The 72,089-nt window shown below is 41.5% G+C and overlaps 2 protein-coding genes and 1 long non-coding RNA gene across 11 annotated transcripts; 1 reads left to right on the forward strand and 2 right to left on the reverse strand.

Moving 5' to 3' along the window:
- Nucleotides 1-13,509: 13,509 nt before the first annotated feature.
- On the reverse strand, nucleotides 13,510-21,151 carry LOC120720815. Of its 2 annotated transcripts, XM_040010605.1 has the most exons (5): nucleotides 21,099-21,151; nucleotides 16,688-17,359; nucleotides 15,614-15,671; nucleotides 14,405-14,623; nucleotides 13,510-13,796 (listed from the first exon to the last, which is right to left on the reverse strand). In XM_040010605.1, the coding sequence occupies exons 1-5, from the start codon at nucleotides 21,148-21,150 to the stop codon at nucleotides 13,586-13,588; spliced, it is 1,212 nt and encodes a 403-aa protein (XP_039866539.1). In that variant the 5' UTR covers nucleotide 21,151; the 3' UTR covers nucleotides 13,510-13,585. The 2 variants fall into 2 exon arrangements, with proteins under 2 accessions (XP_039866539.1, XP_039866540.1); XM_040010606.1 differs by lacking the exon at nucleotides 14,405-14,623.
- A 4,698-nt stretch (nucleotides 21,152-25,849) lies between these two features.
- On the forward strand, nucleotides 25,850-54,896 carry LOC120720808 (ribonuclease inhibitor-like). Of its 8 annotated transcripts, XM_040010589.1 has the most exons (8): nucleotides 25,873-25,978; nucleotides 28,622-29,759; nucleotides 30,339-30,604; nucleotides 31,454-31,583; nucleotides 37,783-37,956; nucleotides 42,339-42,518; nucleotides 49,711-49,890; nucleotides 52,860-54,896. In XM_040010589.1, exons 4-8 carry the CDS (start codon nucleotides 31,465-31,467, stop codon nucleotides 53,035-53,037), a joined length of 831 nt encoding a protein of 276 aa, XP_039866523.1. In that variant the 5' UTR covers nucleotides 25,873-25,978; nucleotides 28,622-29,759; nucleotides 30,339-30,604; nucleotides 31,454-31,464; the 3' UTR covers nucleotides 53,038-54,896. The 8 variants fall into 8 exon arrangements, 6 of the variants coding, with proteins under 6 accessions (XP_039866526.1, XP_039866525.1, XP_039866523.1 ...); XM_040010592.1 differs by lacking the exons at nucleotides 28,622-29,759; nucleotides 30,339-30,604 and having other exon boundaries at nucleotides 25,850-25,978; XM_040010591.1 differs by lacking the exons at nucleotides 28,622-29,759; nucleotides 30,339-30,604 and having other exon boundaries at nucleotides 25,852-25,978; nucleotides 31,319-31,583.
- LOC120720809 lies at nucleotides 25,923-26,762 on the reverse strand. Its single transcript, XR_005693050.1, has 2 exons — nucleotides 26,474-26,762; nucleotides 25,923-26,406 (listed from the first exon to the last, which is right to left on the reverse strand). It is a non-coding gene; the product is annotated as an uncharacterized LOC120720809 (long non-coding RNA).
- Nucleotides 54,897-72,089: the final 17,193 nt, after the last annotated feature.

The following is a 72,089-nucleotide window of genomic DNA, read 5'->3' on the forward strand; positions in this document are numbered from 1 at the left end:
TGCTCAAATCTCTTAATGACATCTTTGACTGAGTTACTTTCACAGGACACAGAGCTGGGTGGAGGTCCAGGTTGGTTCCTGTGAAAAACCATCATGGACATGTTAACAATTCCTGCAGCATCACGTGGCACAAACACTTTGTGTTCCTGTCATCTGCAAGCAACAGGAAGTTCATTAATAAAAGCGGGATGGAGACGTGACTGTGATGGTCCAAATGTGTCTTAAACCAGATGAAATGACAGTTACAGCTGAGCCTGTGTGTCCTTTGAGACACTGCTCTCCTACAGAGATGCATTTTAGAAACCAGGAAACATCAAATCATTTAAATCAGAGAGTTCATATTACTAACAGCTCACCTCTCTGCAGCAGACACAGGCTGGACTTTAAAATCAATGGGACGACCTTTAGACGCGTCACTCTGTAAGGACACAGAGCTGGGTGGAGGTCCAGGTTTGAGTCTCTGATGGATCCTGAAAAAGTTATAAATCTTCAGTAATGTTCTCATCACATATCAGCTGATATTATTGGTGTTAGCTTACCTTTTCTCAGCTGACTGTATTTGCTCAAATCTCTTAATGACATCTTTGACTGAGTTACTTTCATAGGACACAGATCTGGGTGGAGGTCCAGGCTGGTTCCTGTGAATAATGATGCAGCAGTGATGTGAGTGCTGAGCTGTGACATGGAGAAGAGTCATGGACAGTTAGAGATGGTCATCTCACCTCTGAGCTTTGGTCTGGCTCTCATGTTCCCCACACAGAGTGCTTTTAGAGGGAGGGGCTCCCTCCTCTCTGTCCTCACACTGATCCATGCTGCTCAGCTCACACACACTTTCTACCTGCAGAGGAAACACAAATCATTCATGTGCACATCAGCTGAAATCCTCCTTTCATCATGTGTGCTGTCCAAATATCAGCTGCTTCTTTCCTGCTTCATCTCAGTGTCAGCTGGATGCAGTCAGACAGCAGTGTGAGGCAGAGGAAGCTGCCATCAGCTGCTCTGCTATCAGTCCACTAGATGGAGCCTGAAGCACACACGATGCATTCACTGACACACACTGATTCACTGTGACTGGAAGCTTCAGTCAGTCCAACACGTGTGAACAACATTTTAAACCTTTCAGCTGATCCAGGATTCAAAGAGGATCAGCTGAGTTAAAGCTTCACACTAATTCTTCCTGCTGAGTTTGCAGAGAACTGCACACACACTGATTTACTGTTTAGGAAACTAGAAAAATGTTAGTCTTGAACTGGCTGCGTAATGCAGACAGGGTAGGACCCGAATATAACGGCGAAACATCTTCAAGCAACTTACAGAAGTCCAGATGCTTTTCTTTCCAAGCTCCTTAAACTACGATGACCTGGATGACTGAGAACCTTCACAGGAAAAATGAAACACACTGAACAAAGAATGCAAGACTTTCACAATAAAACAGCAAACAAAGGAACGCAACACTGACACGTGAGCTTGTCAGAGGAGTGGAGGAAAGGCAGACGAGAGTGAGCGAGGGAAAGAGGAGACAAGAGAGACATGACAGGCTGAGGAAATATAGAATGGAGCACCAGGCCTCACACAAACACACACAGACACAGACACACACAGAGACACACAGAGACACACACAGACACACACAGAGACACACAGAGACACACAGAGACACAGAGGGAATCTAATGATCAAGGAACTAAACAGGAAGTATAAGAAACTCAAAGCAGCATAAATAAGACTGTAAATGAACCAGAACATAAACCATAACACAAGAAACCCACAGTGTTGGGTCAAAGGGACCCAGAACCATTAAAGTTCTTTTCTTTGCTCTTCACTGTTTGAGTGCAGACAGACTCCACGTTAAACTATGACAGCACCGTCCCTGCTGCTGCTGTCAGACCTGTTATTCACTCACTGCTCGCCAGTCTTTCTAATGAGTTTTACTCATCCATGAGAGTTAAAGCTTGCACTTACAAGCAATGTTCCCTCTAATGTTTCATGTGTCTGAACACACAAACTCCCTGAGCGATCCACTGTGAGCGACATTAGACGTGTGCACTGTGGTCACGCCAGCGTCGAATCCATCCAAGTTACATGTTTATTAAAATAATCAATTTACAGCATTTACATTTCTGTTAGACTACTTTTAAATAACTGCTTTAGCCCACTTACAATGAAAATTAAAAAAACAATCTTGTTCATGACCTGTGTAGCATGTTAACACTATTGGAAGGAAAAATAACTTGAACTCCAATTTTGAAAACACAACTTTCTTTTTTTTTATAAAGCTCTGACTTGTATTCTGAGTCTGTGGTCTGGGAGAGAGTCTGTAACTCTGTCTGCAACATACAGTGAATAATGACCAATGTTGGGCAGTTAATTATATAGTTACTTCTTCAAAAAAGTAACTGAGTTATGCAAACACAGTTTTTTGCAGCTGTTTACCTAAAAATGCAGCCAAGGCGTTTTTTAAATAAACATTTCAAACTATTTACAGAACAATCAGCTGTTCTGCATCAAATCTGATGCCACACAAATTATTTGTGCCGCTCCAAAAAATAATTCCTGTCCACTATGAGATGAAGGAGAACAACAGCCTGATACCTGCAGGCCTGACAACAGCAGATGTGTCACTGCTGTAACATCTGTAACACTCAGCAGTCGCCTCATTGTTCTGACACACACAACAAAACTTTTGACTACACTACACAATAACTACACACTAACTACACAAGATTTGCTCTAAACGTCTCAAATCTCTCACATCTCAAAACACCGCCGTCACTCAGTTTCTTAACAACTAAATGCCATGTTTTGATTGGTCGACATGGTACATTTTTCGACCAATAGGAAAGGGTGGGGATTTTTGGTGTGTTTTTTGCTCACAGGCTTTCGAGCGTTTTCCTTATAAAACACAGTTTTTACCGTTTCTTCCTGCAGTAAATATAAACAACGATAGTATTCAGGAAGAAAACCAAACATTGCAGATATTTTATCATAACTCTGGTTTTACGTGGCCGATCAACACAATTTAAAAACTGGTATAAAGTCCACACTTTTCCCGTCAGTTGTTCCGTCTGTCCTGCTCACATCTCCAATGGTTGTACACGTTGTCATTAACGTGGCTTCACTTCACATCAGCCGCTTTGCTAAAACACCGGCACATATTTACTTTAATTTCAGTTCAGGTTAGAATTCTTTTTGTGTGCAACACAGATTTTCTCTGCGCAGAGACCGTGCCAACAGTGCACAATTGCACACGTGCGCAGCTTAGAGGGAACATTGCTCACAAGGTGACTACCAATAAAAATGAGTGTGCTTCACTGTCAGAGCTACGGTGATTCAACCAGTAGTTCGAATGACTTGATAATAAAAATATTTGTTTGATGCTTTGCATTGAGGCGCATTGTTGAATTTGCAGGGACACAATAACCACAGATCAATTGTTCAAACCACTACAGTAGGGAGCCATGTTATGAATAATAAACAAATAATAATACTAATACTACTAATAATAATAATGTTAATTTAAGTAATTGTTTTCGACTGAACATCACATATAATGTAACAAGCAGTAAATTCAGGTTAAGTGCATTATCAGCATTTGGAGGAGCTCCTTATCCTTCTTTTTACTGCTCACCTCTTACAAAGTGTTCACACAGTTTGCTAGCTTCTTTCAGCCTGCTAGCTATGCTAACAAGTCTACTACACACACTTGACTCGGTCACATGACAGACAGCAGAGATAGCTGCTCTGCTAGCTAAGCTAACTCATGTTAAAGGTCAAAGAAATGAGGCGATGCTGCTGGGAGTTACGTCACAGACTAGCAGAATTTAGTTATTCAGTATAATATTTAATCCTTATTATCTGCTCCTCTCACCTCTGTTTACATCTGAAAACAAGAAAATTTAGCCAACAGTTTATTAGCATTGGTGAAATTATAAACAGGCATCAGCGCGGTCACCTATACTGTGCTTTAATGCTAGAGCAGCAGGAACACCAGTTAATCTAAAATCTCCTTTTCTGTCTAAAAAAGTGACAGCAGACTGAGTCAAAGACAGAAACCTTATTTAAACACCAAATATTCACTTCCTGATCCAGGATTCAAAGAGGACGTTGCACTTACTCAGCTTCTTCTTCCAATGAACGTCTTCACTCTGCAGCTCTGCTGCCTGGACCAGGTCTGTGTAGAAACAGAGAAAATCCTCCGCTTCTTCTCCGTCAGCAGTCCTCTGTGTCTGCAGACTGCGTCAGATTAAACACTTCACACCATCAGAGTCTGAAGCTCACAGGTCAAAGGTCAGCTGCTGCACCTTTTGTGATATTAATTTGATCAATAGTTAACCTGCAGCAGGTTTCTGCTCCACCTCCAACACACAGAAAACAACCCTGAGAACGAATCAGATGATGTGTGGGTGTGTCTGCAGGCTTCAATAGATGAGCATTAAACACTCAGCAAAGAGGCTGAAGCTCACAGGTCAAAGGTCAGCTGCCTCACTGTATATAACAATTCACTTTTGAACAGTAGATAGCCTGTAGGCGTCTCTGCAGTGATAAACAGTTTACACATTAAACACTGAACCATAAAAGAAGCTTAAGCTGCAGCTCACAGGTCAAAGCTCAGCTGCTGCACCCAGTTATGAGTTTAAACAAATCATTAATCATGATCTTTTCCCTCTCAGCACTTTCACTTGGCCTTGGAGTGTTTTGACTGAGCTACACTGTATGTTTCAAATGTTGTAAATAAATTGGGAGTTAGGGCTGGGCAATATGACCTAAAATCCATATCGCGGTATAATTTGAAGCATGTGCTACGTGATTGCTAGCGACACAGCTATGTTAGCATAACATTAGCACAGTGAAGCCGGAGGATGAACGCCAACTTTTTTTTCCACTCGATAAAAGTTAACGTGAGGGATTCTGGTGGTCAGGGACAAATGCAGTCGCATAGCAGGATGCTGTACACGGGCCAAACTTCAGTCAGGAGAACAACTGAGATCATTCACCCACAATACGAGGTTAGTTATTAATATACTGCAACAACATGGGAACAGAGCAGCTGGGAGAGAATTCAACATTAATGAATCAATGTTACGGAAGTGGAGGAAGCGCAGTTTTTGGCTTTCCCCGTATTTCAAGAGTGCTTCATCTCTTTGCTATGACTGTCGCCCGCCATAATTGCAGATGTTGTAGCCACTGCGATGCTTTCGACCAAAAAAGGCGCAGCTTGATGACATCATCAACATGCGCTAACGCGATAGAGCGATATAGTCAAAGGCCCTTTCTCAATTCTAAGTACGCAAGTACGTACTCGCGTTCTCGGCGAGACCGGACTTGCCGACACCGCACGGGAGTACGGACTTCCCGAGAATGCGAGCACGGACTCGCGATTTGTACAATTGGAACGCCAGCATACTTGATGATGTCACAGGTCCGGAGTTTTTACTGCCGTCCCCGCTTAATTTAACTGTGAGTAATATGTTATGAAACTTAACTTTAATCACAGCCAAACCGGTTTACTCAGGAACAAATAAAACACTGAAATAAGCCAAACATTAACATTTAGAAGTGATCTAAGTGACTTATATATCATATTTAACCTCAGCAGTGAAATCTCTGGGTGGCTGTAGCTCAGGTGGCAGAGCAGGTCAGCCACTAATCAGAAGGTTGGTGGTTCAATCCCAGGCTGCCTCCTGGCTGCATGCCAAATATCCTTTGGCAAGATACTAACCCCGTGTTTGCCTACTGGTGGTGGCGCCAGTGTCCAGCAGCCTCGCCTCTGTCAGTGCAGGGCAGCTGTGGCTACAATGTAGCTGCCATCGCGAATGGGTGAATGACTGAATGTAGTGTGAAGTGCTTTGGGGTCCTTAGGGACTGAGTAAAGAGCTAAACAAATGCAGGCTGTTTATTGTCCCCACCAACATCACTGTACTGGAAAGACTGTGCTGCCATGGTCAGAGATGAACTGGTACTAAAATGTAAGGCAGCTGATGTGTGTGGCCTTAGCAGCACAAATGCATCACGGCTGCAACGCTGCAGTGTGTTTAAACATTTGAACATTTCTGTGGCTTCAAACCAGCAGCTCCTCTGTACTCAGTCGTGTTTGTGTGTCTGTCAAAGTGATTGTTGTCTTTAAAAAGCCTTTTGTGTTTGAGTTTTGTGAGCAGTGCCGAGCTTCTCTTTAGTCTAAGCTGAGTCGATATATTTGATTCCATGTTTGGTGTGATTTTCAAAGTCAGCAGCAGCAAACGCTGAACAAGCAAAGTTTGGGCCCATCAGAGACAGCAGTGGACCTGCTGACCTGTAGGTGTTGGAGGTGTTTGTGTGCAGCTGTGGGTCAGTCAGCTTTATTTCACTTATCCATGACAGAGCGCTGTTAGCTGTGAGTTAGCATCCACTGAGCTGTTTCATCTACTCTGTCACTGCCAGCAAGCAGAGCCCAGGGTTGGCTTCATAAGCTGGACGTGGCCTTGCTCAAGGGCACTTTAGCAGCACGTTCCCAGCAGTAACAGAGGGATTCAAACTGGTGACCCTGGAGTAGGAATCACCCAGAAAAGTCACCTTATGCCAGAAGTTTTAGTGAGACGGGAACAACATTACAGCTCTGATGTCATTGACCTGTGCAGTGAGGACATATTGAACTGTGAGGACACAGCTTATAGGTTCAAAACTGACCCTGGGTCAGCATGTGCAGGTGACATGGTGTTGGTGTCACCACTGCAGACAGCTCAGGTCCAACTGGTTCTTCTTTGATTTGCTTCTATAGCACAAAGTTTGACAGCAGTCTGGTCCAGTTAGCATCTGAATCCATAAACGTGTGAGCTCGTCCCACCAGAGGACGTCAGCATCATGGGGATAATGTCTACAGCAGGAAAACACAGGGACAGTTGGGTTTGCTGCACATCTGGAACACACAGTTAGCTCAGATATGTTCATGTCGCTAACACCAATACAGGGACTGAGTGCTCTATAGCAGCTAATGCTAACAACTGTAACACTGCTGTTTGTCATGGTTTTCAGACCAAATGATAACAAAACGTTGGGAAAAGTGAAATATTGGAACATGAAATCATAAATTATTACATTTAAACAACAATAATACAGCTAAATTTCCCCTGTTGGCTCATAAGCTGCTCACCTGGATGCTACATCAGTGCAGTCCTCTCTGAACATTAGATAATCAACACACACACACTTATTGTTGAGAGGCTGACTTCACTAAACTCACAGAAACTCAAGAAGCTCCTCAAATGATGACTTTGGAGTTTTGTGTTACTGTCAGTGTATAAAAGCTAGAAAAGGAAGAAAAGCAGGAGAAATGATCAAAGTGCTGCTGTGTGCAGGAAGAACTACAACATGTTAGTGAGAAACACAAACAGGGTGTGAAACACACTCCAGAGGAAACGCTGTGTGCAGGCTGTCTGTGACTTCCTGTATCTCTGCCACAGACTGGGACAGACACCAGTGAAACCAGTCACTGTGGTCATGTGCTTGTAGCCAGCAGCCTGTGATGTGAGGCTGCTTGAGTCAGTCGTCTGCTTCCACCATGTAAACCTTGGTGTCTCCTACATGTACAGATGTTTCCTGCAGACTGTGCTGCTCCAGCTGTCACACAGATGTTGAATCAGCAACATCTGTGTCACGTGCTCCCTGGTCCCACAGATAACAGGCTGCATACAAGAGGCTCACCTCTGCTACCTGCTGCTCCACTCCCCATCGCTGTTTTGGCCACGCCTCCCGTTGGTCAGCAGGTAAAGGTGAAGCCTGGGACATGGAAGCCTTTACAGCAGAGCTTCATGGGCCTGACAGCAGCAGGCTGAGGAGAGAAAGGTGACAGAGTTCGCTGTTACAAACAGTTTCTCAGCTTTGATCTAAAAGAGCTTCTTTCCTGTTAAAGCAGCTGAGAGTGAGCACATGTTCTCCCCCTGAGGTTCTCATGACAGAGGAAGAACTCACAGCTGAGGAGGACCAGGATCTCCATCCACTCACAGTCCCTGCAAACAAAACCACCATTTGAACTTTAACATTTGTTGTCAGTTCTTGTGTCACTCAGCACATCTCAGCTGTTCCTCTGAGTTTCTGTTGCTTCTGAAAGTCTTCCTGTGATTGGCTGTTCACAGACACATGACTACATGAATCAGCTCCACATGTTCTCAGCAGCAACATCTGGGCAGCTGTGACAGGTTAAAGACAACATGTTTCTAAGTGCAATTAGAAGAAGAAGCCAGTAAAGACGCGTCTGTGATGCAAAGCAACAGAAGAGCAACGTGAGCCCCAGTAAGTGATGGAGGATGAACTGGTCCTGTCTCTGTTGGTGGGCTCGTATACTGGCAGGAAGGAAGCTTCTCTGGGATTTCTCCCTCAGCACCAGTGAAGCCTCTGTTTCTGTCACTATTGTCTCTTTGAACTGTGATTATTTTGTGCTTTCACAGCATTTTCCTGTTTCATGGTGTTTTAGAAGCAGCAGTGTGTGTGAGCTCTCAGGGCCACCGTCCATCCTGTGTACTTGTTGTTTGTAGTGTCACCAGTGCAGTGATGACCACAGGGTGGCGCTGTGCTGCATCACAGGCAGCCTGAGCTGGGCCTGTTCCATATAACATATATATCAGATGATGATATGAAAGATCGTTTGTTTCATGGTGTAAAATATGTTACATGGTTGTGATGCTCACTGTAGTGTCTGTATTAAAGTTCTCTCTTTCTCTTATATTTAATATAACCACACTACGGACGCTCGTTAGCAACAACCACGGTAAAACCATCGCGTGGCTCCGCCGTCCGCTTCTTTATTTTCCACATAAACCTTTCACAATAAAGCTCAAGATCCTATTGAGACTTTTCAAAATAAAACGAATCACATGAAAGAGCATGCAGAGAGTTTAGGGATGAAAAGCCAAAAAGAGCCGTCAGGGGCTAAAACATGAATGTTACAACAGGCTTTTCCCCGCAGCACGCCGTGTGATAAATACTCACAAATACTCACAAACGTGTCGTTTCATGCGTCGGTCAAACACTCGACGCCCAGCTGGAAACACTTCAGGGAAGTTCATCTGCCCGAGATTCAGAAAAGTCACAGAAAATGTCAAATTGTTGTGATGTAGATGTTTATCAAATCAAATCACTTTTGTTGTCACATCACATGTGCAGGTACACTGGTACAGCACATGTGGGTGAAATTCTTGTGTGCGAGCTTCACAAGCAACAGAGGTGTGCAGGACGATAGGATATGATCATGGTCACAGCGCAGCCCAGTGATGTTAAACACAGAGGGTTCAAACCTGTCGTTGCTTCATCAGTGTGGACGTTTAACGATGGATGTAACCATTTAATTATGGTTACATAATTAATTATGTAATTAATTATGCAAAATGCAAAACGCTCAGCTGTGTCTCCAATCAAAGCTCTGTAACTTCAGAGGTGATGTTCATATGTTGACTAATGGTTTTCTTTCATTTTTGATGTACTGCAGAATATTTGTATAAAATCCAGGCCAGGAAAATCTCCTTCATGTGTTTCTGTGTTTTGTCTTCAGCTACGTTGACACAAAGGCCTCTGCTGTGACACTCACACCTTTGATAAAGTCTGGAGAGTGTCAGCTTCCTGTTTATAGATACAAAAATATGTAATGTTGTGAACTCTGGCCGCAGCGGCGCAAGAAAAAGGAGAATTACGGGAAGCACTCACAACAGGTAAAATCAAAATAACAAAGTAAAGTACGATAAAATAAAAAACAACAAAAGAACAACACAATATACTTCCCCGTACTGTTACTGCTAACCTCTGTTAACCTAGTAACTCTTACCTTCTAACTGACAGCTGGTCAATAAACGAGCTCCATAAACGCTCCATATTCACCTTTACATGGAATATAAAGGGAAAAGAAGAAACACAGTGCTGTGTCAGCGTTAGACATATAGATATATCCTTGCTTTTAATACATTTGAAGGTGGGTGGGAGAGGTGCTTCTCCGCGTAGTCTACGGTCTCTTTGGGATCGGTAAAGCTTTTCCTCACATCACCATGGCTCACTAACAGCTTTGCAGGGTATAGCAGTCTGTACCTGACGCCGGTCATCCCACGTAGTCTTCCTCTCATATTTGCAAATGCGGCTCTGCGTTTCCAACAGAGGGAGGGAAATCTGGGAGGATGTTTATTTTAAAAACCCTTATACATCAGGTTCTTGTTCTCTGCAGCTTTCAGCAGAATTTCCTCACCAATGTGGTAGTAGTGCAATCTCAAGATGATGGGCCGAGGAAGATGACTTTGTTTGGGACGCTGGCGATTCGCTCTATGTGCTCGATCGATGAGGCTTCTCCTCGAGAGATAGCGCCTCCGCCAACAGGTGTGAACCAACTCAGTCATCTTGGGTCCCTCTGTGCCTTCTGGTATTCCTGCAGTTCTTAAATTATTCCTCCTGGAGTGCCTCAAGAGCTCCACATCTCTCATCTAACTTCTTTACCTCCGCAGACAAACGCTCCACAGTGGCCTGGAGAGTGGCGATGGTGTCAGAGTGGTTCGAGGCACAGTCCTGCAGTTCAGTCAAAGTGTTATCATGCCTGGCCACGTCGCTTTTTATGTCCGAAATTGAGGGCTGGATGCTCTGGTTCAAGGATGATATCTCGCCTCCTATGGTGGTAGAAATCTCTAATATGCAAGTGTCCAGTGCTAGTTAGTTAGTTCTAGTGGTTAGTGGGGCTTTATTTGATGATTCTAGTGTGTGTTACATTGTTGTCATATTGTTGAGTCGCAGAGCTGTACAGTGTTACAGTTTCTGTAGAGTCTGGTATAAGGAACTCAGATCCCTCTGTGAATAATGTTCACTGAAACTGATCTGTAGTTAATGAACTAGTCAGGATTTACACTAGAGAACGTTTCTGCCATTACATGGCCTGTATTTGTAGAGCGCTTTACTCGTCCCTAAGGACCCCAAAGTGCTTTACACATCCAGTCATCCACCCATTCACACACTGGTGATGGCAAGCTTGTAGCTACAGCCACCCTGGGGCGCACCGACAGAGGCGAGGCTGCCGGACACTGGCACCACCGGGCCCTCTGACCACCACCAGTAGGCAACGGGTGAAGTGTCTCGCCCAAGGACACAACGACTGAGACGGTCCAAGCCGGGGCTCAAACCGGCAACCTTCCGATTACAAGACGAGCTGCCAACTCTTGAGCCACGATCGCCCCACATATTGTTGTCTTTTGTTGCAGACACCAAGTGTTGAGATCCTGTCTCAACCTCCTACATTCTTCCAGCAGGTTACACATTATTTTTTGTATTTGGAATCAAATATATGTGTCAGTTGGGCCTAGTGCAGGGGTCAGCAACCTTTAACACCCAAAGAGCCTTTTGGACCCGGTTTCCACACAAAGGGTCAGGGTTCGGGAAAACACTGGGAGCCGCAAATACTTTGTGACGTCTAAAATGAAGATAACACTGTGTATATTGTTTTTACCTTTATGCTTTGTGTGAACAACTACAGTGTGTTGCTTATGAAATCCATGAAGTGCTACAGAGAAAATTACATTTTATTTATGTAATGAACACATTTTGAGCTCTTAAAGAAACATAACAAAGGAAAGCTGAACTACAATGATCCATGTAGCAAACACAAACTGTTATATCGCCTTTGGGCTTTTGGAGCCTTGACCTACGGTGGCCCTGAGAGGCCAAACAGACTGCAACTTCAGAAAACACTTGCAAAAAGAAAAATGCTGCAAAAAGGAAAGCGCTGCAAAAGCACACAAAGAACAACGGAAATAGGAAAAAAGACAATGGAAATGTTCCTGGGGAGACAATAACCCGACGGACCAGTTGCACGAACCAAAACATGCTAACCAGTGCGCTAGGACTGGGACACTTCAAAGAAGTGGAGGAGAGGTAAATGTGTTGTAATCTCATGATTCTAATAATACTACAGATATGTTTGCAGTGTTTGGGAGTAACGAAATACATGTAACACTGTCACGTATTTAAAATACGAGTAACTGTATTCCGTTACAGTTACTGTGTAAATAGGTGGTATTCAGAATACAGTTTTTTTGTTGAAATAAATAGATTACACATCATTATTTTCCTATTTCGTATGTTAGGCTATGCCCTCTCTATTTTTTGTTAATTCCACTCTGGTGGAAACCCAAACAAAACAAGCATTAAGAGGCTCTAATCATGCCTGTGTCTCAGTTTCGCGGCCCATGCCACCTCTACTTGCGGCAGTATAATGACATGACAAAATATTTTCAATAATTATTGTTCAAAAAATTATTTAATATGAAGGCAATAGGCAGAGTATTACAGGCATAGCGATAAAGGATGTGCCCTCATGTAGTCATGTATTTTTCTAAACGCCCTGGAACAGCATCCTTCACTCTTCTTCTCATTCATGTGCTACACTGAGACCAGGCTGACAGCTGATCTTCTTGAGAACATCTTCCATGTGCAATTTGGTCCACCTGGCAGCTCTAGGCGTCAAGAGGAGACAAGAGTACTAAGCTACTGGCAAGACTATCTGCTTTCTGTAGAAGGTATTAAATTTAGTTGAAAATGTTGAAATGAGTACATTTATGTCAGCAAAGTGTAATGGCCCCTTTTTCCTGTTTATTATCATTAGAAATAACTTTTTGTCTCTTTACATTCATTCACAGAGAAAAATGGAAGTCTGTCTCTTGAAGACATCCTTATGTTTGCAACTGGACTGAGAGAAATTCCTCCTGCAGCAATTCAGCCAAAGCCACAACTTCTTTTCCAGACCACTTCACGCTTCCCTGTAGCAGATGTCTGTGCAAATACTATCAAAATCCCAGTGTTACACAATTATGAGGACTTCCAAGAAGCCATGGGATTATGGCATCCAGAACTCTCCTGGGTTTGGGCTTCCCTAAGGTCCAAGTCCTTTTGCTTTTAAGCCACATTTATGGTTTTAGCAAACATTTGAAGTTTGTGATTTTAAAATCTGAAAATTTTGTTTCTAATAATTTATAATAATTTCGGTAAATCATATAAAATTTAATGCATCGCAGAAAGTTCAATCAGGTTTTGGAATTTCAAAAGCATAATATCATAGTGGGACAATTGAACAAGTTAGACATATTTCACTGTGTTAAGAAATTGCCAAAGTAACAAAATAAAACATTTCTGAAGTATTCTAATGTACTGAGACACGCTAGAAAATAACACAGGGAAATAAATCTGATAAATTCAGTTAAAAAGCTTTATTTAATCAAACACTTCTGTGTTTGATTACATTTTTTTGTAAGATATGCAGGTTGTTCTTGGAGTTAAAAAAAGAAAAAGAAAAACCCACATAAATACAGGTCTTGCAGAATGCTTTTGTAAACCTTTGTTTGTAAAACAGATCTCCAAATTAATCAACGTGTTTGTTACAGTACCTAATTAAAAGGAACAAGTTATTTTGTACAGTATGGTCTTTTGATTTCTTCAGGTAGAAAGCATACACACTGAAAAGTTGACGGTAGTGAAACTATTTATATAAAAACTATGGTTACTATTTTTTTTCAATACTCATTAAAGTTGGTTTGTGACAATTAGTGTCAGTGGTAATTGTACCCACATCTAGCAGATGATTTTACATTGACTTCTAAAGTCCAGTCATATTTTTGAGTGTTATATAATTTTCAACTGCAGTAGTCCAGTTGACTGGTCGAGGGAGCTCACTCTGTCGTTCCAAGTTTGTGAAATGAACCTGGAGATTGTCGTCCCCACATAGACTGTACTGAGCAGGTAGAATGTCATCAAACTGGTGCAGGATGTCTTGAGGCACTTGGAATCCACACTGTCTTCCACCATACCTTAGGTCAGTCAGAAAAATGAACAAATTCAGTCACTTCTCCAGGTACTATCCTTCAAGGTTACAGCAAAAGCGCAAAGTCAATCTTATAATTAAAAGTCAGTTCTGGAAATTGTAATTTTAAAGAATCTTAATTATGCATATATCTACATTTGTCATTTTTAGCCAAGATGCGATCCAAAGTTAAAATATGATTGTCTAACTTTTTTTTTTTTTGGAAAAAAATATAAAAATAAAACATATGTGCATGAACTCAGAGAACAGAACTAATGGCAAAACACAAGTGGCAGCTTTAATTTCTATTCAGCAAAAAGGTGAAAACAACAAAACACACTATTCAATTGCTAAAGTGTGTGTAATACCTGCTGTGAGTAACAGTTAGGGCAAATTGTTAAACCTAAATGACATACTGCTTACTTAACTCAAGTGGTTAGGTCAAGAAAGAAAAGAGTGCACATAAGGGATGGAATGTTCCTGAACCATTTTATAAATGAACAACAGGTTTAATAACAGCAAGCTGGACAGGTATCCTGCACATACAATACACTATACTGAGGAAGAAAAATTTTAGTAAAACTATGAAATAAAATCCATGGACTAAATACATACCTATGAGGCAGGTGATACATGGCTTCTGGTTTACCAGATGGACAACAAGATTGGCGCACAGGTCGGATGGTGTGAGTGTTCCAGAGATCTCTGTACTCGTCAAGCTCTTTTTGCAAGACATTGAGGAAGACATATCGTAGAAGGCATTTAGGTTCATGACTGCCATTGAAAAGATGCCTCTCCCTCAGGTCACTGAAGAGTTCAATCCAGAACTGAGTTCTAATGGTGGAATGACAAGGCATATAAAATTTAATAACACAAGTAATTCAATGTAATTGTCCTCTTTAAAAAAAAGTCGTAATCTTAAGAATATTGAAATGTGCGCAATTTCGTTCAAAGAAAAGCTTATTCACATGTTCTGAAGTGTTTCATCAATGCAATGCAGGAAAAAAAAAGCAACTTCACACAAATAACAAAATTTAACAAAATGATTAATCCTTCTGTTATTCCTGCATTTGGCGGTTGAACTTAAGAAAAGTTGTAATATACAGGCCTGTCCATATAAATGTACTATTTTGTTTCTCCATGAACACTGAAGCTGTTATCACTTGTTAGATACCACACAGAAATCCAAAAGCTAGTGAAAACATCAGTATTTTTTTTTTGGCACACAAAGTCGAAGAAATTTCTGAAACGAATGACCTCCTCTAACAAATTTCTGTCATGTTGGATCAATGTTCTTATATTACTCATATTACAGTTCTCAAATTTGAAGAATCCCTTGTTCTTTTATTTATATGACTCCCTACAGGTAAACTATTTGATCTAGATGTTAGTTTGGTACTACGTAGGCACACAAATTTGAATAAATTTTACTCAAGTTTAAATGGATCAATCTTTACCGATGCCATTGCCTCTAGGATTTATAATAATTTATTAAAATGTTGAATGTCAGTTTGTTTGTTGTTTTTTACAGTTCCTTTTTAGGACTTTTGTGGAATGTCTGAGTAGGATTTTCTTTTTGAGTGTGTTTTTTTAATACAAACAAATGTCACTGGTATACCAAACCATTTATTATATTTTTTTAAGCAGTTGTGCATCACATGAGAAAAATGTGTAGGTGACTATGTTTTTCTTTGTTTGTTTGTGACTGTAATTTAATATTTGAGTATAAAACCCCACCCACAAAAAAAAAGTATATCGCTGACCACGAAACACCTTCAGAACCATTCAATTTTAGTTTCAGAATATATTTTAAAAGCCATGTACCTTTGCTTTCTGAACGAAGACCACCAACTTTCAATCCGTTGATTTGTAGTTGAGGTACCATCAGAGATGGGCAGTAACGCGTTACTTGTAACGCGTTACTTGTAACGCGTTACTGTAATCTGATTACTTTTTTCAAGTAACGAGTAAAGTAAGGGATTACTATTGCAAAAATGGTAATTAGATTACCGTTACTTTCCCGTAGGAACGCTGCGTTACTGCGTTACTAAAACCGTGATTTTTTGCGAGAATGTCTCACGACAGTGACGTAAGCGAGTGCGCCGTTAGTGACCACAGCTGTGTGCAGAGCAACAATGGAGAGTTTGAGCGTGCAGCGTTTAAAGCGTGGAAGTACTGACCTTACTTTGAGTTTGATTCCATAAAAAGTGACAAAAACATTAGCGTCCATCGTGCGTGGGAAGAAAACTTCTTTTTACAGCGAAAAAAACCCCTAAACTTCCAAACAAGCACCGAGTAGCTACGACGTAATGGGAAACTCACAGAGAAACTCGCGGATTCTTCCACTGACCGCGGCACACCTGCACCAGGGTAAACCTCCGCCTACCCTGCTCCTGCTTTACAGGTGAAAATAGAGCAACAGGACCGCTAGTCTTTGACTTTATTTATTTTCTGCTGTGTTTTACTTGCATCTATTTGAAAGACTGAGTGTAAACACAAAAAATATTTTATTTTATGTGCTGGAATGTGTAGAAAATAGGTTTAAATGTTAAACTAATTTATTCAAGTCAGAGAATGTTGCATATAATTAAATTTTTGCTTGATGCATAAAGTTAAAAGATTAAAACTGATAAAACAAGTTAAAAAAAGAGACTTTTCCATTTGATTGCATTTTGTATGATGGATTATGTAGAAAAAGTAGAATTGGGCTGAAAGATCTATCGCTTTATTACCTATTCAGGTTGCAAATCGTGCTTTTAAAAAGTAACTAAGTAACTAAGTAATTAATTACTTTTGAAAATAAGTAATCAGTAAAGTAATGGGATTACTTTTTTGGGGAAGTAATCAGTAATTAGTTACTGATTACTTTTTTCAAGTAACTTGACCAACACTGGGTACCATACATATGACTGTGGGCTCCTGCATGTTCATCTCCATGGTCTGATCTTAAAGCACAGTGAATGGCTGCCATTGTGCCATTTTCTGTGCCACAGTCTGTACGAAAGCATGCTGGAAGTTGACCAAACCGTGACAAGCACTCCATATAATATTTTGCAATGATACCTGGGTCATTATTTGAGCTGCCACAGCTGAGCCACATAACTTTCCTTGAAAATCCATCGACACATGCACTAATAGCAACACCAAAGGGTTTCAGCTTATCATAACCATCCACATGCCACACTTGATTTGGTCCTTCTGAAAAATATCCTCTTCGAACAAACCTGCGTTTACAGCGACGCTTAACACCATATGGATCTAGTCTTGAGAGTATGTGCATTACATCATTTCTTTTAACTTTCAGATTATACTTTTGTCGCAGTGTCTGACACATGGATCTGTAACCCAGAAGCTGACCTGAGCCTCTCAGTTCTTGTGTAACAGTGGAAATGACAATGTCAGTGGGAGTAAAGTCAGTCCTTCTAGTCATTCCAGCATCTTTTAGCCTCCTCTTTAATGTTCTCAGACTCATACAAATATTATGCTTGTTTTCAAGAAAATCCAGGATCACTTCATATGTATGGCCCTCAGAGAAATACTTATTGATGATGTCTGTGACTGAGACTGGGCCTAAGGTTGAAGAGAAAACATGAAAAGATAATTACGACCGCAGGGATCCACAAATGCACTTAATAAGTGTTTTTTAAAAAAACACCACATCTGAAACAAGTCTCAATAAACATGACTCAAGTATTTAATCTTCTTGATGTGTGCTTAAATAAAGGCCAGCAAAAGCTCAAAGAACATGGACCAGGATTCAGGACTTATCACTCTCATTAAGACCTCTATGCTGACAACTCAAAATGAGCAAAATTAGAGAAGTTAGAAGAATTTCGTCACTGTGTACACATGCCCTATTAAGTCATAAACTAGTTTTTAAAATTATGGTGGCAGGCTTAAACCAGAATACAGTTCTTAGTACCTACCAGTTCATGCCTTTGCATTTTTGGAATTCTGATTTATCTTTGCATACAGAGTCTTTAACAATACAAAAACCTTAGAATAAGGAAATGAATATAGTACTTTGGAATGGCACATGAATAATAATCCCCCCCCACCAAAAAAAAAAGTTTAACACGCACTACTGAAGCTACTGTGGTGTATATAAGTCATTATGAAGCAATGAAAAGGTGAGCAATAAATACTAGAACTTAGGAAAGTGAAGTGCTTACCATTCTCTATAAAAGGTGCTAAAACTTGAATGTTAGTTCCACAGGACCCACAAAAAACTCCAATTTGCCCCACTAGCTGGATTCCACAATATGGACAATAGGTTCAAGGTTCAAGGTTCTTTATTATTTGTCACATGCATAGTTATACAAGTATAACACACAGTGAAATGTAGCCTGACACGCTCCTCGACATGTGCAAAAATTGGGGGGGGGGGGTGTAGAGGAAGAACATTATATATATATATATATATATATACACATATAGTATATACACTGGGTGAATGTGCAGTAGTAGCAGCAAGCAGGTGAATTCTGTACATTAATATGAATAGACATCTGACTATTTTACAGGATAGACAATATAAACATATTTAAAATTAAAGGAATTGAAATGTACATTGTGCCTTGGTTTAGTGTCTGGAAGAGTCCTGTCTCAGTCAATTATAGATGATGTGAGAGGGCGGGTGTGTGTGTTTAGGGCACGGATGGCTTGGGGATAGAAGCTCCTCTTGAGTCTCTCTGTCCTTGCCCGGAAGATGCGGAACCTTCTACCAGATTGCAGAAGTTGGAACAGTTTGTTGCAAGGATGGGACGGGTCCTTCAGTATCTGCGCTGCTCTAGTCCGGCATCTCCTGGTGTAGGTGTCCTGAAGCGGGGGGAGAGCAATCCTGCAGCAGCGTTCTGCTGTACGGATCACTCTCTGGAGAGCTTTTTGGTTGTCGTAGGTGATACAGGCGCTGCCTAGCCTTTTTGGTCTGGACCTGAATGTGGGCAGCCCATGTCAGGTCTGAGGAGATGTGGACACCAAGATACTTGAAGGACTGCACCCTCTCCACTGGAGCTCCATTGATGATAATGGGCTTGTAGTCTCTGTGCTGACTCCTTCTGAAGTCCACCACCAGCTCCTTGGTCTTGCTGACGTTCAGCTGGAGGTGATTGTCCTGGCACCATGATGCCAGATTCTTCACTTCATCCATGTAGGCCGTCTCATCGTTGTTGGAGATGGCACCCAACACCACTGTGTCGTCAGCAAACTTCACAATGGTGTTGGAGCCATGGGTGGCCACACAGTCTGAAGTGTAGAGGGAGTAGAGCAGTGGCGAGAGGACACATCCCTGAGGTGCTCCTGTGTTGATGGTGATGCTGTTGGAGAAGCACCTGCCCACCCTCACCACCTGAGTTCTGCCAGTGAGGAAGTCCAACACCCATGCACACAGACGGCTGTTAAGTCCCAGATCCCTCAGCTTTGTGAACAGTCTGCAGGGCACTATTGTGTTAAACGCTGAACTGTAATCAACAAACAGCATACGCACATAGTTACCCTGTTTCTTGTCCACGTGGCTGAGAGTGGTGTGTAGGACGTGGGCGATGGCATCCTCTGTGGATCTGTTGGATCTGTAGGCGAACTGCAGCGGATCTGTGGTGTCTGGGATGGAGGAGGAGATGATGTTCTTCAGCAGCCTCTCAAACACCTTCATTACTACCGAGGTCAGTGCAACTGGCCGGTAATCGTTCAGGGATGAGGGTTTGCTGTTCTTGGGCACAGGGATGATGGTGGATCTTTTGAAGCATGTGGGGACCACAGACTTCGCCAGGGACTCGTTGAAGATGTAAGTGAACACACCTGCTAGCTGGTCAGCACAGCAGCGCAGCAGACGGCCGGTGATGCCGTCTGGCCCCGCCGCTTTCCTTGTGTTCACTCTCCTCAGTGCCGCTCGGACGTCATGCTCCGCGATGCTGGTCACCAGTCTCTCGCTGATGACGTCACTGTCCTCGGTAGTCAGGCGGTAGATAGCATTAGCCGCCTGGCTAACCTCGAAACGGGCGTAGAACCTGATTCAGCTCGTTGGTGAATGCAGAGTCAGGCGTTGATCAGCGCAGTGTCCCTGGCTTTGTAGTCGTAATGGTGCGTAGTCCGTGCCACATACTCCGTGTGTCGCCCTGGTGGAAGTGGGACTCCACACGTTCCCGGTACCGGCGTTTGGCATCTCTCACCGCGCGCCGCACGCCGTATGAGGCCGCTTTGTAGGCGCTCATATCGCCAGTGGCGAGACCCGCGTTGTAGGAGGCGGTCCTGGCGTTTACTGCAGTGCGGATCGATCTGTCCATCCACGGTTTCTGGTTTGGGAATGTGGTGACTCTCGCAGTGGGGATAATCTCCTCCGCTAGCATATTGACGAAGCATACTGCTACTTCCGTAAACTCGTTGATGTCGACTGCGCATGCTCTGAACATGTCCCAGTCGACGTCGTTGAGTGCGTCCTGTAGCGTAGCTTCTGATTGGGCAGTCCACCGTTTTACCTCTCTCGTGGTCACGTCTTCCCTCCGTATGCTTTGTTTATACTGGGGGATGAGGAAGATGGCGTTGTGGTCAGACTTCCCAAAAGCCGGGTGTGAGACAGCTTTGTAGCCCTGCTTGTATGGCGTGTAGCAGTGATCCAAAATTCGATCCCCTCTCGTTGGACACGAGACATGCTGGTAAAAGTTTGGCATGACTTGTCTGAGGTTCGCTTTGTTAAAGTCTCCTGCTACAATGAGGGCTGCGCCCGGGTCCTTGTTTTTGAAGCGAGCTCAGCACATCATGTAATTCGGACAAAGCCATACCTGTGTCCGCTTGGGGTGGGATGTAGACCGCCGTGGCGATGACCGAGGTGAACTCACGGGGCAGATAGAAAGGGCGGCAGTTAAAGCTCAGGAACTCCAGATGTGGCGAGCAGCCGCTGGAGAGAGTAGAAGTGCTCCTGGCATCACACCACTTTCTGTTTACCATGAAACACACTCCCCCACCTTTGGTTTTGTTCGACTCTGCCGTTCTGTCCGCGCGGAGCACAAAGAATGAATCCGACGGAGTTACGGCCTGGTCCGGCACGGTGGGGGACAGCCATGTCTCCGTGAAGCACAGAATGTTGCAATACATTCCAATACATTGCCTGATGAAGACACAATGCCAAATTAAAACCTGAACACATTAACTGCAATATTCCTTAATGACTTTGACTTATTAGTATTTGTTCTCGAGTTTAAAAAAGCTTCATTTCTAAGGCTACATTAAACATTATCTTTGTTAGAATTATCTTTGAATGTATATTCCAGATATCTGTAGTATTATTAGAATCATGAGATTACAACACATTTACCTCTCCTCCACTTCTTTGAAGTGTGTCCCAGTCCTAGCGCACTGGTTAGCATGTTTTGGTTTGTTCAACTGGTCCGTCGGGTTATTGTCTCCGCAGAAACATTTCCGTTGTCTTTTTTCCTATTTCCGTTGTGCTTTGTGTGCTTTTGCAGCGCTTTCCTTTTTGCAGCATTTTTCTTTTTGCAAGTGTTTTCTGAAGTTGCAGTCCGTTTGGCCTCTCAGGGCCACATTAAAGCTGTTCATTTTTTAAATCACATTTTAATGAAGATTTGACAAAACAAGGATGAAGTTTGTGTTTTATTAGTTTGATCAGTGATTTGAATCCTTTCATTACAGAGTGAAGTTAAAGTAGACGTGTGAACACACTAATAAACACAAAGGGACACAACTACTACTCCATGATGTAAAGCTGAAGTATTACACAGCTTTATGAACCTCCTGTTATCCTGGTAGACGAGTACAGCAATAAATCTTTTACTTGAACATCTTCTGGCTCCAATAAGCTTTGAAATGTGACCATGAAGTTAGAGACACACTGACTGAAACCCACAGCTGTGACTGTGGATCACATCCACACACAGTGTAGCTGCTGTCTCTGTGTGAGGTCTGTGTATATATGTATATATTTATGCTTATATTCATATTCTCTTATTCCCTTTATTTGATATCCTAATTCTGTGCTGTGTAAAAATTTGTCGGTGTTCTGCTTCTACAAACTGGATTTCCTGGAGGATAAACATGAGGGATTCATAAAGTTCTATCTCTCTGTTAAAATCCCCCAAAATAAATGAAATGTGAATTTCAGGCAGACATGTTTTTAAAAGAGTCTCTTTAATGGAAAAATGTGTTTTTAAAACCAGCCAATAGGAGCGTCTGTGGATATCAGCTGAGGCTGCACTCAGGAACACCATCACATATAAATACACAGAATTAAATCACTAGATAAAAGACGTCATTAAATAAGGATCAAATCAACATGTCAGAGGTCAAAGGTCAGTCAGAAGAGGTGTGGTTAAACACTGGCAGTGCAGCGACCTAATGCAGTTTGGTTACCGCCACGGGAAAAGCCCCGCCCCCTCTGAGCCTCCGCTGTGTCCTCAGCACATCCAGGAGCAGCAGGTCAGAGGGGGCGGGGCCATGTCAGGACTTATTTTAAGTAAAATTTAAAGTGGAGCGATGGCAGGAGTCACACAGCAGTAACCAGCTCTGTCTGCCAGGGTCAAAGGTCAAACAAGTCCTGCAGCTGACCCACACACAGACTTACACTGATCCACAGAGAGTGATGAATCCACACATCACTCGGCTGGAGGAAGCTGGGTTTCCACACCGTCCAATCAGAAACCAGTGTTGACGCTGAGACCCGTCTCTGTAACAGGAAGTCCATGAACAGGCAGACCCTCTGCAGCAGGCTGACCTGTGACCTCTGAGACAGAGGGAGGAGTTTGTGTCAGCAGGGGGCGCTGCAGCATCGCCTGAGAGCTTTAAGAACAACAGTAATAAACAGGAAGTGAAAGTCACACTTCTGTTGGTGTGCGTTATCAGCAGACCTCCACCCTCTGCAGGAAGCTGAGATAAGAAGCAGCCAATCACAGAGCAGAGAGCATGTGACTTCCTGTTCCTGCTGTTACTGTGACAACAGCTCCTGGGACAGAGAGCAGCTTTCTAAAGAGGAAAGATGCTGCTGTCACCCCCGGGTGTCATGTGACCCACCTGATGTACCGATTTAAGACTGTAAGAACAATAATAACATGTTTTAGTCAGGTGATCCATGCAGAGCAGATCCATGTGACCAAACACAGCTGGATCACATGTTTCCTCTCCTGGAAACAGAAACATGTATAAAGGCTCATGTACCCACTGAGCCCTGCTCTCAGATCTGTGAGGCTTTAACAAACAACAGTTTAAAGTCATGTTTAGCATCTTCTGTCAGTGTGGAAGGTCACACACTTTCCTGAGTGTTGAACCCTGAACTACTAGCTGTTCATGTCAGCCTGGATATAAATACAGACCTGCCTGCTGTCATAGACCCCAGCACTCACATATTACTTATAAGTGACTCATATGTATATGTATGCATGTATATATTGTGTATATTGTGCTATTTCTTACTTAGTGTGTTGTGTCTTTGTTCCTGTTTGTGCTGCAGCACTGTAACCTAAATAATTTCCCCTGGGGATCAAAAAAGTATTCTGATTGTGATTAAATGAAGTGAAACCAGTCAGAGCAGAGGACGGTGATGTAAGGAATGGGATTTTAATCAGCCAGTCTCCTTTAACTCTCAGCATCACAAAGTAATGTGGTAACATCTGGACTGATGTGTTTACTGTCAGCTAGTTTAAATGCTGTAGGCTGCAGCCGCTGCTCTAACACTATAACTGTAACAGGGCTCAGTGCTGGTTCTAACAGTCTGAGCTGCTTCAGGCTTTATTTGTGAGGAGCACAGCAGCTTACAAACACGTGGCTGGGCCTGGACCCAAAGGAGTGTTTGTTAAAGCCTGCAGTGAATCCAGCAGCAGAATGATGGAAATGCAACACAGCAATGATGAAGAGGAGCAGAATTAAAGCCAAAGTCCAGTTCATACAGTTAGGTCCATAAATCAAATAAGGGAAAATAAAATGTTGGTTGGATGCACCTGTCTGCACCCTTAATGCTCTCTGGTCGCTATGGTAACGCGTAAACATTTCTTTCAAAATAAGACACACGACTACAACACAGGAAAAGACCCAGGGAAACGAAGTTAACGATAAAACCCTGAAAACCATTGTTGGATTTATATTTTATCATTGTCATTTTTATTGGGGAATATCTAACCATATATGCTTAGAGGTGTAGAACCAATTGTGTAATGATAGTAGTCTTTAAAGACTTTGTGTGACTCCAGAGTGTTCTGGCATTCACACCCACGTCCTGGGATCATGGGAGAGGTGCTACCTTCTTATTGTTTTGTGGTAGGCTGTCTGTTTTAGTCTAAGTGCCTTTTGTTTAGATGAACTGCTGGACTTCCAGACCAGCAGGTTTAGGGAAGTCGTTTATGGGTCACACTCTGACTCCACACACACACACACACACACACACACACACACACACACACACACACACACACACACACACCTACATAACATACAGACTAGTACCTTTGTTCACGTGTATGTTAATGAACCTATGTATATTCATGTAACCTCAATAAAAGAGCAGTGTTACGAGGGAACGGACGAGAGCAACTGTGGTCAAGCGAAGGAACGGCATTGGTCCAGTTCTCTCCCGTGCACGAGAAACATAAAGAACTACTCGTGTCTTGCTTTGCTGTGTAGCTGGATTGTATTGAACGATCCAGCAAATAGGTTTATGCTACAAACCTATCAACCATCAATTTCACACCGAGCCTCGACTCTCACGGCCCGGTACCAAACGACTCACGGACCGGTCCGTGACCCGGGGGTTGGGAACCGCTGAGTTCACGCACGAGTAGTTCAGGGCTGCACGTCATTTTCATTGTTAATATCTTTGTGAAAAGCACATTGATGTGAAAATCTTCATGAGAGTCAGAGGCCCTACAACACGATTAAAGATTCATTCAAAAGAAAATCACAAGTTATTATCATCTTCAGAACATTTCATTAAACATTAGAGACAGACTGCTGAGTACATCTCATCTCTATCCAAACAACCTACAGTCCACAAACACATCATGAACCAGTGCTCTGGGCTGTGGTCTGTCCCCAGTTACATGGATCAGCTGGTTCCCTGGAGGTGACTGCTGCTGTGGTTTGGAGCGGATGAATAAACCTGAACTGAATCAGGTGTCCAGTTACTTTTGGTCCCTTTAAACCAGGCTGTCACATGTTCAGGATGTGAAACTCCTCCTCCTCCTCCGTGAAAACGGGTGTGGGTTACAATCAGCCAAGGTTTTGGGTGAACCCATTGTGAGATCTAGCCCCACGCTATCATGTGATTTCCTGTGATCAAATGTCCCAGGATGTGAGTGGGCGTTAAGGCGTCCATGTCCCTCTTCAAGCAACTTAAAGAAGTCCAGACGCTTTTCTTTCCAAGCTCCTTCAACAACATCATTCATAGAACAACTTCCAGCTTCTTTTGCTCGGCTACAGTTTGGATGGATTTGCATTTAAAGATGCAACAAGACTAAAATGGTTAGGGTCAGGAGGTCAAAGGTCAGAGCTCCTGTGGGTCTGAGGGCAGCCTCACGCTGGAGAAGGATGAAGGAGTCTGACCTGAGCCAGTGTTTGACATGAACACATCAGCACTGCTGTCAGTGAGCCTAACGACAGCCGTTAGCATCATTTCAGTGTTTCAGTCATAAAAACACTTCCTGTCACTGTGGTGGTTACAGTGACATCATGCAGTTTGTGCTTTGACCTCCAGAGGGCGACAAATCAGCACAGACAGAGAGCTCCATTCAAACTTTGCTGCCATCAGGAATAATTCTTCAAATATAATCATCAGTGTTTGAGCAGTTATGATATCAGGGACAATCTAGACATGTGTGACAATACTGAACATGTCACATGACACACCTCAAACATCATGTGATCCACTCTCAGTCTGCACTTTCATTCATGACTTCAACAGGTTGAAATGAGCTTTGAAGAAACATCAGTTCAGTGCTGAAATATTTAAACGCTGCAGGAAGAACAACAACAAAGTGATGACGGATGTTTGTGCTTCAAACAGGAAAACCAACAGAAATAAATCACAGCCTGCCAGAGGTTTGGAGTTTCCCAGGTGCACCTGAACGCAGCACAGTGTCCCAATGCTCCTGATTGTCCTCAAACGTCTCTTTGGGTGTTTCCTTCCTGCTCAAAGTTTACTTTCACTTCCTGAACTTCGTGGAGTGGAGCTTGTTGTTGGTGTGTGAAGAAACTGTAAGTTTGCTTTGTTTCCTCCTTTAACAGTTTGTCTTTAGGAACTTTACTGTTTGTTCAGCTCGTGTTTGATTTCTTCACACAACAAACTGTGTGTGTTTGTATTTCCGGTCTCTCCATTAAAGTCAGTGTGTAATGTTTTCCAACAAGGCCGAGTGTCTCTGCCATTTTCTGGCCTTGTGTGATCAGAGTCCGGGAATCAGACTAAACACACTGAATGTGGCCTGAGCTCAACCGGAGAGCCGCTGAGCTCCGGATGTTTTTATTTACACGCACAGCAGGAGACAGAGAGCGCACTTTGTAAATGAATACTTCGTATAGATGTGTGTTAGATACAGGTTCAACATGTCGGTCTTAAAAATACTGCGTCACAAACTGTTGGCTCCTCTCCAACAGGAAGAAGTGTTACAAAACACACGAAACTGAAACTCAACTTAGAACTAGAACAGCTAGATCTGAAAAAAGTTAAAGTAGAAATAAAAACTGCACACAAACTAAAACTAAATTATTGAGAATGATCAATGAAATGATTTTGGAAAACTGATTAACATTTTACAGGAAATGGCCTGTTAGTGTTGTTAGTTTGGTTAAAAAAAAAAAGACTGAGTCACTGCTTTCAAGAAGTTCAGTTTTTATCATAAAATCTACATTAATCTACGTCAGTCCAGCCTCTGACACCCTAAATATATAATAAATAAAAAATCAAATATAAACTGAAACAAGCAAACTCACCGTGGAAACTAACTGAAACTAAACAGAATTAAAAACACAAAGTGAAAAAGAAATGCAAATAAAAACTAATTAAAAATTACAAAACTACAACAACCTTGCTGTCTGTGGATTTGTTTTGGGTGGAGGTTTCAGCCACCACAGACGTCTTCCTTCATTTGTCTGTAAGTCAGTGAGATCATTTAAAGATGGTCACATATCTGCCACAGTGTTAATTTAAAGTTCTCACCCTTTGTGTTCAGAGGCAGCAGGTGGAGGGACAGCAGAGGACTTTGTTCTTTAAAACAAATTTGATTCAGCAGGTCGGCCTCTGTTAACAATATCACGAACTGTCCGCTCAGACTGTTCACACTGAAACAAAGATGGAGGATCAAACATGTTTTACATTTCTCAGACTGAACAAACGTTACTGTATTAAGTTTAAAACACTGTTAATAAATCTGAACATTTAAAGATGCTTCAGTCACGGTTTTTATATTAATAGTAAGTCAGATGTTGAGCTTTGACGTGAAAAAAGTTTTTCTTTTTTCCTGGTGAGGAAAAAAGTTTGAAAAAAATCAGTTTGAAGTTTTATACATACATATTTGATTTTGACTCATATTTTAATACTAAAGTAAACCTTTTGTCTTCTGTCTGTACAAAATAGCAGATATTAAAGTGCAGATGTTACAGATGTTTATATCTATATTTTATTATGAAACAGAACAAATGAACAGTTTAGCACAAACAAACGTTAACATGTAGATATTGTACTAAACTGCAGTGAATATGAACTCAAACTTTGACTTTTAGAAGATTAAACTTTATAGTGACGTGTAGGAGAGGAACAGATGAACACGAACTTTGACATTTGAATACAAACGAGTGATTCTGAGCATTTTTTTCTCACCTCATCATCTTATAATATATTTGCTTATTCTTCATAAACAGTAATAAAATCAGATCAGTGGATCTATTTTACCGTTTTAATGGCAGAAACAGAAGTTTTATATCTCTGTGTTTATTTTTGAGGGGATCACTGTATATCAGTACTGTTATAGTTTAATATTATTTCTGTACAACTGCTTGAGCAAAAAAGCTTAAAGTTTGAAACCAGGACTTTAACTTTGATCAGAGTTTCCACAGTGAGTTAAAAACATTTGCACAGCAGCTCCGAGAACTTTTATCAATATTTCTTTGAATCCTCTAGATTTCATTCATAGCTGTTGGACTGTTCATAGGTCTCAATAAAGTTTGTTTAAAAGAAAAAGACTGACACAGACACGTCATCCGTCTGTGTTCATGTCACATGAAACTTAGTGGAAAATTCCTTCTTATGCTGCATTCAGGAGCACCAGTAAAACCTCGGTTCTCCAGAGATTAGAAACACTTTGGGTCACGTGACTGGCGGCCATGAAAACGACCTTCTTGTATCAGAACCAAGAAATGTTGATTTCTCAGGAACATTACTGATTATTAAGAATTTAGAGAAAGACACAAACATATTTATTTTAATAAAAGCTGAACCTGCTCAGTGGAAAAACAGAAATGTGTTACGGCCCTAGCAGGGCCTCCTCCTGAAGGTGCCTGTGTGGGCGTGTCCTTCAATGGCTTCTGCCTGAGGTGCCAGCTTTCCCTTTTACACAGCTGACTCTCGTCAGTAATCAAAAGTATTTAATCCCAGGGAAAGGTGAGCTCTGGGCCAGAGTGCCATGTGAGTGGTTGCAGCTAGTGAGCTGCTCTCTTTCTTTCTGGCTCACGTTTTACTTTATTGACCAACGCCTGAGTGTTGTTTGTTTTCTTAAATGGTGATAGCGGCTTGTCCGTCTCTGTTAGTTGAGCTACTTTAATAAAACTCTTTAATTTAACCCCTTTGCCTCCTTGTCTCCTTTTTCTGACCCGGACACTTTTTGTTCCTTCCCCCTCACCGCCTAGACCCCTCAGGGGAAAGTAACAAAGGAGACGAGATTAAATCTGACATCACGAAGTTAAACAGTCAGAAACTCTTCTGAAAATCTGCCTCCCCCCCCTGTGCTGAGCTTCAGGTGGAGTCCTGCCTCCTTCCAGGACGGCTGTAAGTTTGCTTTGTTTCCTCCTATAACAGTTTGTCTTTAGGAACTTTAGGGGCTTTTTCTCTCCTCATGAACATGATGTGAGACAGAGGACAGAGCTGCTTGTGTTCTGCTTTTTTGGGTTTCCCTCAATAAGCTGCTCCCTTTATGTTCTCCTGTATCTAATGTCAGCATGTGAGTCATCTTCAAACACAAGCTGAACATGTTTTCATGGTAGCATCGGTAGGATTCATGGAAAAAGCACTGATTCAGGTCACTAACCAGGTTCAGGGGGATGACTGGAGTATTTCCCAAACAGAGACATCCTGCGGGGACCTTTGTTCTCTTGTAGACTCTGATATTGTTTCCAATGTTTCCAATAACAAAAGAGAAAATCTGTTTGATTCATTTTTCTTTCTTTCTTTTGTAGATATAGAGATATACCTCTAGGTTAGATTTATTTCTCTGAACCTCCACAGCTGCAGGTGGAGGAGATGGTGTCTCCATCAGCAGATTCAGTGGAAAGGCCGGACTTAAAGGAGGCTTCAAAAGGCTTCCAGACAGGATGAACTGGGCTAAGTGACAGAGAGGATAGAAAGGATTGTTTTGAACCTTGAATCATATAAAATCATTCCTGTAGTCCCAGAATAAAAACATTGTAACATTTGAATGTCACAGCATATCTGAGTGAAGAAGAAGTCAGTGTCTTTAGCTTGTATAAAACAGCCTCAATTCACCAAAGACATCTTGCTTCACTGTAGCTGAGAGCCAATAAGCAGATTTTTAGAGCCCAGATCTAAAAATGTCTAAGAACAGTTGGTTCATAGACCCTTGGTCTGAGGAACAGAATATAACAACACACTACTTAATCTAGTGAGTAACTAAGTAATGTACTGCATTACTTTTAAGAAAAGCAAGAAGAAGAACCCGAACAGAGCAAATCAGCATGTGAACTTTACCCTGACTCAGTCTGAGCAGTCAGACGGCTTTTTTTTTTTTTTTTTTTGGAGTAACACATAAAGGTGTTGATGGGTTCATAGCTTGAACCTATTCGCTGGAACGTTGGAGACAATATAATTACACAGCAAAGCAAGACACGAGTAGGCAAAGTTCTTCATGTTTCTCGTGCACGGGAGAGAACCGGACAGACGCCGTTCCTTCGCTTGACCCCAGTTGCTCTCGACCGCTCCCCCGTAACACTGCTCTTTTATTGAGGTTACATGAATATGCATAGGTTCATTAACATACGACGTCTACATACAAACAAAGAGTATCTTGCCTGTGTGTGTGTGTGTGTGTGTGTGTGTGTGTGTGGGTCAGAGTGTGACCCCATAAATGACTTCCCTAAACCTGCTGGTCTGGAAGTCCAGCGGTTCATCTAAACAAAAGGCACTTAGCCTAAAACAAACACAGCCACGTTAATCCTACCATAAAACAATAAAACAAGGCACGACCTCTCTCGTGCTCCCAGAGTGCTCTCTAATACACACAAAGTTTGCAGACTATCACTCTATCACTACACAATTGATTATACACCTCTAAGCATATATGGTTAAATATTTCTAAGCATAAATGACAATCAACAATACAAAACCTAACAGGTGTGACACACACACTTAAATCCAATCTGAAGTGAGACTCAAAGTTCAGTTTGTACATAAACAGTAAAAGAAACTGCATTTACAGTATTTCACAGAACTGAGTACACTGATTCTCCTGCCTCCATCAGTCTGTGGAGGAGGTGGAGCTGCTGCTCTCACTGACACACTGACTGCAGAATGAGCTCAGCTGCTGTTCCACAGTAACTGCTGCGAGGTGGACACATCTGTTGGACCATAACCAGTTACTGTGTCAGCAGCTGTTGGAGGTCAGGGGTCTTTATAATTACATAGATATGCATGCATGTCTATGAAGCGCCTCGAGGTGACTTTTGTTGTGATTTGGTGCTATATAAATAAAACTGAATTGAATTGAATGTAGTGTAGAACTGAATTAAACATGCTGACGTTATCTGTTTAAAAATCCTTCATTACAAATATTGGATCTGCTTCAACAGGAAGTAATTATGACAACAATACAAAGGTTGTTGGGTTTGATATTTAGACTGACTTAATTAGATAATGGTAAATGGCCTGTATTTGTACAGCGCTTTACTAGTCCCAAAGGACCCCAAAGCACTTGACACATCCAGTCATCCACCCATTCACACACACATCCACACACTGGTGATGGCAGCTACATTGTAGCCACAGCCACCCTGGGGCGCACTGACAGAGGAAACATTCCACAACGTAAACACAACATCAACACAAGTACAGAAAAAAACTGTCACTTCTAATTTTTCTTATTAATAGTGAATCAGTGTGTGTCAGTGAATGCATCGTGTGTGCTTCAGGCTCCATCTAGTGGACTGAGAGCAGAGCAGCTGATGGCAGCTTCCTCTGCCTCACACTGCTGTCTGACTGCATCCAGCTGACACTGAGATGAAGCAGGAAAGAAGCAGCTGATATTTGGACAGCACACATGATGAAAGGAGGATTTCAGCTGATGTGCACATGAATGATTTGTGTTTCCTCTGCAGGTAGAAAGTGTGTGTGAGCTGATGTGAATCATGTGACCTGGTTTCTTGGTCACATGACAGGTCAGAGGTCAGCGACTGTAACTCAGTTCCTCCTGTTAATGTGAACTCACTGAGTGTTTGTGGTTTACCTCTCAGACTGACTGAAGATGATGATGGAGGAAGAGGAGGACAGAGCAGAGTCTGCAGGGTCCAGCTGTCTGTCTGTGAGGAGTGACGGGTCCAAAGGTCATAATCCAGACTTCAGTGGTGAACCTGGAGCAACGAGGTCAGAGAGCTGTGATGACTCCTTTACATGTTTGTGTTTCCTGGATAAATATGACCTGAAACATCCTCAGATTGTTACAAAGATTCATTAAAAAGAAAACAATGAAAGAGAAAAGATCCAAATGTTCGACTTGGTCATTTGCTGTTTGAGGACAGTGATGCTCATATCTGTGGGGAAAGTGTGACCTGAGTGGGTTCATGTTTGTCTTTAAAGAACAGAGCTGCTCTGATTCTCTTTGTGTCTGATCTGTTAAACAGTCTGAGAGGTCACACAGAGACCCAGCAGCTAAAGCCTGGATCATACTGGCTGCTGTTACTCCATCAGGACAACACTGAACCACAGTGGTGTGGATGTAGTGGATAAATCCCACCATACTGATGCTCAGAGTTAACCACAGGGAACAAAACCAGATGTTACCTTCAGATTGTGACCTTTGGAGTGGACGATGCAGATTTCAATAGAGAATAAATGTTGTTGTTTTTCAGCTGTGAAGAAAGAATCTAATTTTCTGAACTTAAGAATTTATGATGCTGGAAACAACATGGAGACTATAACACAACATTTCCACTGTGTTCATAGAATGAATGTAAAACTGTCAGACATTCATTAAATATGCAAAATGTCTACAGAAGCATCAGAGGGTCAGACGTGAAGCACTCAGTGATTTTGATCAAATGACTCATCAGTTATTGATCTGTACTACACTGATCTACCACGTTAGTAAAGCTGGTGTTCTGGTGGTGGAGGGAGACTCGGATCATGTTCTGGTTTTGGAGCAGTGATCTGCTGATGGTTCAGTTTGATGAGCTTCTTCAAAATCATCCCTGACATCACCACTGAAAGGACGTCCATGAAAACAGACTGAAAATTACTGATATGTTCACAATCTGAGAGTTTAAAACTTGACAGACTTGATTCAGATGAAGTTATTTGAGCAGAAACTCCTGGATCTTTATCCTGTGTTGATCTAATCCTTCATGGTTCCTCCACAGAGTGGACCAGCAGAGCTCAGAGGTTCCCAGTGGTCAGTCTGCCCAGCAGCATCAAACACAGCTGGACTCCATATTTATGGTCTGTACATGTACAACAACTACTGTTACATCTGTTCTGTTCACAGTCATCTCCATGCTGCTCTTTGTAGACCAGTGGATCGTCAGTGTGTCCAACATGGATCTGATGTTTGGCTCCATGATTTCAGTCTGATTGGCTCATTCATAAATATTCTGTTCCAGCTGCTGGAGGACAACATCATCACTTTTGTGAAGAACGAGCTGAAGAAGATCCAGAAGGTTCTGAGTCCAGATTACCCAGAATGCTTAGAGAGTCAGAGGAGCAGCAGCAGAGAGGCATTTGTGAAGATCACAGTGGACTTCCTGAGGAGAATGAAGCAGGAGGAGCTGGCTGACCGTCTGCAGAGCAGTAAGAGGATTTATCTAAAGATTTAAGCTGCTGGATAAATGAACATTTTCCAGAGATGGAAGATGGAGCAACATGTTTTAAAGATTAGTTCTTTTTGGAATTGAGTGTTTATTTTTCTTCTCATTCAGAACTTCAAGCTGCAGTTTGTCATCGTAACCTTAAATCTAAGCCTGAAGAAGAAGTTCCAGTGTGTGTTTGAGGGCATCGCTAAAGCAGGAAACCCAACCCTCCTGAATCAGATCTACACAGAGCTCTACATCACAGAGGGAGGGACTGCAGAGGTCAATGATGAACATGAGGTCAGACAGATTGAAACAGCATCCAGGAAACCAGACAGACCAGAAACAACCATCAGACAAGAAGACATCTTTAAAGCCTCACCTGGAAGAGATGAACCAATCAGAACAGTGCTGACAAAGGGAGTGGCTGGCATTGGGAAAACAGTCTTAACACAGAAATACAGCCTGGACTGGGCTGAAGACAAAGCCAACCAGGACATCCAGTTCATATTTCCATTCACTTTCAGAGAGCTGAATGTGCTGAAAGAGGAAAAGTTCAGCTTGGTGGGACTTGTTCATCACTTCTTTACTGAAACCAAAGAAGCAGGAATCTGCAGCTTTGAAGACTTCCAGGTTGTGTTCATCTTTGATGGTCTGGATGAGTGTCGACTTCCTCTGGACTTCCACAAAACTACAATCCTAACTGACCCTAGAAAGTCCACCTCAGTGGATGTGCTGCTGATAAACCTCATCAGGGGGAAACTGCTTCCCTCTGCTCGCCTCTGGATAACCACACGACCTGCAGCAGCCAATCAGATCCCTCCTGACTGTGTTGGCATGGTGACAGAGGTCAGAGGGTTCACTGACCCACAGAAGGAGGAGTACTTCAGGAAGAGATTCAGAGATGAGGAGCAGGCCAGCAGGATCATCTCCCACATCAAGACATCACGAAGCCTCCACATCATGTGCCACATCCCAGTCTTCTGCTGGATCACTGCTACAGTTCTGGAGGATGTGCTGGAAACCAGAGAGGGAGGACAGCTGCCCAAGACCCTGACTGAGATGTACATCCACTTCCTGGTGGTTCAGGCCAAAGTGAAGAAGGTCAAGTATGATGGAGGAGCTGAGACAGATCCACACTGGAGTCCAGAGAGCAGGAAGATGATGGAGTCTCTGGGAAAACTGGCTTTTGATCAGCTGCAGAAAGGAAACCTGATCTTCTATGAATCAGACCTGACAGAGTGTGGCATCGATATCAGAGCAGCCTCAGTGTACTCAGGAGTGTTCACACAGATCTTTAAAGAGGAGAGAGGACTGTACCAGGACAAGGTGTTCTGCTTCATCCATCTGAGTGTTCAGGAGTTTCTGGCTGCTCTTCATGTCCATCTGACCTTCATCAACTCTGGACTCAATCTGCTGGAAGAACAACAAACAACCTCCAAGAAATCTAAATTATTTAACAAACCAAACCTACAGTCTCTCCACCAGAGTGCTGTGAACAAGGCCTTACAGAGTCCAAATGGACACCTGGACTTGTTCCTCCGCTTCCTCCTGGGTCTTTCACTGCAGACCAATCAGACTCTCCTACGAGGTCTGCTGACACAGACAGGAAGTAGCTCACAGACCAATCAGGAAACAGTCCAGTACATCAAGGAGAAGCTCAGTGAGAATCTGTCTGCAGAGAAAAGCATCAATCTGTTCCACTGTCTGAATGAACTGAATGATCGTTCTCTAGTGGAGGAGATCCAACAGTCCCTGAGATCAGGAAGTCTCTCCACAGATGAACTGTCTCCTGCTCAGTGGTCAGCTCTGGTCTTCATCTTACTGTCATCAGAAGAAGATCTGGATGTGTTTGACCTGAAGAAATACTCTGCTTCAGAGGAGGCTCTTCTGAGGCTGCTGCCAGTGGTCAAAGCCTCCAACAAAGCTCTGTGAGTACATTTGTACTCATGTCTTTACTTTTAACATCCAACTGTGTCAGTAATTTATTTCACCAGGCTTTCTGTCTTTGTATGAATTTGTAAAGTTTTGGGATTTCTCCAATACAACTGTGACCTCTTTGATGCCTCCAGAACTCGAGACGCTGGATTCACCATAAACTCTGATCATCACTGCTGCTGTTATGTTATCAGTCTTTGTTTAAACACTTAGGCTGCATGTGCCTGATGTTGTGATACTTTATATTCACATGCATGCTCCTAGATACATTTCTACTGCAGGTCTATTTTTAGTCACAAATGTTGGTGAAACACTTGCTTTTACATGCATGGTGGGTCCTGCATTAAAGAAAGCATTTGAATTACTCAGTGAATCCTGGCAGCCAGAGAAACATCCTTAGTTCCACTTTAAACTAAACTCTGCTTCGGTCTTCCACAGTGTGTTTGTTGTTTCTTTGTTGTTGTTGGCCTGCTCTCTCCTCTCACTCCAATCTGGTTGCAGCAGATGTTTGTCCCTCCCTGAACCTGCAGACTTGGGTGCAGCACCTCAGTTCATCTTCAGTCTGAAACCAGCTGTTGTAGCTATATCCCCTCAAGCACACCTTCCCTGGTCATCTCTGCTGTGGTTGCTATAAAATTTAATCTTGATTTAAAAAAAAAAAGAACAAAAAACTGAAGTCAGACTTGATGCCATTTGTTGGCAGCATGGTGCCTGTTTGTCTTTGATGATAAACTGCAGCACAGTCTAAAGCAAACCTTCTGACTTTATTGACTTTATGCATGTATATATTCTTCCTGTTCACCTTGGACACACAACAGCTCTCTGTTTGTTGTGATTGGATCTAGAACAGCCAACATATCCTAATCTAGATGATTTTTAAGGTGGTATCTGGGACGAAAAGTTAAAATCAGCTTGGATGGCCTGTACTGTATGATGGCCTTGGTTGCACCACATTGATAGCCATGCAGGGTGGTTCACTCCTTGGGCAAGAAGACCGAGGAGTGAGCCACCCTTGGTCAAAGCTTGGTCATTCAAGCTCACTGTTTTCCCCTTGTTGGTTGATGATAGTATTTTTTTTTACCTGACTTATAGTCATCATTGTCTTCAAATTAACTCACACACTGCTGACTGCTGTAGCTTACCTGGCTGAGCAGGTGACCCATGTACTGAAAGTTAGAGTCATGACTCCAGGGCCTGGTTTGAGTCTGCCCAAGACCATTTCCTGTGTGTTATTCTCCTCACTTCTCCCTCCCTTCCTGTCTTCTTTGTCCTGTACAGTGAAGACAAAAGGCCTCAAGTTGTGAAAACTCTTCCCCTTCATCATCTTCCATCTCTCTCATCTAACATCACCAGTATTCTCTGAGTAGAGAATCTTTTCACAATCTTGAATGATAAGGATCCAAGTGGGTAAAGTTATTTATTTGTTGTGTTCCTATTTGCAGCTGGGATAGATTAAGAAAAACTATCGGCTGCCCAAATTGCATCCAGTTTAGAAGACAAACATTGAGTGAAGTGTTTGTTTCATCATCCTTCACAACTCATCAACCAGGTGTCACAAACTGCAGCAGGACAGTACAAAGCATGTCATAGTGGATGGCTGCAACAACCAGAGTTTTACCTACCTTTGGTATTTCGTGACAGCATGAGTGTAATATTTACTGAACAGAGTCGTCTTCTGTAATCTTTTCAGATTCAGATTCAGAACACTGTATTTATTTTCAAGGGGCAATTAGGATACTGAGCTTTCCAACCGTACATACAATACACAAACATCACATTGGGGAGACGGGTCAGGCTAGGTAGCTGGCCGGTCAGCCGCTAGAGCAGCGACCTGGAACCGAACAGCAGAAAATGCACAACATCAGGAAAGATGAGGAGAAAAAAGAACTCCTCCCAGACTGAGCTCCAACAGGGAGATCAGTTTGAGAACAGACAAAAAAAATGACCCCAGCGCAGAGCACATGAAAACTCTTAATGCGCCATAGAAACACATGACAAGCAACAGGGATGGGCAAAAGGTGAGAGACAGCCGGTGTAGACAGCGCACCCGGGCCTGCAGCATTTGCGCTGGTCCCCTCGACCCACCGTCTGCACCGGGAGGGGATAAGCATGCTTAGGATGGGAAGGAACAGTCTAAACACCGTCTGTTATCAGGGTGAGATTTGTTATGTTCAGCTCCAGCCTTGAGACCACAGCTGGCGCCGGTATGTTAGCCGCATGAGATGATGGTGGTTTTCTTTGGTGCGAACAACTGCATGTCAATTTCACAGCTGATCTAACAGTCCGTCACTCGTCTCTCAATCTCCCGTTGGAGAGCCACGAGCTTTTCCAAGAGGTTATCGGTTTTGTGCTCAAAGAGCAAAGTCTGAGAACTCACGACCGCCATGAGCTTCTTCAAGATCTTATCCGTGCTGCGTTCAATGAGCCCATTTTGAGAAGTCACGACCCGTCCCATTGTTTCAGTCACAGCGGGCAGCCTTGTGGGGTTTTGAACAGCTGATTCTGCTTTCTTTAATCTTCAATAAGCCAGGGCCAAGCCAGCTCAGATCAGCAAGAACCCTTTGCTGCTGTGAATGTCCGTGCTGCTATATTTCAGGATCAGGCTCTAAATGTACAAATGGATCTGAGAAGATTTCCAATCATGTTTCTACTAGATTTACAGTTTGTTTTCATGTCTTCTGACTCAGAAGGTGGAGCAGGTGGAGCTTACAAGGAGTAAGTGCTGCTATAGAAGAAGAGTTGTGTTTTAATGAAGCTATTTAGTTAACCAATAATTGTATTGCATGCTGGCATTAAAAAATGTTTCATTTGACTGATTTAATTGTTTGTTTGTTTTCTTCCAGACTGAGTGGCTGTAACCTCTCAGACAGAAGCTGTGATGCTCTGTCCTCAGTTCTCAACTCCCAGTCCTCTAGTCTGAAAGAGCTGGACCTGAGTAACAATGACCCGCGGGATTCAGGGGTGAAGCTTCTGTCTGCTGTACTGCAGAGTCCACATTGTACACTGGAAACTCTCAGGTCAGGATCCAAACATATCATTAAATGATATTATTGTATAAACAACCAAGCTTTATAGAATTGGCAGGTGAACTTTTCTTTATCTTTGGATTGCTTAGGAGATTCTTAATTACTGTCTGAAGATTTTTTACAGTCACATATTTTGTTTTAATGGTCAAACAGAATTATTGTTCAGTTCAATGAGCAGGTAGCTGTGAGATTCATAATAATGAGGTATATTTGTATTAAAGATGACTAAACTTGAACAGTAGCTGTGAGTTACTTTGTTTACTCATGTGTGCTGATGTTGTGAGTAATTTAAAGCTGAAGTAAACTTGTAATGAGTTTAATAGAGTTTCTGAAGTAAGTGTACTTGGAGACATTTATGTGTTTACTAAAGTCCAGGAGCAGGAGGCTGTGTGTAGCATAGAGGAACCCAGACCTCAGCTTTGTCTCCTGGTTTCTGTTGCTGCTGTTACAGTTTCCCCTCATCGTTCCTTCAACAGTCTCCTCACTGTAACAAATCAAAGTGTTACTGTATAGATTCACGTCTGAATGTTGCCATGTGCTATTAACACTGAAAGCGATGTTTCATACACCCACGTGGTTCAGTCACACAGTAACTGATGGTAAATAATGTTTGTGTTGAGCACATCGTGCAGGTCAGCTGCTCCACACAGATCTCAGGTTTACATGCTGGAACAGTTTGTGATCATGAAGGATAAACCTCACTTCCTCTTTGTTTCATACAGATGTGACATGAACAATAACACATTCATGAAATCCTTTTAGGAACACAAACACTATTGTAGCTGGAGAATATATTTGAATGTAGGATAATGTAGGGGATCATAAACAACAGTAATAACTAACCACCACCTCACCATTTGGGTTGGTAGCTGCATGTTGACGGACAAAGTGTGGACTTTATACCAGTTTTTAAATTGTGTTGATCGGCCACGTAAAACCAGAGTTATGATAAAATATCTGCAATGTTTGGTTTTCTTCCTGAATAGTATTGTTGTTTATAACAACGATAATATTCAGTATTTATTGCAACAAACTTTGTTGTTTGCAAAACTCAGTTACTTTTTTGAAGAAGTAACTATATAATGAATTACCCAACATTGGTCATTATATCCTGTATTTTGCAGACAGAGTTACAGACTCTCTCCCAGACCACAGACTCATAATACAAGTCAGAGCTTTATAAAAATAGAAAAAATAAAGTTGTGTTTTCAAAATTGGAGTTCAAGTTATTTTTACTTCCAATAGTGTTAACATGCTACAGGTCATGAACAAGGTTGTTTTTAATTTTCATTGTAAGTGGGCTAAAGCAGTTAATTAAAAGTAGTCTATTATAAATGTAAATGCTGTAATTTGATTACTTTAATAAACCATGTAACTTGGATGGATAAGATGCTGGCGTGACCACAGTGCACACGTCTGCTGTTGCTCACAGTGGTCCAAGGGACGCTCAGGGAGTTTGTGTGTTCGCTCAGACACATGAAACATTAGAGGGAACATTGGCGGTGACTGGCAGGGAAAAGGGGAATGATAAGACTTACTGTAAATATAATTATGTATGTTTTGAAAAAAGAACGACTAAAATGTTCCAGCTGAAAAAATGAAATCAGTTTCAGTTTATGAGCTCTGTTTGTTTTCTTTACAATTCCAACTTTTTATTTTGAAATGAACTGCTCATTCCTGTTTAGGGTTGATGAGCTGATGTGGGTGAGAGGACTCAGGCAGCCTGACAGAGTTGATGTCCAGGTCTTCCCTGCTTGTCCTGATATACATAAACATGAGTATCCTTGCAGGTCAGATCTCATCAGTCACACCTGTTAGTGCAGCTCTCCTCTAGATTGTAGTGTTTGTAAAACTAGGATGATTTTAGGAGCCTGGACCGCAGATCTAAGGGAAGATATGACTTGGAAAGACTAAACGAACCTATTAGAGGTGTTCGCACTAACATAGATAAATACTCAGATTTACACCTTTAGTGTCTCACAAAGGGTTGAAAAGTGAATGTGCACAGAGAGGTTGGTGGTGAGACGGGCACTTCCAGCACTGTAGATGTGTTCCAGCTCAGTGTTCGTGGAAATAATCCAGAGAGCAGGATTCCTTGATGAATGTCACATCTTCTTAAAGTTATAATCCACAGGGAAAACTGTGAAACTGTCGATCTGATATCTACTCAACCAATCAGGTGTTTACATGCCCTTCACTGATCTTCAGCCCCACCTTATTATCAGTTTCTCTCTCTTTTACATCTGAATTATCTTCACTTCACATTTCAGTCAGTTCAGATTTCATTAGCACGTTCACTTTAGCATAATCCATTTTAATCCAAACACCTTTCTCTTTAAACTCTGTTTGTCAGTCACAGTATATCCAGTACAATCCTCTTTTTCACTGCGTCACACACATTCAGAGATCAGAGTGTCCTGTGTGTGCTCTCATTCACTCACACTCACTCTCATATGGCTGAAGTCTGTTTGTACACAGGCTGTCAGCTGGCCTGAGTTAGGCCTGTCTCTAAAATCATTATTTTATTACTTTTATTCTGATTCATCAAAGCCAAACTCAAACATATTTATATTTACTGATTATGTTCTCATCAATAATTAACAGTCAGTACATTCAGATATGAATCATAATTCAGTGTTTAACATATTATCACAGATGGACTGCACAGGAGATCTCCTTTATGAAGAAACTGTGAAAGTTTGTCCAACAGTGGGAAACATTTCAGAGAACATCTCAGAGAATATCTGTGAAGCAGAAACTAAACATAATAATAGAAGAAAAGCCAAATAATGATCCAAATCCTGCTCTGAGACTATCAGACAGTAAAGGCTTCCAAAGACTGCTCACCTCTCAGACTTACTTAAAGATGCTGGTGCTGTCCACAGATCAGCTGACCTGCTGGGTCTCCATGATCAGCTTTGTTTCTTGGAGATAAAGGCTGAAGCCTTTAGAGCTTCAGTTCTCCAGAGCAGCAGGATGTCTGAGGTCCGCAGAAACACAAAAACACAGCAGCTAAAAATAGTTGTTCAAAGAAAACGAGGTGGGAGCTGCTGATTCCTGAGCTTTGATACTGGATTAGCTTCAGTAGTTATTCCAATCACTGCTGTAGGAGCTACATTTAGTCACAGCTGACTGTCTTCTTTGAACAATCACAATGACTACTGTTCTAAAAAACAAGCACACAAAGAACCAATGAGAGTGTAGAACATGATAAAGAGCTCCTGTGATGGTGGCAAAGAAATGAGCAGCAGACGGCCGTCTACATGTTGTAGTGGTTTACAGTCACCAGGGGGCGCCGTCACGGCCACGCAGTCAGTGGGCTGCTCTGCTTGTGCTGTTGTTGGTGAAGCTGAAGTGAAAGCGAATGTTAAAACAATGAAAAGTGTCCACTGCAGCCTCCATCTGAGCTTGTCATGTTCTTCTTCTTTGATCCTTCGTGTTTGTGCTGAACACTGCTGTCGCTCTCTTCCCTGTTCCCGCCCACTTTCTAACCAATCAGCATTGGAGCGTGCACAGCGTCGTCCACACTGAGCTTTGTATTGAGCGCATGGACTTGTCTGCAGAACATTTGTATGGGCTCAAAATGTGGTCATAAATATTTTGTACTTGTAAATCAGGATTTGTATGTGTAAAAAGAATTTGTGTGTGCGTGAAAAAAAATTGTATGTGTGATTTGTGTGTGGACTTAGCCAAAAAAAACCCTGCAAGTTACAAGTACTAATTTTGACCCTATTTTTCTTCCTTTCATCTGATTGGTCAATGTCATGTCAATCACAAATGTAACTATCCAATCAGAGAACAGATGGGTTTGGCTGTCGGAGGGGCACTGTTTTTGACCTGACGTTCCCGTCACAAGTGTCTTCTAAGTGAAGCTACCAGGTTCAGGTCCAGCTCTGTTTATCTGGAGCTGCAGTAAATGATCCGTCCTCACAAAGCAACACAGACACCAGATATGCAAACACAGCATCATACAACACAACCAAGAGATCCAAAGAATTTTCTCTGCATTTCTGTGGCTGATGCTGCTGGAACGAAGCTGTTTGAAACCTTGTTGTTCTGCACTTTGGGACCTGAAGAGGAACCTGAACCTCTGTGCAGAGGGTTCAACTCTGAGGATTCCTGTTCAGTTTTTTTTTATTTCACACGGCAAAACTTGACAACTTTATGATAAATGTACGACTTCAATGTGAAAAATTCATTTTTTTCTCTTGTTTGTTTGAAGCTGCTTCCTGTTGGCTTCAGCTGTTTGGAGTTTCCATTTTCTAAACTTCTACATTCTGAACCTTCTTCAGCTCTGAACAGATGATGAAACACTGAATGATTTCAAGCTCACACTTTGTCTAATAAACTTACATCTTTCATTTTTTTTACAGATTGAAGGACTGTGATTTGTCAGAGATCAGCTGTGATTATCTGGCAGCAGCGCTGAAGTCCAACCCCTCGTATCCCAGAGTGCTGGACCTGAGTGGAACCTACAACAACCTGCAGGATTCAGGAGTGAAGCAGCTGTGTGTTCTTCTGGAGAATCCACGATGTCGATTTGAAACTCTGAGGTCAGTCATATGTTTTAGTTGTGCTGAGATGAATATGATGTGAAAGTTGTGCTGACACTGTGGATCAGTAGGCCCACACACCTCTATACAGGAAGTCTGGTTCTACTCTTTGTAGAACTTCTGATCCCTGATCCTCTGAGTCTGACTCAGTAGATAATGAATAATCTTCACTTCACATTTCAGTCAGTTCAGATTTCTTAGCACGTTCACTTTAGCATAATCCATTTTAATCCAAACACCTTTCTCTTTAAACTCTGTTTGTCAGTCACAGTATATCCAGTACAATCCTCTTTTTCACTGCGTCACACACATTCAGAGATCAGAGTGTCCTGTGTGTGCTCTCATTCACTCACTCACTCTCATATGGCTGAAGTCTGTTTGTACACAGGCTGTCAGCTGGCCTGAGTTAGGCCTGTCTCTAAAATCATTATTTTATTACTTTTATTCTGATTCATCAAAGCCAAACTCAAACATATTTATATTTACTGATTATGTTCTCATCAATAATTAACAGTCAGTACATTCAGATATGAATCATAATTCAGTGTTTAACATATTATCACAGATGGACTGCACAGGAGATCTCCTTTATGAAGAAACTGTGAAAGTTTGTCCAACAGTGGGAAACATTTCAGAGAACATCTCAGAGAATATCTGTGAAGCAGAAACTAAACATAATAATAGAAGAAAAGCCAAATAATGATCCAAATCCTGCTCTGAGACTATCAGACAGTAAAGGCTTCCAAAGACTGCTCACCTCTCAGACTTACTTAAAGATGCTGGTGCTGTCCACAGATCAGCTGACCTGCTGGGTCTCCATGATCAGCTTTGTTTCTTGGAGATAAAGGCTGAAGCCTTTAGAGCTTCAGTTCTCCAGAGCAGCAGGATGTCTGAGGTCCGCAGAAACACAAAAACACAGCAGCTAAAAATAGTTGTTCAAAGAAAACGAGGTGGGAGCTGCTGATTCCTGAGCTTTGATACTGGATTAGCTTCAGTAGTTATTCCAATCACTGCTGTAGGAGCTACATTTAGTCACAGCTGACTGTCTTCTTTGAACAATCACAATGACTACTGTTCTAAAAAACAAGCACACAAAGACCAATGAGAGTGTAGAACATGATAAAGAGCTCCTGTGATGGTGGCAAAGAAATGAGCAGCAGACGGCCGTCTACATGTTGTAGTGGTTTACAGTCACCAGGGGGCGCCGTCACGACCACGCAGTCAGTGGGCTGCTCTGCTTGTGCTGTTGTTGGTGAAGCTGAAGTGAAAGCGAATGTTAAAACAATGAAAAGTGTCCACTGCAGCCTCCATCTGAGCTTGTCATGTTCTTCTTCTTTGATCCTTCGTGTTTGTGCTGAACACTGCTGTCGCTCTCTTCCCTGTTCCCGCCCACTTTCTAACCAATCAGCATTGGAGCGTGCACAGCGTCGTCCACACTGAGCTTTGTATTGAGCGCATGGACTCGTCTGCAGAACATTTGTATGGGCTCAAAATGTGGTCATAAATATTTTGTACTTGTAAATCAGGATTTGTATGTGTAAAAAGAATGTAAAAATTTGTGTGTGTCTAAAAAAAGATTTGTGTGTGTGTAAAAAAAGATTTGTGTGTGCGTGAAAAAAATTTGTATGTGTAAAAAAGATTTGTGTGTTTGTGTAAAAAAAGATTTGTGTGTGGACTTAGCCAAAAAAAATCCCTGCAAGTTACAAGTACGAATTTTGACCCTATTTTTCTTCCTTTCATCTGATTGGTCAATGTCATGTCAATCACAAATGTAACTATCCAATCAGAGAACAGATGGGTTTGGCTGTCGGAGGGGCACTTTTTTGACCTGACGTTCCCGTCACAAGTGTCTTCTAAGTGAAGCTACCAGGTTCAGGTCCAGCTCTGTTTATCTGGAGCTGCAGTAAATGATCCGTCCTCACAAAGCAACACAGACACCAGATATGCAAACACAGCATCATACAACACAACCAAGAGATCCAAAGAATTATCTCTGCATTTCTGTGGCTGATGCTGCTGGAACGAAGCTGTTTGAAACCTTGTTGTTCTGCACTTTGGGACCTGAAGAGGAACCTGAACCTCTGTGCAGAGGGTTCAACTCTGAGGATTCCTGTTCAGTTTTTTTTATTTCACACGGCAAAACTTGACAACTTTATGATAAATGTACGACTTCAATGTGAAAAATTCATTTTTTTCTCTTGTTTGTTTGAAGCTGCTTCCTGTTGGCTTCAGCTGTTTGGAGTTTCCATTTTCTAAACTTCTACATTCTGAACCTTCTTCAGCTCTGAACAGATGATGAAACACTGAATGATTTCAAGCACTTTGTCTAATAAACTTACATCTTTCATTTTTTATTCAGATTGAAGGACTGTGGTTTGTCAGAGATCAGCTGTGATTATCTGGCAGCAGCGCTGAAGTCCAACCCCTCCCATCTGAGAGAGCTGGACCTGAGTAACAATAACAACCTGCAGGATTCAGGAGTGAAGCATCTGTGTGGTTTCCTGGAGAGTCCAGGATGTGGACTTGAAACTCTGAGGTCAGTCAGCATGTTTTAGTTGTGCTGAGATGAATATGATGTGAAAGTTGTGCTGACACTAAACTGCAGACATCAGGCTGATATTATACTGATCCACACTGAGGATCTTCATGGTAAAGTCTGTTTTCTTCTTCTCTGGTTTAGTCCATTGACTGCAGCAGAACAATGTTTACATTTCAAACAGTGATACTCAACGTATGGCCCGCGGCCCACACACGGCCTGCCCACCTTTCCTGATTCAGAGAGAGGGGACCCTGATTAACTGTGTAGCTTCTTCCTCACAGTTCTAAGTATCAGACACAACAATGAATAATCCACAGCTGACTGTCTTTAGCAGGTCAAAGGTCACGGCACACAGCAGACAGTGGGAAATATTATAATTCTGATCATTTATCAGCACATATCCATATGTATAAAAACAAAGCTGACACTGTGAGACTTGATCAGAGGTGTGATCATCACAGCAGAGGCCTTTGTGTCAAAGTCACTGAGGATCAAACAGAAACACATGAAGCAGATTTTCCTGTTCTGGCTTTTTATAGCAGATAACCTTCAAAATATTCTGCAGTCAATCAAAAACTGAAGCAAACCATGAATCAACATGTGAACATGAGCTGATGCTGCTGAAGGGAAGCAAAGTTACAGAGGTTTGATTACAGACACAGCTGAGAGTTTGTAATCTGTCATCATTTTAAAAGGTTTAAATTTCTTCAGTATTGAACAGCAGAAATGAGGCTTTGTTTTCGGAGGCCGACAGCAGTGAACACAACAGCAGACTGGTGCGTAATAAGCAGTAAATAATGCAGGAAACAGATTTTTGAAGATAAACTGTTCTTGAAGTACAATGAGAGAGAGAGAGCTGTGCAGGAAGTAAAGGTCAAAGTCAGAGAGAATTCATGACGATGTTCATCAAACGTAAAGCAGAGTTTGGATCTTCTTCTGCTGCTGGTTCAGTCAGTTTTGGTTGGAGACAGATGAAACCTGCAGCTTCAGGATCTGTGAGCTGTCCACTTTCAGCCCGACGGCGTGTCCGTGTACGTGCCGTCGAGTGAACGATCCACGATCTGTGTTTCCATCTTTGTGTGTTTAGCTGCTCTCATTTACTGTTTTATCTGTTTGGTTGTTGTTGAAATACTTTTGGGAGCTTTAACCTGAGATTCTGGCAAAATACATTTATATGAAAAATCGATTCAGGATTGAATGAATCAACATCGCTTTATTCAAATTAAAACCATTTAAATAGGAAAATCCATTTTTTTACAGCCGCCTCTAATGCTGGGTAATGTCAGCTGGTCCATGTGCAGCTGGCTGTGAGGCTCAGGGAGCATCTACAAAGTGCAACACTGAAAGAACATCATCCATAAATATTGAGTAATAACTGGACTCTCATACAGCGAGACTCAAATGCCTTTAAACATCAGCTTATCCTGCTGATCCAAGTCCAACACTGAGTTTGTAAAAACATGTTTGTCAATCATTTTGTTTGGTTTCTGAGGAAAATGATTCAATAACTTGCTGCTAATACACAACATTTCATCATATTTCCTCATAAGCCTCTTTTGTCTGACCATTTGATCCCATTTGAATTTGCAATAAAGGATCCACAGAGTTTGGTGACAATAATGACAGTAGATGTTTGTGTGAAAGTGCTGGAAGCAAATGAGTGTGTGATGTTCTTTCAGTGTTGCACTTTGTAGACGCTCCCTGAGCACTGGTCTCACAGCCAGCTGCACATAGAGACCAGTGTTGTTAGTCCAGGTCAGAAGATGACTTGTTGGAATGAAAATGAGCTTGTAGTTTGTCTGCTTTAATAATGTGACTGGAAAAAGGTGTTGGACTTCAAATATGTCCGTTTCTTTCACACTTCACCTTTAAAAGTGAAGCCTTGTTGTTCCTGGAAGGACAAACACGACTTTTTCAAGTCTTTGTCCTGTTTTTATGATAAATGTACGACTTTAATGTGAAACATTCAGAGTTTTTTTCTCTTGTTGTGTTTGTTTGAAGCTGCTTCCTGTTGGCTTCAGCTGTTTGGAGTTTCCATTTTCTAAACTTCTACATTCTGAACCTTCTTCAGCTCTGAACAGATGATGAAACACTGAATGATTTCAAGCTCACACTTTGTCTAATAAACTTACATCTTTCATTCTTCATACAGATTGTTTGGCTGTGGTTTGTCAGAGATCAGCTGTGATTATCTGGCAGCAGCGCTGAAGTCCAACCCCTCCCATCTGAGAGAGCTGGACCTGGGTCACAACAAAACCCTGCAGGATTCAGGAGTGAAGCATCTGTGTGGTTTTCTGGAGAGTCCTGGATGTGGACTTGAATCTCTGAGGTCCGTCAGCATGTTTTAGTTGTGGTGAGATGAATATGATGTGAAAGTTGTGCTGACACTGTGGATCAGTAGGCCCACACACCTCTATACAGGAAGTCTGGTTCTACTCTTTGTAGAACTTCTGATCCCTGATCCTCTGAGTCTGACTCAGTAAATAATGAATAATCTTCACTTCACATTTCAGTCAGTTCAGATTTCATTAGCACGTTCACTTTAGCATAATCCATTTTAATCCAAACACCTTTCTCTTTAAACTCTGTTTGTCAGTCACAGTATATCCAGTACAATCCTCTTTTTCACTGCGTCACACACATTCAGAGATCAGAGTGTCCTGTGTGTGCTCTCATTCACTCACTCACTCTCATATGGCTGAAGTCTGTTTGTACACAGGCTGTCAGCTGGCCTGAGTTAGGCCTGTCTCTAAAATCATTATTTTATTACTTTTATTCTGATTCATCAAAGCCAAACTCAAACATATTTATATTTACTGATTATGTTCTCATCAATAATTAACAGTCAGTACATTCAGATATGAATCATAATTCAGTGTTTAACATATTATCACAGATGGACTGCACAGGAGATCTCCTTTATGAAGAAACTGTGAAAGTTTGTCCAACAGTGGGAAACATTTCAGAGAACATCTCAGAGAATATCTGTGAAGCAGAAACTAAACATAATAATAGAAGAAAAGCCAAATAATGATCCAAATCCTGCTCTGAGACTATCAGACAGTAAAGGCTTCCAAAGACTGCTCACCTCTCAGACTTACTTAAAGATGCTGGTGCTGTCCACAGATCAGCTGACCTGCTGGGTCTCCATGATCAGCTTTGTTTCTTGGAGATAAAGGCTGAAGCCTTTAGAGCTTCAGTTCTCCAGAGCAGCAGGATGTCTGAGGTCCGCAGAAAACACAAAAACACAGCAGCTAAAAATAGTTGTTCAAAGAAAACGAGGTGGGAGCTGCTGATTCCTGAGCTTTGATACTGGATTAGCTTCAGTAGTTATTCCAATCACTGCTGTAGGAGCTGCATTTAGTCACAGCTGACTGTCTTCTTTGAACAATCACAATGACTACTGTTCTAAAAAACAAGCACACAAAGAACCAATGAGAGTGTAGAACATGATAAAGAGCTCCTGTGATGGTGGCAAAGAAATGAGCAGCAGACGGCCGTCTACATGTTGTAGTGGTTTACAGTCACCAGGGGGCGCCGTCACGGCCACGCAGTCAGTGGGCTGCTCTGCTTGTGCTGTTGTTGGTGAAGCTGAAGTGAAAGCGAATGTTAAAACAATGAAAAGTGTCCACTGCAGCCTCCATCTGAGCTTGTCATGTTCTTCTTCTTTGATCCTTCGTGTTTGTACTGAACGCTGCTGTCGCTCTCTTCCCTGTTCCCGCCCACTTTCTAACCAATCAGCATTGGAGCAAGCACAGCGTCGTTCACACTGAGCTTTGTTGTGAGCGTATGGACTCCTCTGCAGAACATTTCCAGTACAATAACCAGCTGTGCATGCGCCCCAAGCAGCAGCTTCGAGCTCACCTCAAAGAAGTTTAGCAGGAAGGACGACTCGGCCGTCACGCGTCCAGCTGTGACCGTGTCCACAGCAGAGTGTCACCGAGGCTTAATGCTAACACGCACACATGAAGCTAATACCACCACGAGCAGCTTCTCAGTGGATTTGGAGGAGAAATGTCTGCAGCTTCTCACAGGCAGTACGCAGAATGTGGGTCTCCACAAAGACTGTGGAGACCTCGTCCCAGACTCAAAATCAACACTTGTCTGCTCAAAACTTCTCACACGTTCCCGTCACAAGTGTCTTCTAAGTGAAGCTACCAGGTTCAGGTCCAGCTCTGTTTATCTGGAGCTGCAGTAAATGATCCGTCCTCACAAAGCAACACAGACACCAGATATGCAAACACAGCATCATACAACACAACCAAGAGATCCAAAGAATTATCTCTGCATTTCTGTGGCTGATGCTGCTGGAACGAAGCTGTTTGAAACCTTGTTGTTCTGCACTTTGGGACCTGAAGAGGAACCTGAACCTCTGTGCAGAGTGTTCAACTCTGAGGATTCCTGTTCAGTTTTTCTCTTTCACACGGAAAAACTTGACAACTTTATGATAAATGTACGACTTTAATGTGAAAAATTCATCTTTTTCTCTTGTTTGTTTGAAGCTGCTTCCTGTTGGCTTCAGCTGTTTGGAGTTTCCATTTTCTAAACTTCTACATTCTGAACCTTCTTCAGCTCTGAACAGATGATGAAACACTGAATGATTTCAAGCTCACACTTTGTCTAATAAACTTACATCTTTCATTCTTCATACAGATTGTTTGGCTGTGGTTTGTCAGTGATCAGCTGTGATTATCTGGCAGCAGCGCTGAAGTCCAACCCCTCGTATCCCAGAGTGCTGGACCTGAGTGGAACCTACAACAACCTGCAGGATTCAGGAGTGAAGCAGCTGTGTGTTCTTCTGGAGAATCCACGATGTCGATTTGAAACTCTGAGGTCAGTCACATGTTTTAGTTGTGCTGAGATGAATATGATGTGAAAGTTGTGCTGACACTGTGGATCAGTAGGCCCACACACCTCTATACAGGAAGTCTGGTTCTACTCTTTGTAGAACTTCTGATCCCTGATCCTCTGAGTCTGACTCAGTAGATAATGAATAATCTTCACTTCACATTTCAGTCAGTTCAGATTTCATTAGCACGTTCACTTTAGCATAATCCATTTTAATCCAAACACCTTTCTCTTTAAACTCTGTTTGTCAGTCACAGTATATCCAGTACAATCCTCTTTTTCACTGCGTCACACACATTCAGAGATCAGAGTGTCCTGTGTGTGCTCTCATTCACTCACTCACTCTCATATGGCTGAAGTCTGTTTGTACACAGGCTAATCTGGGACTCTCCACCATTTGACCCTAGAAATAAAGAAGCTTCTTGGATGAGAGGTGAAACGTCTTCAAGAAACTTAAAGAAGTCCAGATGCCTTTTTTTCTAAGCTCTTTAGATGACTGCGAACCTTCACAGACGCCTCATCAGTGGGACTCTCAGAGCTACCAGCCCTTTGCTACAATCACAAAGCTCTTCATTGAAATCAATGATATCAAAGCTGGAATCCAATGAGTCCAAGCCTTCTGCTGATTCAGCATCACATTCATCTTTGCTCCTTGTTCTGCATCCCCACCATGGACTTCATTCCTTTCCAAGCCAGCCTTGAGTGTCCTTTATTGAGCTCATCCTCTGCTTTACTTTTACACCTGCTTTTAGCTGCTTTTCTTCTCTCCCTCATAACAAGACAGCTTCTTCTGCCTGAGAACATGTTGGAGTGATTTACTAATCCAGGGCTGATTTTTGGGGAAAATACTTCCTGTTTTCAAAGTAATCCCCATTTTTCCCAGAATTAAATGTAAGTAGAAATAAATGATCTAAGTGAGAACATGAGCCTTTAAAGCAGTCAAATTCACACACTTTATGGAAATATGAGATTAATGGTGCCGACAATCATGAACCTGCTGAATTCATGAACATCAAGAATGCAGCGAGTGGTAAAATAAAGATTTGACCTCAGTGTGCTCAGTGTTCCTGTCTATTCCTAACATATTCCTACATGATAGCTGCACTTTAGAGCTCTAAAACTGGAACTGACACATGTTTAAACTCTACATGTTACTCAGTACATTCAGTTCTGACACCCCCACAGTCCAACAAAGGAAACATGGAGATCACATCAGTTTGTCAACAAAGTCGTTATTGGGAACTTAACCTGTTATTATCTCGTAACTGATTAACTGATTAACGTCAGCAATTATTTTAATCACCAGTTTTTAAATCATGATTATTGTGAAAGTGCTCACTGGCTCTGAATATAAAGCCATGGGTCACAGGAGGGATGTTGATCAGTGCTGGCTTGAAATGGGCGCCATTATGCATCTCAGCCATGGGAGCATTGGGGTGGGCCTAATACTACTGCAGCGCTCACATGACCCAGGACAGAAAGAAAGGGGCGGGGACAGAAACATGGAGACAGGTACAGATCTTTGACATGTTCATTTTAAACTGTTCAGGAGGAGCATGTTGATACAACTAAAGTTATCTGTTGTTGAAGAAGTCTCTGAGGAACGTTCTTGGATCAACAATGACGGCTGTATGAGCCTCAAGACGCAGCATCACAAGAAGAAACACATGAGCTGTAGAAAAAGGAGAGACTAGGAAAGCCACAGCGTTACAACATGACCAGCTGTTGGTCTCTCTGGAGACTACTGGGCGTGGCTGGGTAACCATGGTATCCTGGGAGTTACAGAAACGTGCAGAACATGTGATTCATGTTGCACAGCAGTGGGACATTTGAATAAAGTCAGCACACTCAGTAAATAGTGCTCAAATATGATGCTGCTGCCAGACGTCTGCCTTTGAACACGTCCCTGCATCGCGCACAACACCAAGGTTGCCATGGCATCACAGCTAACAGGGCAAAGTGCACACAGCTGGAAGCCTGCAGGTATATTTAACTGATGTATTTCTCAGTGTCCTGTCTGTGTGTGAGAGACAAACAGCCCTGTTGTGTGTGTAAATACAGCGAATATGTAGAGGACATGTTTGGGTATAAGTAAATGAAAGCTCTGCGTCATTTGAATCTTTGACTCTTGTTTCTGTTTGCAGGTCTGTGACTGAACTTCTGGGAGGAGAAACGTTTGTTTCATGCTCTGTGATTCTGTTTTTGTCATCTCTCTCATGTGATGGAGAGCTCAGATGATGACCCCGCCTACTGTTCAAATTCAAGTCTACATTCAGAACAGACCTGGAGACACGCAAGCAAAATGCCAACCTTCTATATGTGAAAACTGCTGCTGGAGCCAGATTCAAGGAGCTCAGTGTTACCCAGATCTTACTGAACTTACTGCAGGAACAGAGGGTTGTTGGAGGGAAACCTGTGGAAGCAACAACATCCGAGGGTGGTAAAGCCTCCAACAAAGCTCTGTAAGTACATATGTGATCATAGCTTTAGCTTTAAATGTTTATTCTAGTTAACACAGATCAGGTGGAACAACTCAAATAAAAGATCAAAAATATTAAGTGGTCATCGGTACTCAGTTTGTTCAATACTGAATACAATGGAGCACAAATTGTCCACGTTTCTGAAATATTTCTGGGTGTATCTGTCACCAAAGTGCAATTTAGACCTGACCTGTGGTTGTTATCTAAGTGATAATCATCAATTCTACTAAAACAAATACAAAATAAAGAAGTTTGACACATTCTGTTGATATCAAAAGCACACTGAACAATTCAGTGTTGTTTTACTGCTGTTCTCTCTTCACTTCTTCTCCTCTGATTCTCTCCACATGTTGCTCTGCATCAGTGCTCAGTTTCCTGACAAAACAAGATGAAATATTGCTAAATATAATAGTATCTCATTACACTTCAACATAAGTGTTTTATTTTTGTAATTGTTTATCTGTTATTTTTCAGACTGAGTCACTGTGACCTGTCAGAGAGAAGCTGTGAAGCTCTGGCCTCAGGTCTCAGCTCTCAGACCTCTAATCTGAGACAACTGGACCTGAGTAACATTAACCTGAAGGATTCAGGCGTGAAGCTTCTGTCTGAAGGACTGAAGAGTCCACACTGTACACTGGAAACTCTCAGGTGAGATCAAGCATTTTTCTTTCATCAACTGACAGAATTAGCAGATTAATAATAAGGCAGTCCTCTAATAAGAGGAGAAGTGGAGGTGCTTTGAAGGGCAACGTACTCTTATGTTAACAAGACAGGAAGTAGTTCCTGGGAACTGCTTCCTTTGTTATTGTCTAAGTAGAAACATGATGGTGAAACAGTGATGAGTTTGCAGAGGTGGATCCACAGCACACAACACAACAATGCTGTTGCGTGCTGAAAGCAGACTTCTCACAGATTCTGAGACTGCAGGTTTCATCACTGTCCAACCAAAATTCACTGAACCAGCAGTAAATGAACATCCAAAACTACACTTCATGTTTAAAAAACAGATGATCAGAGGGATTTGTGTTTACATCTTTTTTGTGTGATCTGTTCACCTGCTGTTTCAGCTGTTTGGTGGTTGTTGAGATGGTTTTGTGAACTTTTAGCTGAGATTCTGACATTTCTGTAGATACCACACATGTCTAATTACTTTGTACAGCATGAATGGCCATAACGAGGTTTTTAACAGTAAGAAAAGTTGTAAAACTTCAGAAAATATAGTTAAAAGTCCAAAACCTTCTACGTCTGGTGGCTTGTGGTAAGGAGCAGATCAAACGAGTAAAGAATTACGTCATAATTATAAATGGCTTCAACAGCACATTCAGGTCTGTGAGACTCATTCAGACACTGAGCCGTGGCTCTGTGCTACATACACATATTTCTGCATCTCTGCCATTCAGACACACTTTATATATAGTTTATTTTATGTAGTGTTCAATACTGAACTGTACATTTAGTCTTTTTAAAGGCAGCAAGTTTTATTCAGTGTTTTCATAAAAGCCTTATTTCTATCCATTTACTGCTATTAGGAAGAACACGTGAGGTTTAAGACCTGGACCAGTTTGAAACCTTTTGTCCTCCACAATGGAAAATGGGTGGAAATAAAAATGGGTCTCACTTTAGCCAGCTCCTAATTTTATCAGTTCTACTCTCAGCGTCTCCTGTATATGTCCTGTATAAATGTTGCACTCAGCTTTGTGGTCTCCAATATCACTGAAATGCAGCCAGATGCTGCTCATTTTGCCTTTTCACTCTTTCCTGACACGCTTGCATTTCAGTACAGCTCCCATTTCTCTGTGTACTGGTCTCTACCACTACCCTTGCTGTCTATGGGACATTTCCGTCCTCTTTCACATAATGGTATGATCCCAGTCTGTCTCTTAAAGTGTTTGGCCACATGGTTTGCTCATCAGAATAACATCTCAGCCGTGCTCACATTGATTATCAGCAAGCCTGAAAATTCATCAATATTTGACACATGAAATTATCTCAAGGGCTGGATTTGGCCCACGGGCCATATGTTTGACACCCCTGGTTTACACAGTTTGGTATTCAATGTACAAGTGAGTTAGCTCTCAGCTAACTAGCAGACAAGCTAACTGCTGGGACTGCGTCTTTCTAACAAGAGCGTCAGACACTCAGACTGGTTTCCTTTGTGGATGATGATGTGTTCTCACACTGATCCTTCATGCTGATGCTGCCATCCACCCACTGCTCCTGGATTCCTCATCATCATCTCCATCAGCCCTCACAATACTCCACCTTCATCAGCTTCATGTTCAGGAGCCTGGATGGACAGTAATTCTTTCCATGGGTTATGGTGGGACATTGAGAGCTGAAGTCAAACAGCAGTGAGAATGAAAGACTGATTCATTTCTATTTAGTCTTGTGATGTGCAGCTTTGTTCAGAGCATTAAGGCCCAGCAAAGATTACTGAGGTCATAGAGTCCCTGATGAAACCTGTGTGCTTATAGAAACTGAGACCAGATGAACCAGAATAGAAGTACATTAAAATGAAGTGCAAGCTTCACAAGGGGAATGGTAGTCAATTGTTGGTGTGAGTTATTTAAATTGAGGATGGAGTCAGAATTTAGGCTGCTGGACTCAGTCACTATATCCTGTTGTCCTCATAGAACCTGGACACACAGACTCACCTGTGACACAGTGACACACAGTGTGGGCTACACACACATTAGAAAGTGGATCAGTCACACTTGTGCAATCATTTGTTGTGCTGGGAAACCATGAACACTTTGAATCACATTAATGGCTTGTTACAGCAACATTCAATCATGAGTTCAAAAGTAGTGTATTGTGTACTTATTTTAATAGTACTGCAGTATGAGAAGTGCAACATTCAGTGTGCAGAAACAGATCAGGTGCTTTCTAACAGCAGTGTTCCCTTTAACACAGCAGCAGTTCAAATATTTCTGTCAATCTGAGCTGAAACATGAATCTAATCAAATATCAAATCAAAGTTCTTTGCCTCTGCCAGGACGTTAACATTTGATCTAGTTTTTTACAAAGTTCCCTCAGCGTCCAGAGCCACCAACACACCTTTGATCAACAGCAAGTGAACATTTATAAATGTGTGTTTCCAGAACAGGAAGCAGCAGAACTATTGTTCTGTTATCAGGCAGCAGCACAAACGCTCATCAGCTCATTTACTGTGCAGGACTTTGAGTGTGTGAAGTTGTGTTTGTGCTGGATTTCCTTTGGAGAATCTCAGTCAGAAACAAGACAAAGAAAAACTCTTTCAACAGTCCAGGTTGAGTTGACAACATGAACTGCATTTATCTTCCTCTGACTTGACATGTTCTTCCTCCTCTGCACCGAGCCAGCTGCTAAGACTCACAAGCTCATTGACATTTTCTGATGATAAAGAAACTCTCTTCTTCTGCACAATATGAGCAGCAACAGAGAAGAAGCTTTCACAGGTACAGATGTTGCAGCTGTGGCCAAGTACGTGTGCTGCATGTTGGAGCAGCACTCTAATGGACAGGCCTCTGTACTGATGGTGGGCTCTGCTCTGTATCCACACACTGTTCTCAGCTGAGTCTTCCTCCTGTTCACACTCTGATGAAGCACCAACAGGGCCAACTTTTTCTCTGGTGGCTCGGATGTTGTTGCTTCCACAGGTTTCCCTCCAACAACCCTCTGTTCCTGCAGTAAGTTCAGTAAGATCTTGGTAAACACTTGAGCTCCTTGAATCTGGCTCCAGCAGCAGTTTTCACATATACAATGTTGGCATTTTGCTTGCGTGTCTCCAGGTCTGTTCTGAATGTAGACTTGAATTTGACCACGTAGGCGGGGTCATCATCTGAACTCTCCATCACCTGAGAGAGATGACAAAACACAGAATCACAGAGCATGAAACCAACGTTTCTCCTCCCAGAAGTTCAGTCACAGACCTGCAACAGAAACAAGAGTCAAAGATTCAAATGACGCAGAGCTTTCATTTAATTATATCCACAAACATGTCCTCTACATATCATGCTGTATTTACACACACATACAGAGGCTGTTTGTCTCTCACACACAGACAGGACACTGAGAAATACATCATGTTAAATATACCTGCAGGCTTCCAAGCTGTGCACTTTGTCCCTGTCAGCTGTGATTGTCATGGCAACCTTGGTGTTGTGGGCGATGCAGGGTACGTGTTCAAAGGCAGACGTCTGGCAGGCAGCATCATATTTGATGCACTATCTGTACTGAGTGTGCTGACTTTATTTCAATGTCCCACTGCTGTGCAACATGAATCGCATGTTCTGCACGTTTCTGTAACTCCCAGGTAACCATGGTTACCCAGCCACGCCCAGTAGTCTCCAGAGAGACCAACAGCTGGTGCACGTTGTAACGCCGTGGCTTTCGTAAGGTCTCTCCTTTTTTCTACAGCTCATGTGTTCTTCTTGTGATGGTGCGTCTTGAGGCTCATACATGGCGTCATTTGTTGATCCTAAGAACGTTCCTCAGACCGACTTCTTCAACAACAGATAATTTAGTTGTATCAACACTGCCTCCTGGAACAGTTTAAAATGAACATGTCAAAGATCTGTACCTGTCTCCATGTTTCTGTCCCCGCCCCTTTCTCTCTGTCCTGGGTCATGTGAGCGCTGCAGTAGTATTAGGCCCACCCTCAATGCTCCCATTGGCTGAGACGCATAATGACGCCCATTTCAAGCCAGCACTGGTCAACATCCCTCCTGTGACCCATGGCTTTTATATTCAGAGCCAGTGAGCACTTTCACAATAATCATGATTTTAAAAACTGTGATTAAAATAATTGCTGACGTTAATCAGTTAATGAGTTAACGAGATTATAACAGGTTAAGTTGCCTTAATAATTAGACTTTGGTGACAAACTGATGTGATCTCCATGTTTCCTTTGTTGGACTGTGGGCGAGTGTCAGAACTGAATGTACTGAGTAACATGTAGAGTTTAAACATGTGTCAGTTCCAGTTTTAGAGCTCTAAAGTGCAGCTATCATGTTAGGAACATGTTAGGAATAGACAGGAACACTGAGCACACTGAGGTCAAATCTTTATTTTACCACTCGCTGCATTCTTGATGTTCATGAATTCAGCAGGTTCATGATTGTCTGCAGCATTAATCTCATATTTCCATTAAAAGTGTTGAATTTGACTGTTTGATGTTCTTTATGATCTCTGGCACCAGTTCATCTGTAGGCTGAGCTCAGTCCATCCATTTAGTGAAAAGATGTTTAAAGGTCTCCTTGTTCTGTGAGCGTGCCCAGATCCTGAAGCAGAAAGCCTGGGTTACAGAGAAATGATCATCACTGTGATGATGCTCATCATCTCTGACTGGGATTTGAGGTTATGTCAGAGCAGCAAAGAAAGCCTGGCTATGTTGGACTGGGTGTGGCAGCAGCTCCCAGTTTGAGTTCAGGAGACAGACACCCTCTCTACTTTGAAGATCAGCTTCAAACTTTCCTTTCTGATAAAGCTTATAGTTCGAGCTGGATCAGGTGACCCTGAACCATCCCTTAGTTATGCGCTATAGGCTCAGGCTGTTGTGGAATTCCCAATGATGCTATGCTTTTCTTTCCTCTTTTCACTCTGATGTTTTATATGTACACTATGCATGTTAAAATTTGTCTCTCTGTTTTTGTTCTTGTTATCGATGACTCATATATTTCTTTTCACTCACCCTGAAAAGTAATGGTAGATGCATCATACCTGGAGAGGTTTAACGGGAGGATATCTGGTGTACAAAGGGGTTTTTCTTCAACACATACAAAGTGCTGCTCACAGTGGAGGGGTTACTTAAAGCCTTAAAAAGATTCAGATGATGTGCTTGTCGTTTGTTGGGTATTGTACTTATAAATAAAGTTACATTGAATGGATGTAACAGGATAGTATGTTTCAGGAGGAAGACTCAGCTGAGAACAGTGTGGTGGATACAGAGCAGAGCCCACCATCAGTACAGACTGATGACACCTGATGACACCATCAGTACAGACTGATGACAGGTAACACACCACTGTGTCACAGACTCACCTGTGACACAGTGACACACAGTGTCACTGTGTCACAGGTGAGTCTGTGTGTCCAGGTTCTATGAGGACAACAGGATATAGTGACTGAGTCCAGCAGCTTAAAGTCTGACTCCATCCTCCATTTAAATAACTCACACCAACAACTGAATAGCTTTGCCTTTGTGTAGCTGACACTTCATTTTAATGTCCTTCTATTCTGGTTCATCTGGTCTCAGTTTCTATAAGCACACAGGTTTCATCAGTGACTCTATGACCTCAGTAATCTTTGCTGGGCCTTAATGCTCTGAACAAAGCTGCACATCACAAGACTAAATAGAAATGAATCAGTCTTTCATTCTCACTGCTGTTTGACTTCAGCTCTCAATGTCCCACCATAACCCATGGAAAGAATTACTGTCCATCCAGGCTGCTGAACATGAAGCTGATGAAGGTGGAGTATTGTGAGGGCTGATGGAGATGATGATGAGGAATCCAGGAGCAGTGGGTGGATGGCAGCATCAGCATGAAGGATCAGTGTGAGAACACATCATCATCCACAAAGGAAACCAGTCTGAGTGTCTGATGCTCTTGTTAGAAAGACGCAGTCCCAGCAGTTAGCTTGTCTGCTAGTTAGCTGAGAGCTAACTCACTTGTACATTGAATACCAAACTGTGTAAACCAGGGGTGTCAAACATATGGCCCGTGGGCCAAATCTAGGCCTTGAGATAATTTCATATGTCAAATATTGATGAATTTTCAGGCTTGCTGATAATCAATGTGAGCACGGCTGAGATGTTATTCTGATGAGCAAACCATGTGGCCAAACACTTTCAGAGACAGACTGGGATCATAACATTATATGAAAGAAGACGGAAATGTCTCATAGACAGCAAGGGTAGTGGTAGAGACCAGGTACACAGAGAAATGGGAGCTGTACTGAAATGCAAGCGTGTCAGGAAAGAGTGAAAAGGCAAAATGAGCAGCATCTGGCTGCATTTCAGTGATATTAGAGACCACAAAGCTGAGTGCAAAATTTATATAGGAGATATACAGGAGACGCTGAGAGTAGAACAGATAAAATAAGTAGCTGCTAAAGTGAGACCCATTTTTATTTCCACCCATTTTCCATTGTGGAGGACAAAAGGTTTCAAACTCGTCCAGGTCTTAAACCTCACGTGTTCTTCCTAATAGCAGTAAATGGATAAAAATAAGGCTTTCATGAAAACACTGAATAAAACTTGCTGCATTTAAAAAGACTAAATGTACAGTTCAGTATTGAATACTACATAAAATAAACTATATATAAAGTGTGTCTGAATGGCAGAGATGCAGAAATATGTGCATGTAGCACAGAGCCACGGCTCAGTGTCTGAATGAGTCTCACAGACCTGAATGTGCTGTTGAAGCCATTTATAATTATAACATAATTCTTTACTCGTTTGATCTGCTCCTTACCACAAGCCACCAGACGTAGAAGGTTTTGGACTTTTAACTATATTTTCTGAAGTTTTACAACTTTTCTTACTGTTAAAGACCTCGTTATGGCCATTCATGCTGTACAAAGTAATTAGACATGTGTGGTATCTACAGAAACGTCAGAATCTCAGCTAAAAGTTCACAAAACCATCTCAACAACCACCAAACAGCTGAAACAGCAGGTGAACAGATCACACAAAAAAGATGTAAACACAAATCCCCCTGATCATCTGTTTTTTAAACATGAAGTATAGTTTTGGACGTTCATTTACTGCTGGTTCAGTGAATTTTGGTTGGACAGTGATGAAACCTGCAGTCTCAGAATCTGTGAGAAGTCTGCTTTCAGCACGCAACAGCATTGTTGTGTTGTGTGGATTCACCTCTGCAAACTCATCACTGTTTCACCATCATGTTTCTACTTAGACAATAACAAAGGAAGCAGTTCCCAGGAACTACTTCCTGTCTTGTTAACATAAGAGTATGTTGCCCTTCAAAACACCTCCACTTCTCCTCTTATTAGAGGACTGCCTTATTATTAATCTGCTAATTCTGTCAGTTGATGAAAGAAAAATGCTTGATCTCACCTGAGAGTTTCCAGTGTACAGTGTGGACTCTTCAGTCCTTCAGACAGAAGCTTCACGCCTGAATCCTTCAGGTTAATGTTACTCAGGTCCAGCTGTCTCAGATTAGAGGTCTGAGAGCTGAGACCTGAGGCCAGAGCTTCACAGCTTCTCTCTGACAGGTCACAGTGACTCAGTCTGAAAAATAACAGATAAACAATTACAAAAATAAAACACTTATGTTGAAGTGTAATGAGATACTATTATATTTAGCAATATTTCATCTTGTTTTGTCAGGAAACTGAGCACTGATGCAGAGCAACATGTGGAGAGAATCAGAGGAGAAGAAGTGAAGAGAGAACAGCAGTAAAACAACACTGAATTGTTCAGTGTGCTTTTGATATCAACAGAATGTGTCAAATTTCTTTATTTTGTATTTGTTTTAGTAGAATTGATGATTATCACTTAGATAACAACCACAGGCCAGGTCTAAATTGCACTTTGGTGACAGTTACACCCAGAAATATTTCAGAAACGTGGACAATTTGTGCTCCATTGTATTCAGTATTGAACAAACTGAGTACCGATGACCACTTAATATTTTTGATATTTTATTTGAGTTGTTCCACCTGATCTGTGTTAACTAGAATAAACATTTAAAAGCTAAAGCTATGATCACATATGTACTTACAGAGCTTTGTTGGAGGCTTTGACCACTGGCAGCAGCCTCAGAAGAGCCTTTTTAAAGGCTCATGTTCTCACTTAGATCATTTATTTCTACTTACATTTCATTCTGGGGAAAATGGGGATTACTTTGAAAATGGGAACTATTTTCCCCCAAAATCAGCCCTGGATTAGTAAATCACTCCAACATGTTCTCAGGCAGAAGAAGCTGTCTTGTTATGAGGGAGAGAAGAAAAGCAGCTAAAATCAGGTGTAAAAGTAAAGCAGAGGATGAGCTGAATAAAGGACACTCAAGGCTGGCTTGGAAAGGAATGAAGTCCATGGTGGGGATGCAGAACAAGGAGCAAAGATGAATGTGATGCTGAATCAGCAGAAGACTTGGACTCATTTGATTCCAGCTTTTTTTTATTGACATTTTAGAATCACTATACAATACCATCAACTTCAGCTATCTTTCAGTACATATATATTTTTTTCTTTTTTTCTATATTTAAACAACTAAAATATCCATACAATAAGAATGAAAGAAGAAGAAGAAAAGAAAAAGAAGCAAAACAGGAAACAACAAACAACATAAATAAAAAATACATAAGGAAAAAGAAAAAGGAAAGAAAAATAAATAAATAAATAAATATAGGGAGTGTGTTTTTGTTTCCATTAATGTAACTAATTTTTCCTCTAGTCTTCTAGTAGTTAACAAAGTCAAAATCTAATGCAAAAGCAAAAACTGGCCTGCGTTTTCTAATGTAGTCCATCCATTTCTTCCATCGTGATACAAACAGGTCCCTCTTGTTGTTCACATCTGCTGTCATTTTCTCCATTCTGTAAATGTCCAGTGTGATGTTCATCCACGTGTTCATAGCTGGGCTCTCTGAAGAAAGCCATTTTTTTGTGATGGCTTTTTTTCCTGCTGCCAGTAAAATATTAAACAAGTATTTATCGTTCTTTGTCCATCCTTCTGGCATAAGTCCAAAACGTAGAGTTTTACTTTCCAAAGGTAAATATCTTCCAAATGTCTCTTGTATTGCTGCATGTATTCCCTTCCAATAAGTTTTAATAACATGACAGTCCCAGAAAATATGATAGTGATTTGCATTTGTATTTCCACAATTTCTCCAGCAAGCGGGAGGGTTACCTTCATAGTGAGATTTTTGGTGTAATAAAATATCTTATCAGGCATTTCCACCCAAATTCCCGCCAGCTCTGTGAGCTGCTACATTTCCATTGATATGCCCATATTGTTGTCCATTCTTCCTCCTTTATCTCTATTCCTCCCTCCATTTCCCATTTTGTTTTGATATAGAAGTTTGAGTGTAATTTCATATTTGTTAATCCTCTATAGAGGTCACCTATAATACCTATATTTTTATTTGAACTGCCCTTTTAAATACGTCTAGCAGCTTTTTACTCAATTCAGCCTTAGCTTTTATCGTTTTATTGACAAAATGCCTCATCTGTAGACATCTATAAAAATCCTGTGTTTCTAATGAATATTTATCTTTCATTTTATCAAAACTAATTAGTCTGCCTTCCTCCATTACTATACATAAAGCTGTTAATCCTTTATATGTCCAATCTTTGAATCTGGTGTCCAATTTATTTGGAGCAAAATGTGTGTCATGTGCACACCACTTAAGAACTGCTATATCCTCTTCTAGTTTATATTCTTTTATTACTCTTTCCCAAATTTTAAAAGTCAACTTGATCCATGGATTTTCAATAGTTTTTATTAAATTTTGCAAGCTTCTGTCTGCTATAATAGCTTATATGGGGATGGAGGTCAGACTCTCCTCAATAACTTTCCATTGAGCGTCATATGAAGGATTACATCAGCATATCATAGGCCTTAATTGTGCTGCCCAATAATATTCCCTAAGAGAAGGTAAGCCCCACCCCCTTTTCCTTTGTTAAGTTGTAGGGTTTTAAATCTAATTCGGGGCCTTTTTCCTTGCCATATGTATCTTGACAAAATTTTATCCCATTCATTAAACTGTTTCTGGTTAATTTCTATTGGTAATGTTTGAAATAAATATAATAATTTAGGAAGAATATTAATTTTAATTGAGTCTATTCTCGAATATAAACTTAAATATGGAATTAGATTCCATCTCGCTATATGTTCCTTAATTTTTTTCTGTATTGGTAAATAATTTCGTTCTAATAGTTCTGTAAGATCCTTAGATATTATGACTCCTAGATATTTAAAGTACTCTGTTTGCCATGCTAATTGATACTTATTTTTAATTTCTTCTGATGGAATATAGTTGTACTTAAGCAATTGTGTTTTACTCATATTAACCCTATATCCAGATAGGCGACCAAAGTATTCAAATGATTGCATTAATTTAGGTAAAGAGTTTGATGGTTGACCCAAAAATATTAAAATATCATCTGCATAGCAGGCTAATTTATGCTCCTTTTCATGGATATTAATACCTTCTACTTCTTTATTTTGTCTTATATATTGAGCCAATGGTTCCAGATATAACGCAAATAATAATGGTGAGCACGCACAGCCCTGCCTTGTTCCTCTTTGCAGCTTAATACTATTTGATAGGTAGCCATTAATTTTAATCCTTGCCGTAGGGTTATCATAAAGTGCCTGTATTGTCTTAATTATATTTTCGTGAAAGCCAAATGTATGCAAGACTCTGTAAAGAAAGTTCCAATTAACTGAATCGAATGATTTTTCTGCATCGATACTGATTACCATTGCTTCTATTTTATTCTTTTGAATATGATTAATAATTTGTAATGTCCGTCGTACATTATCTTGTATTTGGCGCTCTCGAATAAAACCTGTTTGATCATTATGAATTAGATTAGGTAAGAACTTTCCTAATCGTCGAGCCATGATAGATGTAAACAGCTTGTAATCTGTATTAAGAACAGATATTGGTCTATATGACGCACATTCTAATTTATCCTTGTTTTCTTTTGGGATGGCAGAGATAATTGCTTCTTTCCAGCTAGAAGGTACTTGAGCCTTCTTTAGGATCCAATTCATTGTTAGAAGCATCACTGGTATTAATTCTTCTTTTAGCTCCTTGTACCATTCTGCCATATATCCATCTGATCCTGGAGATTTATTTATTTTAACTTTACTTATTGCTATTCTTAGTTCCTTTTCTGTTATATCTTCAATCAAAGTTTTATTCTGTTCTTCATTCAGTACTGGTAAATCAAGAGAATCTAAAAAACTGTTAATTTCAACTATACTACTCTCTGTGTTATTAGCATACAGAGTCTTATAAAATGTTTCAAATGCACTCTTAACTTCTATTGGTTTATTCTTTTATTAGTTTTGTCACTGGATGTTTAATTTTGTGAACTGTAATATCTGCTATTTTCTTTTTTAGTTTCCAGGCTAATACATTCTTTGCTTTTGATCCTCCCTCATAATACCTTTGTTTAAGAAACATTAATTTTTTTAAAATTTCATATGTGGTCAAATCATTTATTTCATTTCTTGTTTTCCTAATTTCCTCCAATATATCCTGAGATGTTTTTCTTTCATGCCTTTTCTCTAATTCTTATTTTGTAGCTCTTCAAATTTCTTATTTCTCATCTTTTTCTTATAAGAGGATATCGCTATAATTTTCCCTCTCAGGACAGCTTTAAAGGCATCCCACAGTATAGGAGGAGACACCTCACCATTGTCATTAGTTTCCATATAGAAGTGAATCTCTTTCTTAATTTGTCCTTTAAAGTGAGGATCATTCAGTAAGCTTGAATTTAATTTCCAATTATTGAGTTTTGGTTGCACGTTTAAATCAACAGACAGGTATACTGGTGCATGATCGCTTAACTCTATTGCTCCAATTGCACAAGTGTTTATTTTATCTTTATTTTTCCCAAAAGTTATGAAATAATCTATTCTTGTGTATAACGAGTGCGGTGAGGAAAAATAAGTATAATCCCTTTGGTAGGGATGCAAGTCTCTCCATATATCAATTAGTCCCACCTCCTTCATCAATGTATTTATATTCTTAATTAATGTTTTAGTATTCTGTGCTTTTCTATTGGAAATATCTAGCTTTGGTTGTAGATGTTTATTTAAATCTCCTCCGCAAATTAGGAAACCTACTGTCTCTGTTACCATCACATCTATAATTTTCTTAAAGAAATAAATATCACTTCCAGGGGGTGCATATATATTTAACACCGTGACTGGGTTCCCCTCAATGTTTCCCCTTACCAAAATATAACGTCCCTCTTTATCACTTATCTCGGATATTTTTTCAAAGAGTAATTTGCTTGATAACAGGATAGCCACTCCTCTCCTTCGTCCAGTTTTATAGGAAGAGGAGAAAACTGTTGTATAACCCATTCTTTTCAGTTTTTCATGCTCCTTACAGTCTAGATGGGTTTCCTGTAGATACACTATTTGTACTTGTTCTTTCTTCATTTTAGTTAAAATTTTATTACGTTTAATTGGATTCGACAGGCCATTTACATTATATGATATGATTTTTACCTTATCTTTAAGCATACCCTTACTATTTGAATATTATTAATGTAACAACGACATGTACCATCAGACCACTCCCTAAACATACATAAGCAAACATTAATATTAATATTAAAGCTGTATAAAACAACAACTACAGAAATAAGCTTTATTTGGTCAAAGAAAAAAAAAAAAAAAAAAAAAGACTTCCAACTGTGGGGTCCCCGATATGACCCTAAGTAAGCCCCGATAAAAGAGGGGGCTTCGAGGGGGGCCTCTCTCACCTCTATGTGAGACAGGGCCTTCCTTAGCCAGCAGGCCAATGTCCATTCTACTAATAGCATAGGTAGCACGTCCGCCTATTTTCAATTTCTGCATTGCCACTTCAGCATATTATTTCGAGATAAGAAGTCTTTACCAGTGTATATGGCTATAGCTTGATTCCAGCTTTGATATCATTGATTTCAATGAAGAGCTTTGTGATTGTAGCAAAGGGCTGGTAGCTCTGAGAGTCCCACTGATGAGGCGTTTGTGAAGGTTCGCAGTTATCTAAAGAGCTTAGAAAAAAAGGCATCTGGACTTCTTTAAGTTTTTTGAAGACGTTTCGCCTTTCACCTCTCATCCAAGAAGCTTCTTTATTTCTAGGGTCAAATGGTGGAGAGTCCCAGATTAGCCTGTGTACAAACAGACTTCAGCCATATGAGAGTGAGTGTGAGTGAATGAGAGCACACACAGGACACTCTGATCTCTGAATGTGTGAGACGCAGTGAAAAAGAGGATTGTACTGGATATACTGTGACTGACAAACAGAGTTTAAAGAGAAAGGTGTTTGGATTAAAATGGATTATGCTAAAGTGAACGTGCTAATGAAATCTGAACTGACTGAAATGTGAAGTGAAGATAATTCAGATGTAAAAGAGAGAGAAACTGATAATAAGGTGGGGCTGGAGATCAGTGAAGGGCATGTAAACACCTGATTGGTTGAGTAGATATCAGATCGACAGTTTCACAGTTTTCCCTGTGGATTATAACTTTAAGAAGATGTGACATTCATCAAGGAATCCTGCTCTCCAGATTATTTCCATGAACACTGAGCTGGATCACATCTACAGTGCTGGAAGTGCCCATCTCACCACCAACCTCTCTGTGCACATTCACTTTTCAACCCTTTGTGAGACACTAAAGGTGTAAATCTGAGTATTTATCTATGTTAGTGCGAACACCTCTAATAGGTTGGTTTAGTCTTTCCAAGTCATATCTTCCCTTAGATCTGCGGTCCAGGCTCCTAAAATCATCCTAGTTTAACAAGCACTACCATCTAGAGGACAACTGCACTAACAGGTGTGACTGATGAGATCTGACCTGCAAGGAAACTCATGTTTATGTGTATCAGGACACGCAGGGAAGACCTGGACATCAACTCTGTCAGGCTGCCTGAGTCCTCTCACCCACATCAGCTCAGAACTCTGCATTATCTACTGAGTCAGATTCAGAGGATCAGGGATCAGAAGTTCTACAAAGAGTAGAACCAGACTTCCTGTATAGAGGTGTGTGGGCCTACTGATCCACAGTGTCAGCACAACTTTCACATCATATTCATCTCAGCACAACTAAAACATATGACTGACCTCAGAGTTTCAAATCGACATCGTGGATTCTCCAGAAGAACACACAGCTGCTTCACTCCTGAATCCTGCAGGTTGTTGTAGGTTCCACTCAGGTCCAGCACTCTGGGATACGAGGGGTTGGACTTCAGCGCTGCTGCCAGATAATCACAGCTGATCTCTGACAAATCACAGTCCTTCAATCTGAATAAAAGAATGAAAGATGTAAGTTTATTAGACAAAGTCTGAGCTTGAAAGTATTCAGTGTTTCATCATCTGTTCAGAGCTGAAGAAGGTTCAGAATGTAGAAGTTTAGAAAATGGAAACTCCAAACAGCTGAAGCCAACAGGAAGCAGCTTCAAACAAACAAGAGAAAAAAATGAATTTTTCACATTGAAGTCGTACATTTATCATAAAGTTGTCAAGTTTTGCCGTGTGAAATAAAAAAAACTGAACAGGAATCCTCAGAGTTGAACCCTCTGCACAGAGGTTCAGGTTCCTCTTCAAGTCCCAAAGTGCAGAACAACAAGGATTCAAACAGCTTCGTTCCAGCAGCATCAGCCACAGAAATGCAGAGATAATTCTTTGGATCTCTTGGTTGTGTTGTATGATGCTGTGTTTGCATATCTGGTGTCTGTGTTGCTTTGTGAGGACGGATCATTTACTGCAGCTCCAGATAAACAGAGCTGGACCTGAACCTGGTAGCTTCACTTAGAAGACACTTGTGACGGGAACGTCAGGTCAAAAAAGTGCCCCTCCGACAGCCAAACCCATCTGTTCTCTGATTGGATAGTTACATTTGTGATTGACATGACATTGACCAATCAGATGAAAGGAAGAAAAATAGGGTCAAAATTCGTACTTGTAACTTGCAGGGATTTTTTTTGGCTAAGTCCACACACAAATCTTTTTTTAGACACAAACACAAATCTTTTTTTACACACACAAATCTTTTTCACGCACACACAAATTCTTTTTACACATACAAATCCTGATTTACAAGTACAAAATATTTATGACCACATTTTGAGCCCATACAAATGTTCTGCAGACGAGTCCATGCGCTCACAACAAAGCTCAGTGTGGACGACGCTGTGCACACTCCAATGCTGATTGATTAGAAAGTGGGCGGGAACAGGGAAGAGAGCGACAGCAGTGTTCAGCACAAACACGAAGGATCAAAGAAGAAGAACATGACAAGCTCAGATGGAGGCTGCAGTGGACACTTTTCATTGTTTTAACATTCGCTTTCACTTCAGCTTCACCAACAACAGCACAAGCAGCGCAGCCCACTGACTGCATGGCCGTGACGGCGCCCCCTGGTGACTGTAAACCACTACAATATGTAGACAGCCGTCTTCTGCTCATTTCTTTGCCACCATCACAGGAGCTCTTTATCATGTTCTACACTCTCATTGGTTCTTTGTGTGCTTGTTTTTTAGAACAGTAGTCATTGTGATTGTTCAAAGAAGACAGTCAGCTGTGACTAAATGTAGCTCCTACAGCAGTGATTGGAATAACTACTGAAGCTAATCCAGTATCAAAGCTCAGGAATCAGCAGCTCCCACCTCGTTTTCTTTGAACAACTATTTTTAGCTGCTGTGTTTTTGTGTTTCTGCGGACCTCAGACATCCTGCTGCTCTGGAGAACTGAAGCTCTAAAGGCTTCAGCCTTTATCTCCAAGAAACAAAGCTGATCATGGAGACCCAGCAGGTCAGCTGATCTGTGGACAGCACCAGCATCTTTAAGTAAGTCTGAGAGGTGAGCAGTCTTTGGAAGCCTTTACTGTCTGATAGTCTCAGAGCAGGATTTGGATCATTATTTGGCTTTTCTTCTATTATTATGTTTAGTTTCTGCTTCACAGATATTCTCTGAGATGTTCTCTGAAATGTTTCCCACTGTTGGACAAACTTTCACAGTTTCTTCATTAAGGAGATCTCCTGTGCAGTCCATCTGTGATAATATGTTAAACACTGAATTATGATTCATATCTGAATGTACTGACTGTTAATTATTGATGAGAACATAATCAGTAAATATAAATATGTTTGAGTTTGGCTTTGATGAATCAGAATAAAAGTAATAAAATAATGATTTTAGAGACAGGCCTAACTCAGGCCAGCTGACAGCCTGTGTACAAACAGACTTCAGCCATATGAGAGTGAGTGTGAGTGAATGAGAGCACACACAGGACACTCTGATCTCTGAATGTGTGTGACGCAGTGAAAAAGAGGATTGTACTGGATATACTGTGACTGACAAACAGAGTTTAAAGAGAAAGGTGTTTGGATTAAAATGGATTATGCTAAAGTGAACGTGCTAATGAAATCTGAACTGACTGAAATGTGAAGTGAAGATAATTCAGATGTAAAAGAGAGAGAAACTGATAATAAGGTGGGGCTGGAGATCAGTGAAGGGCATGTAAACACCTGATTGGTTGACTAGATATCAGATCGACAGTTTCACAGTCTTCCCTGTGGATTATAACTTTAAGAAGATGTGACATTCATCAAGGAATCCTGCTCTCCAGATTATTTCCATGAACACTGAGCTGGAACACATCTACAGTGCTGGAAGTGCCCGTCTCACCACCAACCTCTCTGTGCACATTCACTTTTCAACCCTTTGTGAGACACTAAAGATGTAAATCTGAGTATTTATCTATGTTAGTGCGAACACCTCTAATAGGTTGGTTTAATCTTTCCAAGTCATATCTTCCGTTGGATCTGCGGTCCAGGCTCCTAAAATCATCCTAGTTTAACAAGCACTACAATCTAGAGGATAGCTGCACTAACAGGTGTGACTGATAAGATCTGACCTGCAAGGATACTCATGTTTCTCCAAAAGCTGGTTCTGACAAATAAAACTGAAAACTGAAAAACTGAAAACTAAAACATGTGACTGACCTCAGAGTTTCAAATCGACATCGTGGATTCTCCAGAAGAACACACAGATGCTTCACTCCTGGATCCTGCAGGTTGTTATTGTTACTCAGGTCCAGCTCTCTCAGATGGGAGGGGTTGGACTTCAGCGCTGCTGCCAGATAATCACAGCTGATCTCTGACATACCACAGTCCCACAATCTGTATAAAGAATGAAAGATGTAAGTTTATTAGACAAAGTGCTTGAAATCGTTCAGTGTTTCATCATCTGTTCAGAGCTGAAGAAGGTTCAGAATGTAGAAGTTTAGAAAATGGAAACTCCAAACAGCTGAAGCCAACAGGAAGCAGCTTCAAACAAACACAACAAGAGAAAAAACTCTGAATGTTTCACATTAAAGTCGTACATTTATCATAAAAACATGAAAAAGTCGTGTTTTTCCTTCCAGGAACCACAAGGCTTCACTTTTAAAGGTGAAGTGTGAAAGAAATGGACATATTTGAAATCCAACACCTTTTTTCCCCAGTCACATTATTAAAGCAGACAAACTACAAGCTCATTTTCATTCCAACAAGTCATCTTCTGACCCTTTATTATTATTGTTATTATTCAATATTTATGGAGGATGTTTTTAAATTAGGCTCAAATATGTGACAGACATTTCATCCCATGTCAGTTTGGCCTCATCCTGGGCCGGATTATCCAGCACACACTCTGACCACAGGCCCAGGGGCCACGCACAGCTGGGCTCCATCCAAGAGACAGGAAACAAACCAACACAATAATAAAAAGCACCATGTGATCTTCTTACATCTTCAAGACAAACATAGTAAAAACATGAGCATATTTGTTTCCTGATAAAATGATGTGACAGGTAGAACAGAGTAAAGTGGTGGTGTTACAGCCTTTCTCCCCTCTGCTGCTGAGGCTGTTAGTCTCTCCCAAACTCAGCTACAGGACTTCCAAATGAATGAAAGCAGCAGAAGTGGCTTTACAAATGAAAGAGGAAGAGGAGAAGAAGAGGAGAGGGAGGCCACCCTGACCATCACTCCAGCTGAAAACATCACACTTCCATTAAATTAGGTGAGAAAATGTTGAGCAGGATGAGCTGCTGGCTAATCTGGAGGCTGTAGCAGCAGCTCACAGTCACAGTGGATTTCCACTCATGAAAAAGCTTATATTTACAGTAAGTCTTATCATTCCCCTTTTCCCTGCCAGTCACCGCCAATGTTCCCTCTAATGTTTCATGTGTCTGAGCGAACACACAAACTCCCTGAGCGTCCCTTGGACCACTGTGAGCAACAGCAGACGTGTGCACTGTGGTCACGCCAGCATCTAATCCATCCAAGTTACATGGTTTATTAAAGTAATCAAATTATAGCATTTACATTTATGTTAGACTACTTTTAATTAACTGCTTTAGCCCACTCACAATGAAAATTTAAAAAAAAATCTTGTTGATGACCTGTGTAGTATGTTAACACTATTGGAAGTAAAAATAACTTGAACTCCAATTTTAAAACACAACTTTATTTCTTCTCTTTTTTTTAAATAAAGCTCTGACTGTATTATGAGTCTGTGGTCGGGGAGAGAGTAGTCAAGGGATCTTTTTATCATCTACGGATTTTAGCTAAAGTCAAGTCCCACCTGTGCAGGAACGATCTAGAAAGGGTGGTCCATGCTTTTATTACTTCACGGCTGGACTACTGTAACTCCCTTTATGCTGGTTTAGATCGTTCCTGTTTGCATCGCCTCCAACTGGTGCAGAACGCTGCTGCTCGCATGCTGACCGGTTCCAAAAAGAGAGACCACATCACTCCGGTCCTCTGCTCTCTCCACTGGCTTCCAGTTGCTTTTAGGATTGATTTTAAAATTTTACTGCTGGTTTTTAAGGTTCTTAACGGTACTGCACCTCCTTACCTGGCAGAGCTTCTTAGCATTTACCGCCCCAGGAGATCTTTGAGGTCAGCAGACCTGATGCTTTTAGTTGTTCCCAGGTACAGACTAAAGACTAGGGGAGAGAGGGCTTTTGCTGTGGCTGCACCCAGACT

This window comes from Simochromis diagramma, unplaced genomic scaffold, assembly GCF_900408965.1.
Source record: "Simochromis diagramma unplaced genomic scaffold, fSimDia1.1 OVJJ01000601.1, whole genome shotgun sequence".
NCBI lineage: Eukaryota > Metazoa > Chordata > Actinopteri > Cichliformes > Cichlidae > Simochromis > Simochromis diagramma.

Coding starts and splice junctions, on each gene's coding strand:
- LOC120720815 (XM_040010605.1), bottom strand. CDS start 21,150: ATGCTAACCAGTGCGCTAGGACTGGGACACACTTCAAAGAAGTGGAGG. Junction 15,672..16,687: donor AGCCCACAGTCATATGTATG/GTACCCAGTGTT, acceptor CCATCTCTGATG/GTACCTCAACTACAAATCAA. Junction 14,624..15,613: donor TCTTCGTTCAGAAAGCAAAG/GTACATGGCTTT, acceptor TTCCACCATTAG/AACTCAGTTCTGGATTGAAC.
- LOC120720808 (XM_040010592.1), top strand. CDS start 31,465: ATGATGATGGAGGAAGAGGAGGACAGAGCAGAGTCTGCAGGGTCCAGC. Junction 42,519..49,710: donor TGTCGATTTGAAACTCTGAG/GTCAGTCATATG, acceptor TTCTTCATACAG/ATTGTTTGGCTGTGGTTTGT. Junction 49,891..52,859: donor TGTCGATTTGAAACTCTGAG/GTCAGTCACATG, acceptor GTTATTTTTCAG/ACTGAGTCACTGTGACCTGT.